This window comes from Ammospiza caudacuta, chromosome 2, assembly GCF_027887145.1.
Source record: "Ammospiza caudacuta isolate bAmmCau1 chromosome 2, bAmmCau1.pri, whole genome shotgun sequence".
NCBI classification, from domain to species: Eukaryota; Metazoa; Chordata; class Aves; order Passeriformes; family Passerellidae; genus Ammospiza; species Ammospiza caudacuta.
Window position 1 is genome coordinate 77342309 of NC_080594.1, and position 72089 is coordinate 77414397.

A 72089-nucleotide genomic window follows, 5' to 3' on the forward strand; every position below is an offset into this window, starting at 1 on the left:
ACACTGATTGCAAGGGATTATGTTCTACCAGGTACTTTAGAAAATTTAATAATATTTTCTTGTATTCTGTCTTCTCCTATCACAAACAAAACTATATTTTCTATAGCTACCTAAAATATTATCAAAATTAAATACAAATATGTTCCTCTCTGATGGAAAAAAAGATCAAAGGAGGGAGATTTTGCAACTTTTTTTCATTCATGGAGAACATTTAGATTGTTCTGACCTTCAACTCATATTGAAAAATATACAAACAAGGCTGTATTTTTAAAAAATCATTATAGAAACTATTATAGTTGGCATAAAATCAAAAAATCATATAATTACTTGGGTTGGAAAGGACCTTAAAGATCCTCTAATTTCAAACCCCCTGCCATGAGCAGGATACTTTCCAGCAGACTAGATTGCTCAGAGACTCATCCAACCTGGTTTCATCCCCCTCTGAAAAACAGGGCATCCACAATTTCTCTGGTAACCAGTTCCAATGTCTCACCATCATCACAATAAATAATTTTTTTCCTAATATCTACTCTAAACCTACTCCCTCACTTAAAAGCAATTCCAGTCCTTGTCCTGGTACTACGTGCCCGTGTAAATAGTCTCTCTTCATCTTTCTTGTAGGCTTCTCTATGAACTAAATGGAAAAATATTAATGTAACCCCTACAAGATCAGGATTTCACCCTTTTATGTGTCTTGCGAGCATGCATGATACAAGAAAACTTTTCACTTTTCACAGTGACATCTTCAAATAAGTAGCATGTTTTTTAAAAATGTGGAGCTACAGTCAGACACATAGAACAATAAAATAATGCAATGGAAATATCTATGACTAACACTTTAGATTGAGCCTAAGAAAATGGGGTTATTACTTCTAATTTTGACATGGATTTCTTGCCAAATGTTACTCAGTCCTCAAAGGCTGTGGTCACAAAAGTTAATACAGTTGTAATGTAATTGTTACCATTATTCTTCTTCTGAAATATACAACCTCAAGTCAATACCTGATCTCTTCATGTGTTTAAGAATAGATTCTTAAAAGTCAGAAAAGCTGTAGAAAAATTTGAGGCAAAATACCTTTAGTCCAAGACCTCTTTTCCTCAGGGAAAGGACTTGCATGTCTCGCTCTGGTGAGGACTGTGGCAGTTGCTGCTTTTATCAGTGATGGAGGTATTTCACCTCAGAATCAATGGCAATGGAGAGCTGATTCTGACTAGGTACCTTGGCACTGCAGAAATAAAAAAAAAAATAATTGGTTAAGTATTATAATTTAGTTAAAAGCTATTTTGAAATCCTGGTTGGAAGTATTTTGGATGCATTAAATTAGGTTTTACTAGATAAAGAATTGGACTACACTCAGAGCTTCAGATTTGTTTGCATAGGAAAGAATTAACTTTTCACCCAAAGAACTGAAAGGAAGAGAATGCCTTTAAAGCTGTTGTTGCAGTTTCTTTTCATGGGAATTTTGTATCATGTAAAATCACTGCTGTCTAAATATTCATTTAAGAATCAGCATGAAACCCACATATGATGCAAAACAAAGGTTTTCCAAATGCTGGTGGCAAAAGTCTGCACAGGTCTCTGCAAGCAGACAGAGCTGTTGGAATTACTAATCAATTCACAGTCTAAAAAATATTCAGCATCTAAAAACACATTTAAATCAAATAGAAATGCTTTCATAAATCTCCTAGCTAAGCATATGTAATTAGTTTCCATGAAAAAAACACTGCTAAATTAATTTTAATGAAGGAATTAAAGTAGCTAAAATGAAGGAATTTAGCAGCCGCTAAAATGACATGACTGCATTGGCTGCTTAAGCTAATCTGGCATTGAGTCTAAGGCTTACAAAGTCAACATAACTTTTAGGACATTGTGCTTACTTAACCACATTGTTTGAATGACCTGCTTCAGAAGCAGCTAAGTCAAGATTTATTAGACAATTTCAACAAAGTATACAGAAATATCTCAAAGTATTGCTTACAAGCTTAAATGTGGAGAGAAGAAGCAAACATTTCCACAGACACTACCTTCACCTGAGGAAATTTTTAAATAATGGCTTCATGGCATTTTGGTATAAATTATGCCCTTGTATGCTGTCAAACAATATTGATGATGTCTTTTTTTAACTTATGCTAAACTATTTTTGCCTTCTATATTGCTGAACTATTTTCTTTTCAGTCTGACTCAATGAATAGTGCATTTTATACATGAGTTTTTTGTATGTGAGTTATCGTACTTGATATTGAAGCACTGTGTCATTAATATAGTATAAAGAGATTGGTTTGCCCTTGATTTTCTTGCTGCATAGCTGGTTTGTGGAAAAAGGAGAAAAGCTGTTTCTAAACTCTCTTTCCCTTCAAAATAAAAGAAATATAATTACATCAAATATTCTCTATTGTATTGTTTTAACATTTATTATTTCTATCTTTTAAATTAAAATATTCTTTTAAGACTTTAAAGAAATGTATAAGAATAACAAAATTAATATAAAAGACCTAAATCAGTATACTAAGAATTTTCATTATAATTCTTGCTTGATCTTCAGGCTCTTTGAAAAGCATGAAGAACAAAAGGATTTTAATCCAATCAGTGGCCTTGTACATTAAATGCATGACACCATAATAGAGTCACCTTGAATCAATAATAAAAACTGCCTCAAAGCATTAAGGAAAACACTCCAAAATCTATTGTCAGCATCTCAGTCAAGTAAAACATTTCAGCAGGTGGAGATAGACTGTTGTTGGAAATGCAAAAAAAATGCTATTAATACTACAACTCCTATCATAACTACTTCTGCTGTTGTTGAGTGATGAAGATGTTTTAGGTGCTTTATTACAGGTAGTATGGTGTTCTGGTAAAGAGGTGAAATTATCCAATCCAAGCCATTTGCATCCTATTCAGTATATAAATTCTGGACTCTTACTCCAAAGAAAGTACTTAATCTTTCACTTTGAAAGAATTAGATTAGTGTTCATCACCCACAGGAGCTTTCTCTTTTACTAGCACAATATGCCACATTAGAAAACGTTGTTTTATGTGGCCTCTTCAGTCATTCATATAACCTCTGGTATGGCAACTACAGTGGCTGTTCATGAAGAAAAATAAACTGCAGAGTAACTTCACTGATATTCTTGATTTCATCTGAACGCAATGAAGAAATCCTCACCACAGGACCAAGCAGGTTTTCCCAGAGTAATAGCAAATATACTGGGAACCAGCCATGACCTGATAAATACTTCGCAGAAAAATCAGTTCTTGGAACAAAATTTGGAAGGTCAGAATTGATGAAGTCTATTCATCATGTTGACTAGTTTGTTTATGCCTAACCACAACACTTTATGATGTGGGCTCTATTGACAATCTGACGCTGCTGACCAGTATCTTTTAATGCAAAGTGTAAGTTTGCCGAGAATTTAGATATTCAGATTCAGTGATGTGTATGTCTCTTTTCTCCATCCCCATCTGTGCCACTGCTATTTACTAGATGGAACCTAGGAAAAGAACACAAAGGTATTTTTAAGGATCAATATTAGAGTAGTTGTTAATAACACTCCAGATATCAGGAAGAATTTTTATTCCAAATCCATGTCTCTGTCCAAAATGAGGTGCTATTTATTATTGTACACTATCATCTAGACCTAAGCGATATGATCACATGGCAGGTGCAATGTACGAAACACTTTTGACTATAGCCAATTTAAATTAAGCTTTATGTGGCCAAAATGCAAAGCCCATTAGTTTAATAACTTTCTCACAACTAAATAAAAAAACTGCAAACAAATGAACAAAGAAAATTCCAAGCACTTGCTTGGAAAAGGAGAAAATTCAGTCCTACAGGAGGCCAACTTTAAGAATTTATGTAAGACATATGAGGCAGTCTTGGAAGTCACTAAGAGGTCCGGTCCATGGAACAAACAAAGCAGGCAAAGCAACAAAAACCAAAACCAAACTTCTGCCAGCATTTTGTCCTTTTCTCCCTTTGATTTCCAATATTGGCACTGCATTTTTTCCTGCTTGCATGAAGGGCAAGAATACTCTCCTGTTCTCTTTTGGATCATTAATCTGAAGATTAGATTATAGAGTTTATAGTCCTTCTACCTCCTTAAATCCATTCTGATTAATAAAATGTCACAGTTTATTTCACACCTTTTGGACTATCATATATGAACAACACTCAAGCTATTCTTAGGATACAGGAAAATGTAATAACGTTAACACAGCAGGGTTGAAATTAGGCTAACGAAGGGCATTATAAGTTCTCTTAGAGTAACATATAGGAGAATTTCCCTCCTGTTACAGGCAAGCCAAGCTTCTGACCATGTTTTGGGACATTCTCAGATTTGCTACTCAGATAGCAGATATCTTCTAGAATTTTACTGCTTATATTAAAATACTTACATGAGTAATGACTTAGTAGTGCCTAGAATCACATTCTTAAGAAAGATATAAACTCAGAAATGCCATTGTATTACTTCCGGCCAGATTTTGTTATGTAGTTCTTGGTTTGAAAAAAGTTGGTGTGTAATTCTAGATCACATTAATTTATAAATGTTAGCTCTTGTGACTGTGAAGGTTCTTTCAATATCCGAGCCCATTTTAGTCTTGAGCTACTGTGAGTAATGATTTCCAGATTTATCTGCATTTATGTCACAATTGTAAAGGTTGTTGTCTTGGAGTTAGTCTCATGGATACCATCAAGGAACAAAAGAATTTCTGAATCAGCATATTAAGTGCTATGTTCACAGGAAGTGACTATATAGTCACAGTCACAATTTCTTTCCAGCAACAAAAATTTTTTAAAAATCCACACAAAAAACCCAAATAAAACAAACAAACAAACAAACAAAAGTGGTTGAACCAATAGAATCATGTCCCTTTCTTTTCCACAATCTCACTAAAAATTCCAATCCTTTGCTTACTTAGCTTTTGCTCTTACAACTAGGACTATTTAATGGGAGATTATCACTCAACACCTGCAATTATGGGTGCAAATGCAAACACTGCTTCTCTATTTACACCTTACTTCCCACTTCTCCAATCTGTCTAAACTTCATAGCCAAATTTCCTCCTCCTCTCCCTCCCTTTTATCTCAATCAACTGATTTTCATCCCTAATTCTTCTCCCTTTTTGGCAGCAAATACAGGTTTCCTTTTCCCACATACTAACATCTCCATCATTCTAGATCTCCTACACTTCACTTTTGACCCTTAACATATTTTCATGTCTTGCCCTATTTTTTTCTGGTATAAGCAGCCACAATTTTTTAAAAATAGCCCTAATCCACTTCTCATTTTCTTACCCACAATGAACAACTTTTCAAATTTTTTTTACTTCCTACACGGTTTTAAACAGCTGCCTTTGGAAAGCAAAACTTTTTCCTTCTGTTCAGTTGTTTGTCATTTATTTAATTTTTTTACTTCGGTGCTTTCATATCTTGGTTAAATTTCTATCTTCCTGCTGTGTCATTGTAGATATAGAATAATATAAATTAAGTCAGAATTGGTAATTGGTAAAACTTCATAGTCTTCAATGAACATATGTGTCACATAAATATATATTCTCCAAGCAGTGCTGCTCCATAGTGCATTTTTCTACTGCTACACTCTATTTGTGGAACTCAGATTGCTGATTTTTTCACTGAGTTTTGTCTTTCCCTTCTATTTACCTCTTTGTTTCTATTGGCCAATTGTTTAGGAGGTCTGAAGTACCTCCTAAACAATTAGTACCCAAGGCAGATAATTTGATCACTAGTGATTTAGAAGAGCTATGGGGAAGCTGGCTGGCACAGCCAGAAGTGCTTACCAGGAAAGGCTTTTCTGATCCTTATTTTCTCTGGAAGTAAAAAGTTAATGTAGCATCAGCCAGTTATGATGTTAACAGCTGTACACTTGACTGCATGCAGGCTGGCATACTGGGAAGGGCAGAAAATACACAAGCACTGGGAACATCTCTAATTCCTTAGTAAGCTCTGCCAATTATCCACCACTACCTCCCCTTGTCCTCCACTGCCTGGGTGTCTTCAAAGGTTTTGTTTTAGCACTGCTACAGAACTAAAATGTGCATTTTCTGTTTGTCTGGTTTGTGTGAAGTTTACTCTAAAAGGTGTTTAATCGATAGCTTGATCAACATGAGAAATAAACCTACCTTTTATAAAGCTCAGCATTCTGCTCAGTTGAAATATCTGAAAGAATAATGACAGATACTTGTAGTAATGTATCTCATTCAGTCTTTTCAGCAGAAAGGATAAAATGTTACATAACTCATGAAATTTGGACTGTTGCTACTTTCTTATTATTTAGCAATAAGATTTTGAAATGCAAAAGGAATACTTACCTTTTCTTTTCTTTCTTCCTTAGAACCTGGCAAACCCATAATACACAAAGAAGGTTTTCATAAGTAGCATTATGAGAAGTATGTGTAAAATACACTGTGAATGGCAAACTTGGTTTATAAGACAGGGTGGCATTTTTATATTTGCTAAGTCTTGGTTTTACTAGACATGCAATCTTTCTAACATATAAAAGTCTGCAGGGGTATCTGAGAGTATATATCAACACTAAGTAGCTATTACACTTTATGGTACCATAAATGTAAAAGCAGTACTATTACACTTGAGAGTTACTTGCTTTGGTACAGCATTACACAGGAATTAAATAACATAGAGCAAATAAGCAAAGTGATTGTACAAAAAATGCAATAAACTTGATTTATTCTGTGAAAGTGAAAAATTAATGCCTAAGGGCTTTTTTCCTTCTTTGCTTATATTAGGTGGGTCCACATTACGGAGCTTCAATAACATCTTGGCTTCATCATTTGTTTACATGGACCATGTCAGTTTCCCCGTGGTGAGTGAGAGAATCCAGAGTGAGTAAGGTGATAATAAGATCTTGACATAAATTTTTGAGGGTACTTGTTTGACACTATCAGGAGGATCTAGGGTATATGTGTAATATTTGTGAGTCCAAGTACACAGTGCGCAACCCTTCCACCATGAACCTTTCTATGATTCTGTGGATGCATAGAGGAAGAAGGCATGTATGCATATAAAAGGAATTATTAAAGTATAGAAATAAGTGGAAAAGCCTCTTGGCATAATCAAATATATTTCAAATTCCTTAGTTTTTGATTTCTGAAGCCATTATTGGAGGATCCCCCTGATGCATGTGAGATAAATATGCCTTGATGATAGATTAATGGCCAATTTCCTTTTACTAACTGTAGGAGAACAAGAGTAGATAAAATACCTGAAGTTTAGCGGTTGAATTCAAAACAGATAAATCAAACCTGATGTGTTTAAATTAGCTGTTTTTTCTTCACTTTGCCATGTCAGAAGCCTTGTAACTCTGAACCAGAGGAACAGCATGCACAAAGCCCTGTTGTTCTACTGTAGCCTTGATAAATACAAGAAAAAGTTCTACTTCAGTAACATGAAGGATGCATTTACAAGAATACATCAACAACATCAACATTACCTGCAAATGTAAAACCAATTGACAATTATGTCCTTGTTCTGTTGATTCATTAGGTAGTCAGAGGGTTCCAGCTCTTCACTTTAGAAAAAATCTGCATGATATGACAATGATTGACAGTTCTTAAAGAAGGAAAAGAAAAATGACAATATTATTATCTAAAGAAATGAGATATAAAATAATCTAGACAAGTTGATCAACTGATTTAAAAGCAAAGGGAATGCAGAATGCACAAGTGGTTTTTTGTTTTTTTTTTTTTCACTGCTTTAATCTGAATGTCATTCATTTCAAATTAGAAAATCATTTGAGGCATTGGAGTGTTTGTACAAATTTGTTTTTCATTAGGTCACTAATTTCAGGTGAAATCCAAAGAAAATGTAGTGGCCTTAATGTGATTCAGTGTGATTTCAACTGGGCAATAGTTTAATAATCAATAATTTACGCAGCGTACTAATGTACAATATTAAATGTCACTGTAATGGCAAGTCAAATTTAATTCACTTTTCCTGTATGGCCTTGGATGCAATTGGGGTTACCTTCAGTTATTTTCCAGTCACTTATATTTTCCATTTTTATTCCTGCCCTTTCTTTTTCCATAAAGCCTTTTTTCTTGTCTTAAAACATCTTTTATTACCTAATTGATTAATCAGATCCACAATGCATTAAAACCCTAAAAAAGGGAAACCTAGTCAAAATACTGTGCAAATTTTCCAAATAAGATGAAATCCATTGTCAGATTTAGACATAATTTGACTTGGGTACAAACCAGTCCATAATTTTGAAACTAGACAGATGTTACCGCAAGAATTTATAAAAATTATAAACTTAAGAAAGGAAAAATCTTCACTACAAGGTAAATTTAAAATCTGAGAGCTATCAAATCAAAGTAAGGTATAAGAAATGACTTTTATTATTATTTCAGGCTTTGATATCACTCCAAATCCTGAAACATGGTGGATTTTTAAAGTTAAAATTAAAATGTACTCTAACTATTCTTTAATTGAAAAAGACCAAATTTTTCAATCCTCACTTTACATACAAATATTGCAAGTGCTCCTCACTGTGTTAATATGTGGGAATGTGCGTATTTATATACACATATATATCTGTGTATATGCATACATGAGGAATGCCAAGCTGAATTTCCTTGGTGAACAAAATCTGATTCTCCCAATGAGTAGAGAGGAACAGGAGGAATATATTCAGAAGGTGGAGAACACGGGAAGATTGCTATTGAGGTCTGAAAATCATAACATTAAAGGGGTTAATTTTTCACTAGAAGAGCAGATAGGAACATACTAGTAAAATTTAAAGGCATGTGGGATGCCGGCTTAGCTTCCAAAGTGAATTTTTCAGAAAACAGGAGGTCTTATGTCGAAGTACATCAGCATTTTCTTTGTACACTTTGTGCGGTAAAAATAATAATGGCATTAAAAGTTAGACTCTTTCAGTGCGTCAAGTTCTAAATTTCACAAGGGCAAAGACATCAAACTGTCAGTGTAAGCGGGGGAAAAAAAAGAAGTTAAAAAATAGAAATTCACAAAATGTGTTGTATATCTAAGAAAGGAAAATACAAGTCTGATTTCATAATGTTGTTGCACAGAGATTGCCATCTTAGAATTTATTCCCCCTCTCAGTGTTGTCTTGGAATGGTATTTTATTTATAAACCACTCATCTGCATATACAATATTTTTTGTTGGCAAGTCAGCTTCTCTCAGTCCTACTTTGTTGCTGTATCTGATTTCACACATAGAAGTAACAGAGCATCTGGGACATCGGAAGAGAAACACTGAACATCTTGGACAAGGGGTTACCCATTTTTAAAAATGTGACATTTACTATGTGATTGTGTGACTGCTATAGCAATGTAGTAACTCGCTGAATACTTGACATGTACAAAACTGCTATTCTGTAACACAGATTTGTATGGTTTTTTTCTGATGAGATATTTCACAGTAAAGGCAACGATTTTTAATTAAGCAATTCACAGTCTTCTGAAGTTGCATAATAGTTTTCAGATGAAGGCATCTATTTGTCATTTGGCTCTATGAGGGTTTTTTATATAGCTTGTATTTACCCCAGCTCCCAGACTTAATTGGTTTTTTAAAGTATTGCCATGAAGTTTTGGAGAAATACCTCAAATTTAACAGAAAATTTAAAAGATCACTGAAAATGTTTTTGCTTACCTTTGGTTCTTGTTCCTTTGGTCAGAATTTTGCCACACAGATTTGTCAGTATCAGTATCATCTTATTTTTCACTCAAAACCTCAAAAGATAGTGCTAACTGAAGCAATCCAACCACTGAGTTATTGTTACCTGAAACACACAACATCTCCTAGAAATAACAGTATTCTTAAAAAACTTCATGGTGAAGAGTTGTAACCATAATGTCTATCAACAATTTTTTTGAAAGAAAATTTTCAGGAAAGAAATTAGCCTGTTCTCAGCTTTAATCACATAAATTATATTCTAGCATATCTGAAACACATTTCTGTGCATTTTTTCCCTGTTAATGTATTTATGTTTATTATTAGAACTAATATTTAACAGTTTTTATCAATGGACTTTCAAGTTTCATAATTTTTTTGTGTTAAAAAATTTTAAGTGTACTGGTGCTTGGGGCAATCTTCACATAATTATCAAAGTGCAGCCTAGTAGGACATTACTTGAGCTGCAAGGTTGATTAAATTTATATGCTATGTAGTTTCCCCATCATGGGATCTTTCCACAGCAAAAGTAGATAATATTTTAAGCACTCTTTTGAATTGCATTTCAGCTCTTACCTTTTTAGAGTTTTCATTTTATTAATAAATTTAAGTACTTAAGAAATAAAAAATGAAGATTTGTGAAGACTAGTGAGCAACAGACCATGTATTTCACTTTTACTTCATTACAAATCATTCATAGAAATGAGAAGACTACAACACACGCCAGTGTTACTCAATCAATTAATTTAAAAAAATTAATAAATAAATACCTTTCCTTTGTTGATCCTTCTCTCATTAGAGACATTTCCTTACTGCTATCCTATTTTCAGATTTAGAGAAACAATTGCTGAATGCATGCTTTATAGTATTGATGAAAAAGGTGAGATAATTGGAGTGTTGACATGCAGGGCTATAAGCATGTCATGTCTCAAAAGTCTTGACTAGAAATACACTCCTTTTCTTTCTTTCAGGTTCTCTGTTGCCACATTATATACATTTGTACTAGGCTGGGGATGATAAAAGGAATTCAATTGATGTAAGGCTATTTAAGTAGTTTTAAAGTCCACTGTTTGCCAAGAAGTACTGAAAATATTTTAAAATATTTTAAGCTCATAGAGATTTTCGTCTCCTAGAAGATTATTTATTCGGTTATATATCATCCAGTATAGTTTAAGATTATCTTCAAGGTAAAAATACAACCGATATATATTAATATATTAATATACATTAATTTCAAATTATAAATATATATTAATAATCTGAAAATGTCAGTGAAATGATTCAATATTTAATATTGTAAATTCATTATTAATGATTTACATTTAACCTAACAGATCCTTGCATCACATGTAAAACTTAAGCATTTAAACATAATGAAAAAAACCAAACATACACAAAGAGAATTTCCCACAGAAAAAAAAGAAGAAAAATTCTCTATATTGAAAAGAAAATTCTGCTTATCTTGTTGAAAGCTTTGTTTTCCTTCTCTTTATGTTTCTTCTGGCATAGTTGCAATATACTAGGTGGGATTTAGGCACGTATACACAGATTTAGGTTCCAGAAAATCTCTGTGAAAATAAGCAGCACTTGTTTAATTTTGAAGTACTCTGAAGTCAAGACCTATGCTCTGCGTTAATGCAAAATTTCTGTATTTTGAGTATTTATTTTTCCCCTTAAGTTATACTTTAGCTTCAGTAATCCAACATTGAGTTATCTCCCAGTATGCACACACTCCAAGAAGAATTATGACTAACCATAGTTACACAGTCTTGCTTTTTTAAAATCTGATGATGATTCTTGCTCTTTTTATGGAATATCTTCATGGACCAAATATCCACTTAGAGAGTGACAGACCTGTAAGAGTCCAAATTTGCATGACATTATTCTATAATCATCAGCCTGTGAACTTCTCTGTCATTATGTCACTCTACATTTCTATTGCAGCTATGAAACACTGAAAAATAAATTAAAAATACCTCATGGCAAAAGACAGTGCAGAGAAAAGGACTTGTCTCAGTAATTCAGAAATGAAGCCTAGGAGCAGCCAAGAGCAGGTCTTGACTTTCAGTCACTATTTCCAAGACTTAATAGATACAGATTTATTTTCTACTCCCATAATTATTATAGTGTAGATATACTTTATTTCTGTATCTATTTCTGCCGATTCCAATGTGTCAACATCTCCAGCTTCACAGCTACTAGGTATCTTCAGCGTATTGCTCAGTGTATTTTGTCCCTATCAACAATACCTATAGCAGGGTCCAGCAGAAATCCATTTCTTGACTTTACCACAGACATTGGAACAGAAAAGGCCATTGGATACAATCGATGCCTCAGTTAATATGCAAAAGGACTAGCTCATGCTCTGAGAAAAAGTTTTAGCGCAAACATGCAGCTGATACTTTGGGACTGTACAGAAATATGTACTTACTAGCAACAATGCATAGTTATCCATAAACAGAGCTCATTGTGAGACAAAATCCAGCTGTCCATCTCTGTCAAAACCAAAACCTTTCTGGCTTTGCATATAACTCCATTTTCACACTCCTAAGCCTTCAATTAATCCTAACAATTTAAAATTAATTTGTTATCCTGACAAATTTTAAAAACATCTACAAAAAACATTCCTCTGTAGTTAACAGGAAAAGACAAACATTTCGCAGAGCAGTTGATCTCATATTAGTTTCTCCTAGGTAAATAATATTAAAATCAAATTGAGGTACTTAAGTTTAGATGGCTATTTTGAAGGAGTATTCAGGTTCAGAATTTTAAACAAACAAAACAATTTTCATGTGTAATTACAGTTTACCCCTGTTGATAATGCATTTAACTAAATTTTTCAATCATATATTCTCTGTATTTTAGGTAGTTCCACTTGGCAGATCGGACAGCAAATTTTTTTAATATGTTATGTTATCTTTTTGTAGGTTTTAGGCTCCTGACTTAGGTTTTGATATTCAGAAGTCAAATACTTGCCGCAATTGTATTGAAACCCTACCTTTAGAATCAAATTTTAGGATAGTTCCTATTTGGATCTTAAATTAATAATTATTAAGATATTATATCTGTAATTACAGATTGGTTGTTTACATATCAGCATAACTATTCCCAGTGATTGTGAAGTTTAAAGTCCAGGCTAGATGTTCCAGACTGGATGATCATGGTTAAAAACTGCATGATTTTGAGGCTCAGAATGCTGATAACACTGATAACACCTTTCACAACCAGGATGATTTAATTAAGGTAAATAAGTACAGGATTAAGTCCAAGATTTTCAAAGGTTTTGGCTGATTATACAGTTGAGTAGGCTGTGAAGCTTCAGCTCTGTCTGGAGGGAGTTGTTTGCTTTCCTTGAAGCAACAAATATTGTAGAGCTGTAAATACCACTAATATGATAAAAATCCTCATCTTAGAAATTCAGTTATTCTACTAATATAGGTTATTTTAATAACACTAAGCTCCAAAGTCTACGAAATCCTTATGTTGGACATTTTTCAAATCCAAGAAAAGACACACAGAGATCTTGCATACACCTACATTGTTAAATCTGTTGGATCAACACAGAACCTGAAAGTATTTAGGTATTTATTAACCATACAAAGATTAGACATAAAGTTTGAGTTGATTGCAAGTGAGCTGATTGCAAGCAAGTTAATTGTGAATTTTAGGTCCTAACTTAAAACCTTTATTCTGAGGTCTTGTATTTTAGGTGAAGAGAAGATGCAAAGAGTTGTGGAAAATTTTTGGGTTGAAAAGTTCTCAGAGTTCTAGACTTTTACGAAGTGTTTCTAATAGGAGTTACTAACAAAATAAAATATTTAATTAATATTAAAGGAATACATTCTTCCATGGAAAGAAATCCCATAAGAACTATATTTCATTAAATACCATCTGAAGAGGAAATCCCAATCAACCAAAGAAACCAAACTCTGACCTAAAAGCCATGTTTTAGAGATGGTTATAGAAAGTTTCATATTATTTCCAAAGAGACTGGATTTTTTCATAATACAATACTGACTTACCATTTAATTAAAATCCAGTGTTAAGTTTTCACAGAATTTGGTATTTGGCTGACATAGACGACCTGACACCATAAGCAATGATTGCGCTTTGTGTAGGGAAACTGAAACCTCCACGGTGTGTGTTTTTGTATGCTGAAATGGGATTGTTTCAAACAGTCAGACTGTGGGGAAGCTGAACCATTTGGCTCATCTCATATCTGCTTCAGCATTATTCTGTGCTTTCTGCTCAGACTCTTACTGTGAGCCAAATGGTTGCTGTGTCAGGTCCAAGCACAAACATTTTCTCTTCAGGACACTTCAGCTGCCGTTCCAGCGCAGAGGAGCTGTTCCATTCTCTTCCCTTGTGGGCACACTGATGCCAGAGGAGGGCTGAGAGAGGAGCTGGTCCATGTTAATTGTCCACTGAGCACGTGTACCCAGCACAAATGAAAACAGCAGCCAGCTCATGCTCCTTCTGCAGCATGGCCCTTCCTGTAGCAGCCTCGTGTGGTGGGCAGTGCTGGCAACATGAGCAGTGATGAACACAAAGAGACCTGCAGCACTTATTAATCATAAATTTATAAATGAAGAACAAAAAGACAAGGAAAGAAAAAAAAATTATACAACTGAAGGGGAAAGCTTGTGTCATACTAAGTACTCCTTGATAGTTCCTCTTTTCCTAATTATTTTTTATCATAGAATAGTTTGGGTCCAAAAGGACCTTCAAAGTCATCTACTCCAATGTCACCTGCTGTGATTAGGGACATCTTTGGCTGGACCAGATTGTTCAGACCCCATTCCATCCTAACCTTGAATGTTTCTTGGTGCAGGGCATGTGTGTTTGTACTATCTCAGCTCCTGATTGAAACTTAAGCTGCCTAATTAAAAACTGCTATTAATAAAAAACATTTTAATTTAAAGCTACTGTATATAAGCTTCTCACATTTGATACACTTGAAAGTCCTTATTGTATCCATTTCACTGTCACTGAAAAAGCAAAATGTCCTTTAATCGTACAAACAGATATCAGATAACAGGACTGTTTGTGGATCAAACACCTGCAGACAAAAAACTAGGAGCAGCAACCAATTAATTTGACTGGTGTTTCCTTGGCATCCTTTAGTTTCCTGGTAATCAGAAGCTTTCTCTTATTTCTCCCAAGAATTACTCATTTTCTTGTCAGATATTTGTGCTGCAACAATTTTGATTAATGTAGATTCTAAAAAGAGTGTTTGATAAGTAATCATGAGTCTTCCCTACTTTGATGTCCAAAACCCGTGGCATAAGGGATTCATATTCATGTTAGGAATTTATATTAATTTTCAAAATGCAGTCCAGTATTTATCCCTAGTCGCAAAAAAACCCCAAATTAAAGGTGCTACAAAGACACCTTTCATTCCAAGAAAAGCTAAGAACATTTGTGCTTATGTTGGCATTTTGCCTGAAAAGTGAAAGAGTGAATTTATCAAAAGCTATGTCCTGGCCAAGCACAGAGATGTAATTGAGAAGGAGTGTTTAGACAACATAATCTGCCACTTTCCTTCTGATGGCTGTAAAGGTAGAGCAAGGTGTTAACCATAAATAGCCTGTTAACATACAGCAACCTTTTTACAGAATCCCATGTGAATTTGTGAAGGATCTGACCTGATGTTTTCTCTGACAATTACCATTCAGCTATAAAAATAATTTTAGATGGCAACCTTCTGACTGCCACAGGCTCTCAGAGGAGCATGAACTGGATCCAGATTTCCATGCCAGTTTGGAATTATCTCACCACTGGTGCCTAGCTGTAAACCTCTAGAGGAACTGGCTGCATGCCTGCTTGCAGTCCCAATGAGAAGTTTGTGCTCATAAATTCAAAATGCTAGCTCTCACAGCTCGCTGGAATTACCACAGTCACTTTGTTTTAAGTTAGAAAATTCTTACTAATTCTGAGTTCTTCTGAAAATAAAATTGAATATTTCTGAGTTTCTATGTACTTGGACAATTAAGTACATCTCCTGATGATGCAGCCAATTGTGAAGATCTGAAAGTTTTCTAAATGGTACTTCCAAATTGTCAGGATTACCAGAAAGGACATGGCTGGGGAATGCCTGGATTTTAAAATGAGCAGGTATGGAATTTGTAAAGATGCTCTTTCAGAGATTTCGAATGAGAGGGCTATGGAACAAGAGGACTTTGAAACCAGACCTTTGAGCTGTCTATGTACCTCTACTTAAAAGGAATAGGAAGAAATAGACATCTTTTGCTCATGAATCACCTAGGCCTAAGGTAGATGTCTAAAACAACTGTGCTAATTTGCATTCTTAAATTTCTTATGTCTTTGGCTGACTTTCAACAGGTGTGGATACATCTTGTAGACTGCAGGTGCAATGACTCCCACCAGTGCAGCTACGAGTCTTTCCTGGGATTCTGCTGAGTGGCCGCCTGTAACACCACAGCCACCTGTAACACCACAGCCACCTGTAACACCAAAGCCAACAGCAGATTTTAACCAGGCTCTGAAAGCTGGCACTGGAGATTGCTACAAGGCTATCATAATCCCAGTCCTTTTGTAAAAAGCAGCCAATGGGAATTTTAGAGCTTGATGTACTCTAGTATAATTTATATACATTTAGCCATATCTTTATTTGCACATTTTGTGGTTATTAGCTTAATATAATTAGATTCATTGTGAAAAATCAAAGCTGATGCCTACTGAACAGTGTTATGGGGCAGCTCTTTATTGAGTGCAGTCAGAAACTATTCTGCCAATAAACTTCTTGTATGGCTTGGTATCATAAAATGTTCAAGTACCTAAATAAAAATAGTGCCTTCATTTTATTTAATGTTCTATTCTAATAGTTTCATTCAAATATTACATGTTAAGTGTTTTCTGGGTAATTGTCCATATTCAAGACAGAGACACCAAAATTTTCCTTTTTTTTTAAATTTGATTTTACCTGCAAAAATACAACCTTGGCTAGGTACTTCATATAGTCAGTCAATCCTTGAAACAAAAGAATGGTATAAAACTTCACAGGTATCTTTTTTTAAAATGCAAAATAAATGTCATTCCAGAATATTGATTAGCCTCAGAAAAATACCTGCAAGAGTATACTATTATTCTCTCTCCCCTTAAATATTTAAAGCAGCTGCAGAAGACACTTATTTTGAACAGTTAAATGGATGCAAAGTGAATTTTGATTCGCTGAATTACTGTATATAGTTAGGGCACAACAAATCTTTTGAAGCCAAAGAGGTAGTTTTGAACAGCAATTTCTTTTAATATATTGAGTATTTTAATAGAGAAAAGAGAAAAGGTTACTTTGTCCATCTGACACTGCAATAACTATTTGCACAGAAAACAGAGATAATACAATGGTACTTTTTTGATATTAACACGAGGGGAGGGAAAGGTGTAAAAAGTAATAAATTAAATATCAGCAGTGCCTGCCACAGTATTACTTAAAAGAGTAGTCATGTCCCTCTCCCTTTTTTCTTTGGCTTTCAGTTGCCTTCTTGCAACAGCTGTGAGTGATGGTAGTACCAAGACTACTACTTTACATTTTTTCCTGTTTGATACTTGCTATGCAATCTATAGGGATTTATTGATGTATGAGCTGGGGTGTCAGATCACCTTAGAGGAAGAATATGAAAATGCAGATGGACTTAAACAACTGTTGTGTATAATCCTGCATGCATACTGTGAAGTTCTTTGTGCATCTCTTAGACTGAGGTCTCAAAAAACCCATTTTCTGCTTAGAAGCCTAAGGAATTATTACTATAAAAGAGCTTTCCTTCTATTTCTCTCAGGCTTTTTTCTTACAGGGTGCACATTTGTTCTTATCCCTTTTTTGGCTTACTGAAGTCTCAGGCTATCCAAGAAATGACCACTTCTCCTTAACCCTGTCAGTAAAGTTAGTAAGCTTTGCTAAATCTGTCAGAAAAGCACATCCTCATCCTGACAGAGAACCTTTTTCTCAAGGGAACCTTCTTCAGCTTTAGTCTGTGGTGCACTTGTAGAAAATGGTATATAAAAATGCCTGTGAAGATAAGTCAGTGGCACAAAATTTATTCTTCAAAAACTTCAGCCTTGAAATATAATTATACTATTATTATTTTCTGAATCTAATATTTTTATATACATTTGCATGTCTGTAAATACAGTTTATATGTGCTATATTTCACAGGTTTTTTCACTACTGTCTGATATATTGTTTGAATTACTGTCTCTGCAGTGAGGAAGAATATTTCCTTACAATTTTGATAGAGAGAGACAGAAGAGAAAAGATGGCTACCAAAGTCTCACAGTAAATATTATGGGGGTTCAATCATTAATATGGGGAAAAGAAAAAAAAAGAATATGCCTTATTTCATTTTCTAATAAAAAATTCCTGAACTATGGCAAGTTCCATGCTTGTTTTCCTTCTGACCTCAAAATATTTGTCAATCCACGTGTTCAGATTTCCCACATCATCACACTATTGATGGTATCACTGAATACTCTCTACTATCTTTTTACTCTTCCAGGAAGGCAGAAGTAGACATCTTCAGCATTATGATATATACACCTACATAGTCTGAAAATTTGGAAGAGATGAAAGAAATAGAATTAAGAATTAATGAATTGTTCCAGCACCCTTTCTAATTGTTTTTTTCCTTACATAGGACTAATATATAATATGTGTTACAGTTGTATAAGTAAGGATCTGACATTACATCACTTAATTTTATGTATAGACATAGGCATGACTTTAAGCAGTGTTTAAGTAAATAGTGGGAACATGTGCCAATGTCCTTTTAGTATCTTCCCATTCCAATATGACCTTCTGGATACCATATTTAAGAACAGCTTTTAAAACACTTACAATTTTTTAAAATTGAATGTAATAACAGTGAAAATCTGTTGATTTTGAGAGGTGAAGGGGAAAGGAAGAAACAGGTTTCTTGCTTTCAATGCAGCCTAGAGAAATTCTGCCTGGTGCTCCTGCATCGCTGCTGAGTTACTGGGAGGTAACTGTCCCATTGAACTTCATGCCATTTGAATAGGAAGGAAGAGAAGAAACCAAAGGGGTAGTGAAAAAGATAAAGAGAACAATTTATCTTTACTGGATTTCTTTTTAGTTATTATTATTTTAAATTTAAATAAACAGACTTATGACTTAAAATGACCATGAATTAAATTCCTCCACAAAGCCACCTCTCATTTTCTGAGAATAAATGGGATTGCTATGGAAATGTGTAAAATGACATCTCCAAAATATGAGCTGTAGAAAAAATAAACACAATTTTCCAATTGTGTTTTATTTTGTAAAAAAAAAAAATATTAATTCAGTTTTAAAGAAATTTTAAGACACTATATTTATAGGAGTAATTTTATTTATAAAACTGTGATTTTCATATAATGCTTTGTATATGATCAACACTTGGACAAGGGCGGTCCTGAAGAAAGATATGGGAGGAGGTTTTGCAGAAATTGTGCAGATAACAGGGTTGGCAACTGAGGCAGATAGGTGCATTTCAGATTGGAATTCTCCCATCTTCCACTTAGAGAAAGCTGGTTTTTTCAGGTTTGGGAGTTTGTTTTTCTTATGTTTTGTGTTGCTTTTTTTCATCCAATAATCCAAATTATATTTTGAGGGCACTAATAAATTAAAAGAAATTCCTCTGTCTACTCTTTTGGTACACTGGAAATAAAAATCCCTAACATCTGTAACATTTCCAAAATGAACATCCCTAATGGAATTGTAGGATGTTTATTTGTATAACTAACACTGAGAGCCTCAGACAGGTGGCCAGGTTATGGGGAGAAGAATAGCAACATTCAGGGATGCATTGTTTTTTTAATGACTGCAGAGTGAGTTATATAGAGAATTGTAAAGGCTCAAACCCCAATATAAAGCGTTGCCTTGGATACAAGCAAACATGGAAAAATCCTGTTTACAAACAGATTATACTTTTTCCTTTGCATCCAAAACAGACTCCTTCTAAAATTTGTATGAGAAATAATCCTGGCCAGTGCCAGTTCTCTCCCTATCATATCTGGAAAACTCTTGGAAGAAGACTGAATGTCCCAATGAAATTCCATGCCAGAAACAGATAAAATATTCCTGTTCCATAAATAAGCATTATAAACTGAGTATGCAAATTTCCCTTACTAATAGTATAGACCCAAAGATGTTGAAATTAATGAAAAATGCTAACATAGGCACTCAGAAAAATGTCTACTTGCTAACCACTGCTGCTGTGTTGTACCAGATAGTCCCAGTATCTCTTAACAGCAGCTGACTAAAGACAGCCTGTATTTCCAAAACTTTAAAAATCTAATTTAAAAAAAATTATTCCCAAGGCTTAGAGCTTATTTCACCTTCCGTGAAACTTTGTTAGGGCTTGGTTGGAGTGAATAGGAACAGTATTTTTCGGGTTTTTTAAGATTTTTTCCCCATAAAAATGTCCAAGACAACCAAAAATTATACTTTATATTGTTTTGTCTTGATTCAGTTTCCAGGAATAAAGTGACTACCTGAATCCCCCTGATCATTTTCTGCTTAATACCCAGAAAGACCTTTATATTCTCCCATCCACATTTGAGAATTAACCTTCTAAAAAGTGAATCTGTGAAAAGCAGAAATTCAAAGGCAAAGGTTTGATGGTTAGGGCTTTACCATATCATTTGATAGGTATTTAGTAAGAACAGCCAATTGTTCATTTGTTCCCAGAAAACTAACCCTTAGCTAGATTGTCTTTGACCTCTTGTGGCGCAGTTCCCATCTCCTGCGGTGTCCTGGCAACACAGGCCTCCTGAAATTTCTTTGTAGATTGTGAGCTGATCATGCAGGAATTGAAATGGTGATGCCAGGCATACACTTTGCATGTTCTAATGAGTTTTGCTCTATTCCTCAGGCCAGCTGGCTGTGCAAGCTTTAGATAATGTACAGAAGCCAAAGCCAAAAAAGCTCAGATTAATAAAAAAAAATAGCTGCAACTCAAACCAGATGTATCTTAAGGATTTTTAAGGCTTCAAAAGGCTGTAAAGATAAGTTTCACCTAGTGAATATGACTAGCAAAACCAAAACTGAGGAACTTATATAAATACTGCATAGCTCTCCCTTACTTTGGGAGCATTTCATGCAAAATAAAATTAAAAGGCTTTCTCACTTGGCCTAGAAGAGCTCTGGCTTGGTGTGAAGCAGAGCTGCAGTTTACTCTCAGTTCCCTCATCCTGAAGCAAGAGTAGTGGGTTGCAGTATGATAATGAGTAAACTGAATGAAAAAGATTTGATTTGATTACAGTTGGTAGTAATAGGTGTAGGAAGGACATAAAAAGGAGCTGTAGAATTTTTCTCCAAGAGCATTGGAGGCTGAAATGGGCTATATCTTACACTTGCACATGTAAAGCCTTTTTTCTGCTGTTGAGTATAAAGAAATATCATTAGTTTAACATGTAAAAGTTGCTCTCAAAGGTAATGCTAGAAAGTCAGCCAATTTTTTACAGCTCTGGGGACTTTCTGACCCACCAAAAGGCCAAAACCATGCAAGTTTATGTGTCACACCAGAGTGAGACATAGTACTGGAGGTTTCATCCTGAGATTATTTTCACATAACTCTAGCTAGACACAAGCCTAACAGCATGAGGGCACGTCACCTTTTTTTTTTTTTTTTTTTTTTTTTTTGTCTTGTCCTTGAAGGTATCTAAGAAATCAAAAATATCTTAGATCATCAGTGTATGTCCATAGAAATAGAATTAACAATAGTAAATGTGACATTTTAAATGCCTTAAAATTCTCCACCCCATTCTGTGGACTCCCTGCTGCCCCTTCCCACAACTGAAAGTGAACCCTTTTTAGGGCAAGAAAAGCACGTAGATATGGCATTTTTTCTACTTATGGAAAAACATAAAATCATGAAAAATGTGAGCTTCTCAAACTCAATCAGTCAGTGTGATTGCCTTGTTGGATTTCATACCATTTTTTGCCAATTCTAGCACTGTCATTTGAGTGTCATTTGGCTTTCCCAGGACAATCAATGATGAGCCTTTGAGTCAGTCTAAATGGACTTGCCTCAAGGTACACATACCAGGAACACACAGAGGTAATTCAGCCTGTATGGAACTCTGATTGCTCAGAAAATGTTAGGGGAAAATGCAGCTGCTCTGAAACAGCAACCTCTGAAAACTATACACAGCAGTCTAGCATCAAATTTAACTTTTCTCCTAGGATGTCTGTTGCATCAATATCTTTGTCAGAATGGAAAATTCAGTTCGTGGGTTAAATGCATTTTTATAAGTACTCAGTGATATGAAAACATAATTCTGTGTAGTGTAGGCTGGCTGCTCCCTGGGGGCAAGGTACTGCCTGCAGTGGATGCTTGGTTCAGCAGGGAAGGTGCTCCTGACAAGGGGGCAGGGCAGGCACTGAGAGGTAGCTGGGAGAGGAGCTCCAGGCCCTGAGTGTGGAGCACATTTGCAGTGAGAAGCCAATCTCACCTGTCAGGGTGCAGATCAATGAAGGGCATGCATAGACACACACATGATTGCAGCACAGCTGAATTGCAGCTCAGGCATGGGCTAGGAGTGACAGGCTTTGCTTAGGAAGAGCTCCTAAAGAAAATAAGGCCTTGATGAGGCTCCTAATTTTCATCACAATGCTGAAGTACCTCCTCAGGGAAGGGAGGGAGGGAGGCAGGCAGGAAGGCTATTTCAGTCATTAGAGCAGGTATTTCCCTGCAGCCTGTGGAGAGTATTTCCTCAAGGGACTGTGACCCAAAGAAACACTATGCTGAATCAAATTGTCTTGACAGGAACTGTAGCCCACAGGGGATCCATGTTTCAGCAGGTAATTTTCCCAAGGGTTTTACCCAGTGGTGAGAACCTACACTGGAGCAGATGAAAAATATAAGGAGGAAGGAGCACCAGAGAAGAACTTTTAGGGACTAACCTTAAACCAGATTCTCCATTTATCCTGCCGCTCTCAGGAGAGGGTAGCTGAAAGAGTGAAGGAGTAAAGCTGAGCACAGAAAGAATGTGGTAGTTAGAGATGTACTCCTAATTTAGTCTTCACTGTCCGGATCTATTTAAATGCAAAAAAATTAACTTCCTCATGTTGAGTGTCTTTTTCCTGTGACACTAATTAGTGAATGATCTGCCATTCTATATCTGGACCTAAAAACTTTTTCTCTCAGTCATTCTATTGAGAGTGGGGAGTGAGAAAGTGACTTGGTGACCATCTGGCAGCCAGTAAAAATCATGGTGTTATTGAATTAAAAATTTATAGAATCAGAATGATTTGGGTTGGAAGGAACTTTTAAAAATCACCTAGTCCTGTCATGGGCAGGAATACTTTCCAGTAGCTCAGGTTGCTCAAAGCACTGTCCAGTGTGACTTTAAATACTTGTAAATGCTGGGTCATCCACAACTACTCTAGACAGCCTATTCCACTGTCTTATTACTCTTGCTGTAAAAAAAAATTCCTTATGTTCAAATGAAACTTGCTCTCTTTATTTAAAAAACACTATTCTGTCTTTTCATTACAGAAAGTCTCTGCATTTCTTAGACACTCCCTTTAAGTATTGAAAGTCTGAAAGAAATTCTTTGAGGTCCTCTTCCCCAGGATGAACTACCACACCTCTCACAGGCTTTCTCTATAAGAAAGATGTGGCAGCCCTCTGGTCATACTCGTGGTTCTGCTCTGGATCTCCTTTAGCATGTCCATGTCTTTCCTGTACAGGGCTTCCAGAGCTGGATGCAGCACTCCTGGTGTTGTGTCTCAAGAGCAGAGTAGAGGGAGAGCACCTCCTTCACGGCATCTCCTTCTCAGGAAGCTGCAGAGAGAAATGACGTCATTCATCAACCTCTTCTATCCAAGCTGGACAAACTCCAAGTCCTTAGCTACTCCTCATAGGACACTCCTTCTCCTTGGTCTTGTTGGACTTCATGACATTTACATGAACCTATTCTCTAGCCTGTCAAGGTCCCTCTGCATGGCATCTCTTCCCTCACACATACCAACTGTTCCACTCTGTTGCTGTCTACAGACTTTCTGAGCATTTACTTGGCCCCACTGCCTATGTCACTGATGAAAATATTTAATAGCCTTGGTCTCAGTATGGAGCCTTGTGAGGTACCATTCACTGCCAGAGTTCAGTCTGGACATTGAGCAAGTAATTGAAGGTCTTCTGAAATGGTCATCCAGTAAATTTTTCATTGATCTGGAATCATATTTAGACAGATAGAATGCCATGACCATTTTGAAATTCATGTTTCTTGACATTTGTTTTGTGCATAAAATGTTCTTGACCTTTTCATCTATGTTTGAAAATCTAGGCCTAAAGATTTTATAGTGCTCTCTGTGCACAGCTGGAGTCACTACTGAGATTGAAACACCCACAATTTAAAGGAAAATAAAATAAAATTACAGTTCTGTGTTTCTTATTTCTTCCAGTATAGAAATGTGACACATTGGGGTTTACTGTAATACTAACAAGAGATTTGTGATGGGTTGACCTTGTCTGGTCTATTGCTACCCTTCTCAGCAGGATGCAGGGAATAAAATAAGATGGAAAAAAACTTGTGAGTTAAGATAAAGATACTTCAATAAAGCAAAAGCAGATATCAAGTGCGGAAGCAAAGGAAAGCAAAATGTTTATTCTCTAGATTTATCCTCTGCTTCCCATAGGCAGGTGTTATGGTTTTGGCCTAGCAAAGCCAGAGCCCCCATGAGTACACCTTCTCCCCGGGGTCTGCTGTGAGATGTGACCAGGAGTAAGCAAAGCAGGCTCCAGCTTAAACATAAAGAAAAGTTTATTAACTAAACTACACACAAACAATTACTAAACTACACACAAAAGAAAAAAAGAAAACACGAGGAAAATGAAAACCTCACAAAAAACACTCTCCCCCTCCTCCCCCCTAAATTCCCAATACAATACATCCTCCAAAATCACCAGTTCTGGGTCCAGCACCACCCTTTAGATTGCTCAAACTTTCAGTTCCTCAAGAGGAGAGGGAGTCCTTCCATGTGTCGTGGTGGCCTTTTCCGTCCTTGTTCCGGTGCTCTCACCACCGAACCGGGATCAGGACTGCTTCCAGGGTTGTCTTTTTAAGGATGCTTTGTCCAGTTCCAGAAAAGCACAGTATCTCACCTTTGGGACATCTGTCCCCCCCCATATTTTATATACCCCCTGGGGCTGAGGGGTACCCACACTGAATCTTCTTTGGCTCTAGGACATTCTCCCCCTGGACTCAGTCTCTGTATCACATGGAAACATGGCTCTGTCCATGGCTACACAAAAGAGTCCAGCATAAAATGCCACTCCATCTTCTCCATTCAACATCTCTCACTCTCTCTCTCTCTCTGGTCCCGACCTCCATCACTCGTTCATTTCCTTCGTCCTCCTCCACTCTTATCACTCGTCTAGGAAGGGTTAATGTTCTGTAAGGTTTTCATTGTCTAAAAAGGGTTAAAAACTCCTCCAGGCGGCTGGACTCCTGGCTGCACCCCCCCATCTCCTCAGCCGGGCTGCCTGCTGCCAGCACATGTTTACTGAGTTTCAAGATAACGACACAGGCTGCACTCTCTCTCTCTCTGTCTGTCTCCAAGGGGGATGGGGGGGAATGGCTGTCCGATGTCTCTTGGGGCTCCTCCACCCTTCCATCCTCCACGGCCTCCTCACCCCCATCTCTGTCCAGGCCCAGGCCTACCACATGGCTGCCCCTGCCCCGCCCAGCAGCAGCGGCTGGACGGGGGAAGGGAGATCCGACCTCCGTCCCTCCAAGTCCCAAGAGAACCTCCCAGGCCCGAAGCTCTGCTTTTAACCCCTGTGTGTTATCGGAGGTGTGTCCAAAACCCCACTGGCTCCACCAGGTGCCAATATCAAAATCCAAGCACCCATTGGTTTGACCACAACATCCCAGAATTCCCACTTCTTCCTGATCAAACCACCACAGCAGATGATGTCCATCTGTTTCACAGGAAATAGCACTTCAGTACACACAGAAGTTTTTCTGATAGATAACCAACACAATGACTAATGTTGCCCATTCCACACAGCAACACTCACCACCACTCATCTGTTTTTTTTCTGAGACAACATACGATATGGAATATCTCTTTGGTCAGTTTGGGTCAACTATCCTACCTATTTCTCCTCCCAAAACTTGCTCACTCCCAGGGTACTGGTGAGGGGGGAATGTTGGAGAGATGGCTTCGTGCTGTGCCAACATTGCTTAGCAGGAGGCAAAGCACTGGTATGTTACCAACCCTTTTCTAACTACCAACTCAAAGCACAGCCCTATGAGGGATGCTATGGGGAAAATTAACACCCCATAATTAAATCATCTCAGCCAGACCCTACAGAAGATTTCAGCCAGGCATAGTAGCATTTGCCATTTCTAATCTTGTGCAGAAAACTGAGATGCAAAATAATAACATGATCAAATTTTATGTATTTTATTTTTCTCTTCATAAACAACTTTTGAAATGCCAGAGCTTTATCCCAAACCTTTTCCAAAATTTGACTGTTTTTCCAAGAACCCCTCAAAACACATATTTTATCTATTTACTTTTTACCAGACATTCATAACTCATCTACCAGCTGAAGACTTAGAGATGACTTATTTCTTTTCACTTTGGTCCATAGACTGCTGTATTTCAACTGTGATCCATAGGCTGCTCTATTTCAACTGTAGCATATTTGGTATTGTGCTTCAAGAATGTAGATATTCAAGACTGCTTCAAGAGCAGATATTACTTTTGACTTAAATCAGATGCACAAGATTTGTGTAAGATACATAAATTTAAAGAAAAATTTAACTCTCCTCACAATTTCTTCTTCAGCAGTAAGTTGATGATTCGTTCATTCACCTCTATTATACATTGGATAAGGAGCTGGTTTATCTTTGGTTGTTATAATGCAGTTTGCTTGTGCAGTTGAGGAATTACAATCAGGGAGAGAAAGAAATGATTGACATGAATACATCTCATTATTCTGGTGAGAACTTGTTTTGACATATCAGTCAATGTAAATCATCAGTGTTACAGTATCATTGATTACAATTTACTTCTCTTTGATCACATCAGCAATGTCTTGTCAAGATAACATATAACATGTATTTTCCAGAAGATCTTAACTGTTTTAATAGTGTGTCTCACCTCCTCCTACTGAAAACCATACAGACCACCTAACTGTAATTTGGGTTACTAACTGAAGTGTATTGCAAGAAAAAGTAAGTTTAGTTATCTTCTTGAAAGCTATTTGCTTACTTAATCTGAAATCTGGAAATAAATGAAAACCCAGAATAATCCAACATGCCTTTGGGCTATCTAAATGCTAATAACCTGGAAGACCCAGCAAGTTTGCGGATGACACACAGCTGAAGGATGGGATGCCATCCAAAGGGACCTGGACAGGCTCAAGAAGTGGGCGCTTTTGAACCCTTCAAGTATTCAAGGCCAGGTAGGATGGTGCTTTGAAGATATCCATGCTCATTGCAGGATGTTTGGAATAGATGACCTCTAAAGGCTCCTTCCTATCCAAGCTAGTCAGATTCCGTTATTCTACAAAAGTGACAAGTGTAGGTACAGTGTTGCACGCTCAAGGTCTTGGCCATGAAATACCTGCTAGGTCAGAGTAGGATAAAATGAATGAGATTCCAGGGTTCTGCATGGGCAAGAGTGAATCAACGTTTAAGACAAACAATCATGTAAAAATTACCTTTCTGCCTTGCTCACAGTTTTCCAGAAAAGCGCTTATTCTGCATCAGCTTGAAATTATGGAGTGCATTAGCTTTCAGGGCTAAAGGAAAAAGAATTTTTAATTCCTGATTATTTCTAGATTTGTTCTAGAAGCCAGAACACTTAAGTAAGTAAGCATTAGTAGATCTATAGCAGGAACCAGAGTGTCAGGCAAAATCCATGACCTATCGTCTGTGTTCTTTGCCTTACCATGAACCAGGTACAAGGGAAGTGTAATGCATGACCCCTCACAGAATATGTGTCCATGACTGAGAAATCTGTATGGGAATAGGATAATTAGAGCTATGGATTTGAAAATCAGGAGACTGAAATGGAATTTGATCCTTATCATATTCCTGAGGCAATGGATCTTACAACTGAGATACTGGATTTTAAGGAAAAAAGTCAATATTTGAAAGGATCAAGAAAAACAATATGTATTTTTGAGAACAATGATAGGCATTCACTCTGTTTTGAGCAACAGGTCCAGAGCTGTTCTATAGTCTGTACATCTCTTTTTCAAAAAAACTTCCAGCAGTTCCAAAAAAGATCAGAAATACACCCATACTTTTTTTTTTTTTATTATGGGCTAACTTTAGACAGTGAACAGGATTTTACTTGGGATTTCCCTCATGCTATGTATTATAGCTTTCATTAAGAATTCTGGACACACATGACTTAAAGCTGAAGCATGTATCATGGCGAATACATTTAAAAGGCCTTGAACTGTTTTTTGCAAATGATCAGTTTTGAGAGAAAAGGGGAAAATAACAGCTCATTACTGTACTTCCAACTGCAGAGTTGAAGGAAGAGTTCTAAAAATATTAAGCTTGAGCTATAAGTTTTTTATAAGTTTTTTGATCAAATCCGTTCTTTGGAATCTGGAGATGGGGAATTCAGTAAAATTTGTTATGTTTTATAGCTCAGGCTATTGTATTTTGAGGTTCCAAATAGAATGAGAATCACAGGAATATTTATCATAAGTGGAAGATTATTCTTCTACCACAAATAAAATTAATACAATAATTGAGTTTAGATTTTTTATGACAAATGATATGTTGTCACCCTCCCCCAAATGGCAACCCACATCAACTCAAGGCTAACCAGGGCTGATGGCAAGGCAGAGTGTTTTTCCAAACTTTGCTAAGTTTTGAAATAAAATATACTAATTTTAAAAAATCCTGTATTTTTTATGAGATATACACAAGGGTGTGTCTAAGGGGGGTTTGGTGTTTTTTGTTTGTTTGTTTGTTTGTTTTGAGATTTCTTACATAAACAAAAGAGAAACACAAATTCAAAACTATCAGAAATACTATGATTATGTCATTCATTTGAAATCTGAGATGTCATCCTAGGAGACTTTTATGTTGCACACTTTATCATTTATCTAATTCGTGTTATTTTCTTTTGAGCGTATTCTGGTATAAGAAACAACTGTTTTGTAGTCTTGCTCTTATTAAATCTTACACCAGTTGAATTTTCCATTGCACCATTCCATGTTTTCAGTTATATTACATCCAGATTATTGTTTTGGGGAAAAGGAAACACATCCTATGCCCAGAGCCGAAAATTAGACTAATTAAAAATTTACTAATCCATATGGTCTAATTACTGCAAAAATGTCTCATTAATTGCTCTATTCTCATTTCAATACATAACTCTCAATTATGTTTGGATGTTATCCTCAACCTTCCTCTAGTCCTTTAGTAAGCTGAAGGTATATTTTTAAGAAGGCAGCACCATCCTGAGGGCTTCTCTGGAATGAAGCACATGATGTTGGGGTTGCTTTCTCCTCAGTACCAGGTTTATTTAGGGTTATCTGAATGTTTTCTAAGACAACATGTTTCCCTTCTCTTGCTTTCCTGATAGTTCTTGAAAAATGTAAATACACACCTCCATCCCATCACTCCCCTGACCAGCCATGCTAGAGGAAGAATAAATCAATGAACTGGCCTGTTTGAAGAGGAGTTAGGACATGAAGAGACCATTCAAACAGAAAAAGTGAGACAAGCTGCAGTTTTCCTCAATCTGGTTTATGACTCCTTAGATATTAGGATTTCAAGAATCTTTAAATACCTAGTAATGAAAATAAAGTGGATTTATTTCTTTCAATAAACAATATAACCAGTTCTTTTAAAGAAAAGTAGTAATCTTTAATGCAATAGCATTAGTGTAAAATTGGAAGTCTTTCATTTTGCTTCTGAAAAACACATTTAAGTCTGTAGAAGATAATGTTACCTGCTGGTTTATTGACTTAATTAAATGGTGCAGTTTTAATGGATGAACAGAAAACCTCTTGGTGTTTCCTTGAATGTTATTTTTCTGATTTATTAGGAAGCAATTTGTGAAAAACTATTAGCATTTTATTAAATGAATGTCTTTCAAAGTTCCTATCTTCCCTTCTACCACTTCCATTTATTTTTTTTAGTTTCATTTTATTTTACTTTTTACCCTTTAACTGATGAGTAAAAACAAGCTCTAAAAATGGGAGGTGGAAGGGTTGAGAAACAAAAACAACCTCACTGAATCACCTAAATAATCTCCTAACATGAAGATTTATTCCAAGAAATATCTTAGGGCAACAAGAAAAATTTTATCTCTTTGGGATGACATTCCATTGTTCAAGTCTCACTAACACACCAAGTCTTGTACATGGCAATCTCCACAAACCAAAATGCACCGGTGAGCAATGCACAGCTATTACCTCTTGGTCACTGTTCACATGAAAGAAAGGTTTGTTTCCTCTATGTCTTCTTTTTTAATCCCTTTTCTCAAAATAAAAATTACTCCAATATTTGTTGATATAGAGAAGACAGGTTTCTATTCCTTTTTTGTATATATATGCAGACCAAAGAGACCTATGTTTGAATGTGACAGCCTGGTCAGAGAGCCAGAAAATGGGATTCGTTTTCTCACAGTGGACTTGTGAGACTTTTTAGGGAGTTGAAGAGAAATAACTTGTTAGTATAAACAACCTGCAGGTGGTGTTTTCCTACTCTATTTTTCTGTCCTTCTCAAGGATTGTTTGTGAGAAAGATGTTTTTGTTAATTAGCCAATCAACTAGAATGTATTGAACCTATCTGTAAAAGAAGAGAATTTTCGTATTAAAGTTTTTGTTCTGCAAACCAGCCTTCTGGTGAATTTGTGTCATTTCTTGCTTAACAGTGACACCTATGCAAAGAGGAAATGGATGGACTGCTAACAACTGAAAAGTTACTCTACTATGTAAAAAATAAAATGCCATTAATTCCTACTTTGGTAATCTTATGAAATCTCACCAACTACTTTCTCCCCAAGTACCTTTACAATGGTGCGTTACTGTGCTGTGCCTGAAACAACCAGCAGTCCTGGTAACCCAGTCAACCAGGACAAGGGACAGTAGACCACATCATAAAATCATGAAAATGTGAGGAGAAAAATAAGGGTAATGTGCTTTGCACTGAGCTGAAACTCCTTTTTTTTTTGTTTAAAACATGCTGTCCTATGTACCTGAGAAGAATTTCTAATAGTTTTTTGTCCTGAAAAGTTTATGCCCTGGTCAAGCTGTTTTCCACTTGAGCTGAGACAGAAGAAGAACACATTTCATTTCTCCAGCTTTCTTGTAAGCCCTGTTTAGGTACTGAAAAGATGCTAGAAGGTCATCTTTCAGCTTTCTCAAAGATAAACAGATACACTTCTCTTAGCCTGCCTTCCCAGGAGAGGTACCCAATCCTCTGAACATCTTCATGGGCCCATTAAGTCCAAGAAGTCCATGTCCTCCTTTTCTCAGGGGCCCCAGACCTGGATGCACAATTTCAGATGGAGTCTCATTACAGTGAAGCAGGTTTGTAGTCTCATTCTCCATATTGATGCAGAAGGGTTATTAGCTGGTTTTGTTTCTGTTAGATTTGCCAATATGTGCCACAGAGGTGAGGTTGTTTGGTAAACTGGAGATTACTGAAGTAATCTGAACTAATATTGGCAACACTAGTAAATTTTTTTTTGAAGCTGTATTTATTTGGGAATTTGTCTGTCTTTACAGTTAGCAAAATTCCCATAATTAATATTATTAAATATGTAGTTTATTTTTATTCCTACTATACCCAAATTATTTCTTGTCAAGATAAATCAGGCCATTGAAATCTGGTGATACATTTAAATTTTGTCTTGAGATATTATTCAGTGAATCAAAAGCCTGATGATTAGAACTAAACCCTCAAAATTAAAAAGTATCTATTCTATTACACTTTATATAATGGGACCAACTCTCCAATCTATCGGAATTGCTTCTAGCAATTGTAGCACACCTGACATTTAAGGGCTTAAAATTTTATCAGACTGCTTTGTCACACAATAGGAAAAGAAATCAAATTATCTTTAAAATGTCTTTGTCCCTTTATATAGAATTATCTTTTACATTATTGTGGTATTCCCTTCCATTTGAAATCCCTCTGTTTAGGCATTAGATGTATTTCTCTTCTTTCTGGTCATTTGCTCTCTTGAAGCTTTAACAGCTTAGAGAAATTTCTTTCTGTGAGATCTAATCAAAAACACAATAATGAAGCTTAAGCTCCAAAAAATTATCGAGATGGAAAAGAGAGCAAGGTCTTTAACCCATGTCTCCATCAGTTCACCTAGGTTGTTCTTTTCCCTTGCAAAGCCTCAAAGAGTGTTCTTTCAAACCTAAATTTGACAGTCTTCCACCTGGCTTCTTTCTGGTATTGTGAACAAAAGCTATGGGATAACTTTTGTACTCCCTTCAAAAACTCAATTGCTTGCTAAATTGCTTTCTAGGCATCAAGTCAAAATTCTTTTAGATTTGAGTTATATGCAGGAATAAAGCTTTCCTGAAAGTCATATGAGTGATGCTAGAAACTTCATGCAAACAAAGCAAATACCAGAGAATTATTTATCCCTGAGGATTTTGTAGTCTCATTTAGTCTCATTTCTCCAAGTCAGGAGCAATCTTTCCACTTCTACAATAATAAATCACCATATTTATGGGTGTTCGCTAACTCAGCAATGGAAATTAGTCCTTATTGCTATCCTAACAAAAATATTTCCTGTTTATGAGTTTGTATATGATGACTCATATTTACCAAAATGTGGTAATAAGTGGACTATTCCAGATGTGAACCTCACATACATAATGAATTAATACCTTATTTGTGCATCTTGACCAAAGAATTACTAACCCTTGTCTTCTCATGCCTGCATAATGCAACAGTTCCCACCTAGCGTTATTTAAAAAAGCATACATATCATATTCTGTGCATGGAAATTGCAGGAAAAGTTGAACATAATTAGAAAATTTTATTATATATTGGATTGTTTACATTCCAGATTCTTAAATTTTTGACTCTAGAGATAGATTTAAAGATTCTGGAATGAATGACATGAGAAATGTGAACATAGTTTTCAAATCAGGCAAGAGCATCAGGCAATGATAAAGTCTAGTAAGTAATATGACTGATGTACATTTCAATCAAAATCCCAAGTAAAATAATTTGTGGACAAATCTGAAAGAGCCATATTAAAGTATGGAAAACTCCTCAGTTCAAAAGCTTACAGGGTATATCAATGGTAAGTCCTGATCAGCCAGTGCATAGTGACCACAAGAACACAAATCTTTGAAAATACCTCAGCATAATTATGCAGAAACAATAGGAACAATGCCACAGGGAAAAAAATGTTAACCAAACCAATCTTAGTAGATGTTATTCCTTTATCCTAATTTTGAATGTGTAAAGACTGCATCAATTTCTTGCTAATGCCTGAGCTCTTCCAGTAAAGAATACAGGAAGTTTCAAAACATAATTAATTCTTAAAATTTTAGATATCTATTTTATTATTTTATTAGCCATCCTCTAGAGATGCCCTTTTTTTTCTGATGATTATTGAAGCAGCATAATATATTAGATTAGACTCTGTAAGGCATTTCAGATGGCGAAATTTATAGGAAATTAATTCTGCCTCTTGGGTATAAAACATACACCACAAAATACCTAGAAGAAAGGCTATAATGAAAATGGGTTGGACAACATAAGGAGCCTATTGAAGAACAATTATTTAGAAAGGCAAGGGGGAGAAAGAAATAAACTAAAACGACCCACCCAAAAAGAAACCAAACCACAACTTCCTGCACTGTCCCATCTCCACCAGTAAATCCTAAAATATTTTATGATATTTTCAGATTTTTTTTCCTTCTTCTTTAATCAGTTGTACTGATTAAAAAATTGAGGCATCTAAGCTTCAAATCACATAAGCATAGAATAGTTCAGATGTGAAATGACTTGTGAATGTCTGATTTCTGCTTAGATTAGAGTCAGCTCAGAGATCAGACCATGCTGCTCTGATTTTTTAGGTCTTGAAAACATTGAAGGACAGACATTTCTGGGCAACCTGTGGCATCTGCCTGGCTCTCTGAAGAGTCACTGGGGCAAAAATAGAAAGATATCAGTTCTGCGTTGTGGTAGCACACAGTGCTAAAGTATGGTAAATAGTAAGTTTTATTTAATTTATATATATTCAAAAATTAAGGCTTTTTCTGGCTTGAGTAAACTAAGAAGCAATATATTTCCTAAGATTTGAAGTCAATCATCATAATTACAAATCAAGGCCTGCTCTTTTCCAAGGTGAAGTGGAAAATAAAAAAAAAAGAAAGTAATTTGAAGAAAATGTCATTTTAGAACAGAAAAATAAATCATATAGATGTAGACATATAAAAGCTTCTTCTGGCACATGAAAGGAACTGACTGATTTTACACCAAGGAAGATAAAAGTTGTTAAGTGAAAATGTGATTCAATGAGAGAATATAGGAAAAAACATGAAAAGGCTTTTCTTTTTTTTCTCTGTTCAGGATGTGGTTATATTTTTCCTTATGTACTGCTTATTCAGTTTTCAATTTATTAAAAAAGAGTAAAAAATAGAGGCACATTATGTATATATATAAATTGGTAATAGGCTAAAATAGATTAATTATGAGGTGATATGAGTGGAGAATCATTCTGCATACATAAATGGTAATCATATAATAGAACCAGTATATAGAATATAGCAGATAAAAATTCACCTGAATGTCAACAATCACATATTTTAATGCATATGGTATTTCTCTGAGAAATTCTTATCTTGATTAATCTTATATTTCATTTATTCATTTAATCTTATATAGTTTAAATTAAATGACATCACAGCTAAAATCTAATAAAGCCATAATTATAATAATTGAGCATATTTATTTGCTGGAAATTTAAACCATATTTCTTTGACCACATTGTAAAGATTTCCTTTGAATAGACTTCCTTCTCTTTCAAGTTCATGTATTGAATTTCCCACTGTCCCTGCTGCCTACAAACAAGCAACTGCCTTTCTCTGAACTCACACATTATGGCTATTTAATGCATAGCGTTTAAATAATTCTCTCAATTCTCAATTTGTAATGAAAACTACAAGGACATAAAAATGAATAAAAAACCCACCATAAATCTGTCAGAGCTCATTTTTCCTATAAATTAGACATAACTAATGACGGCATAACTAATGCTTGGTGTAGAATAAAGTTTACTATTTTCAAGTCATTATAATTCTTACAACTTTAATTGAAAACTGTGGAAATGGAGTGGAAAATGCATACAGAATGATTAATGAAAACAGTACAATTGTAAGATATATATTATGTGGAATATTTAACTGCTTCACACTCATCTCCCTCACAGTATGTCATTGCCAATTTGGGAGATAAGCAGAGGAATAGTCAATATTAATGACATTCAATCATATATATCATGCTGTAATTTTATTTCAAGTCATAAAGAAAGTGTAGAAGTTCTAAAAAGTACTTTTTGATTAAGACCTCTTTGGAATAGTGACATTTTAAGATAATTCTTCTGCAACAGGTTCTTGTAATAATGCCTATGATTATAAGAATAATTAAGAGTTTTGAGTTCATAATAATGCCAAGAGTAAGTTAGCTGATATCAAGCAGCAGTAGAACAATAGCTCCATTTAACCTCCATGACCAAGGCTGGAAATAAAAGCATCTCAAGTTATGAATAGAAATCCCTATGTAATCCCTACATGTTTTTAATTGTATGTATTGGTTCTGAAAAACAGATTTTGCATGGGGATATATTAGCTATTTAATTTCGATAACTGTAATAATAATAGCAAAACTGTAACATCAGTCATAGCAAATATCTGAAGAGTTTTAGCTGTAAGGATAACCAAATATATGAGAAGATGGATCAGCATCATTAAAATCACTGAGAACTGTAAGAGAGTAGTGCCCATATAAATAGTTTCACTCCTATTTTGTCAATATTTGCTCTCTAAAAAGACCAAAAAACCTCATTAACTTTCTCCAATAATTTGTCAAATAGATTAGCTCAATGTCCTTCCCTTGAGCCACAAGCTTTTCCACTTTGTTTTGTGACTTCTGGGGCAAGGGGAAGTAAGAGAATTTGTAAGAGGTTTGTTGGGACCTGACCACCAGGCAAGATCAACACACACAATACCATCTCCTTTAACCTACCCATGAATTTGTGAGCCTGAAGAATCAGTCCTTCACTCTGGGTTGCAGGAGTCATGTTCTGAAGGCTCCTTTGATTGGGACTATAATTTAAGTGATTGGCAACTCATGCTCTATCTGTGTTTCTAATTGAATTCTGTGCTGATAGTCAGTTAATCTTGGCTGGAAAAGACCTAATGCATGGCGTCCTTCAGGAGACTTAAAAATGTGAGTACTTAATTCCCAGGTCCAAAATTACTTCAGGGTAGATATAGATACTCAAGTAGGTATCTCTTCAAAGGTAATTGAAGAGTTCTAATCATATAATTTAAAGTGACAAAGGAATGTCAAAGTCTTAGTCAGCTAAGATGTTTAGAAAAGGATTTTCTAAATTACTTTATTGGAGAATGTCTATATTCACCTATGCTGGACTGCACTTGTTTAAATGTTTGATGTAACCTGGTGTAGTGGGTCTGGCTGGGGTGGAGTTCCTTTTCCTGCAGCAGCTCTCTCAGTGCTGTGCTTTGCACTGATAGCTGGAAAGGCATTATTGATAAACACACCAGTGCTTTGGCTGCTGCTGGGCAGCCCTGGCACAGCATCAGGGCTGTCCTACAACATTGCCCCTCAGCAGTAGGTTGGAGATGGGGAAGACATTGGGAGAGAACACAGCTGGGACAACTGATCCAAATTAACCAAAGGGATATTCCAAAGGAATATTAACCAAAGGGACACTGGTCAGCAGCAAAAGCTAAGAAACAAGAGTGGGGAACCATCATTATGGTGTTTGTCTTCCACAGCAACCACTGTGTGTTCTGAAGTCCTGCTTCCAGGAAGTGCCCAAACATCATCTCATGTTAATGAGAATTAAAGTACAATAAAAATACAATCTTCTGTTTTTCTTTGCTTCTTTGTGCAGCCCTTTCTTTCACTTTTTAAAACTGCCATTATCTTGACCCACAAATTTTTTCCATCTGTTTTTCTTCTCTCCCATCTTACTGTGGAAGGGGATGAGAGAGGCTTGATGGTCAGCAAACATTCAACCAAGGTCAACCCACCACATCTGGCTTTAACACACTAGTCATTTCAACTTTGTTTTTATTTTGGGGTTTGTTGTAGGGATGGTGATTTTTTCCTTTATATAGCCAAATTTTTGAAAAGTCTTTAATACCAGATAAAGCTGTGACTGGAACAGTGTTTTGGATACTAGAAAACCTTAGTATCATCACCTTAATAGTTCGCAAAAACTATATCATTAGTACTTACTATTTTTTCATAAATATTCTAGTTAAATACTGAAAATTATACAGACCCCTCAGTATCATAAACCTGATATATTTGACAATGCTGTTTTGTAAACTAGGACTATAATATCTTAGGTTTTGATTAGTCACTTGCTACTGCAGTGCTACTACTTTTTCAAGCTATGATAGATTAGTAAGCAATGACCCTTTTGGAAACGGTTTGAAAAAGAAGATAGCATTTAACTGTATTTTGGTTAATAAAATTACCAGCTGAGCCAGTGAAAATGTCAATTGTGAAAAGGAGCACAAAAGGTTTTTGTAGCAGTCACAGTATTAGCTGAGACTGAGATAGATAGAAAGCATGGAATAAATTTATTTATGAATTTGTGTTGAATATCTGTTACTTTCCCAGGAAGCTTATCCAGTTATTACTGTAAAATAAAATCTACCAACTTTCTTCTTCCCAGCAAAAATTGTGTATGCAGTAAGCTTTAATTAAGTTTCTAAGGTTTTATGAAACCATTTTTTTCTTTCTTTTTAATTCTCCTTATGCACTCCACAAACCCCAGCAGAAAACAAGTGTTTATAGAGATGAATCCCCTGTGGAGAGTGTCAGCTGTCACACTCACAGGCATCCCTTCCTTTAATGAGACCATAAAATCTTTTCTGCTGCAGAAAGCCTTGCTTACATAAACTAGTCTATTTTCTGAATGGGACTTTTGCAAAGGTTGTCAACTGGTGAGATAGACATTAAAATTTCTTAGAGGGGCTTAATGGGTGTTTAGGTATGATCCCCACATTAGATTTCAAATTTATTTTTCTTGCTAATACAAAAGATTCTTGTTTATTACAAAAAAATTCTTCTGATCTATTGATTTAGGGACTAATCTCGGAAGGTTTAAAATGCCCATTGTACAATTCAAAATGTGATAATTTTAATTTTCATAATCCAGCTATTTTCGGGATCGCAGTTAGAAGTGTAAAAAAGCAGTATTTATCTTTAGAGTGTTACCAGTGACTACTCACTAACTAATCCTGTTTCATGACTTTCACTGTTTTATATTTCTCCTTGATAATTATACATATGAATTAAAAACCCAACCAAGAAAAAATAAGGCACCACCATTTCAGTAGTAAGGGCCAAGAATGTGGTTTGTCTGTGAATGAAGGCTAAATTTATTCCAGAACACTTTATATGTCATAAAAAAGATAAGTAATTTTTCAGTTTGGATGGATATCCTATTAAAAAGCATGATAAGCAAAGACTTGGTATATCTCTGATGAAGTCTTTCCATTGTAGATGTCTTAGAAAACCCTTGGACAAGAGATGAAGTTCGTCTCATCTAACTCTGACTGCAGTATCTATGGCTGCATCTGACACAGTCATCTAGAAGGCTGTTATGCTCTGTGGAGAGCGATAAGTGTTTCTACTGCACAATTCATTTTTTCTTGTAAGAAAAGACACAAGTGAACCATCCATCTAAAAAATCCTGTTTGTCTCCATCTCCTGTGAAGAGACACTACAACACACATGCTTCTGCTATAGGTGCTGGAAGCTCAGTGGATGATTTTTTTTTTTTTTTTGCATGCAGTTGTTTTATATCATATAGGATTTCAGTTGTTTTACATTGCATAGGATTTCATAATTTATAAACTTTAATGTGGAAAATTCAAAATGACGTGCATGGTGAAAACATTTTGAGTGTCTTAACAAGAAGGATTACAAATTATATTTTAGTGCTCAATAAAAATACACCAAAGATATTTCTTTGAAAAGTAGAGAAAAATTCTTAGTTATATGAAAATTTTTAAAAAAGCCAAAAAGCCAACAGAACTGAATAAATCACTGCATAAATTCATGACACCGTGGTTTTTTTCCTGTTCTCATTTGTGGTATGTATAGATCATATTAGAATTTTAAAAAATAAAACCCACCAATAACTGACCATGATTTCAGGAATGATCATGAATATTGAAAGTTCTTAATGTGAGAAAAAGACTGAATATATTGCTTTGCCTCTAACTGTGAGAAAAAGTGATTGCTGAGAGTGAAGGATAATGAATTAAACTAGTATCAGTGACAGCATAAGAAAGGTAAATTAGGAATTGTCATTGAACTTGTGTTTGCTTTCTTTTTGCTATTTATTTTATCTTCATGGCATAACTATGAAACTTCCAGGTAGAAATTTGTAGAAAATTTCTATTGTAGTTAGCTTGCTTTCCCACCCATATCCACACCCACTTCGCAGTTATAAATCTCCTTGCCTCAGAATGTCATATAGACAAACACTAAGAAAGAAAACCTAAAACATGATGGATACATCATCTGTTTCAATTATCTGGATGCAAACTTTGCAATTGTTGGTAGAAACTAAGATATACTAGGCGAGAACTGAGATATAGTAGGCAAGAACTGCTGTGTAACTTGTTCTACAATTTTCTTAATGCTTCACTGCTGGCAACTGTCATGAATAGAAGACTAAAATATAAGGACAGTTTTTCTAATTTAGTATTGTACTCATTATCTCAAGAAAAGCAAACAAAAAAAAATTGCAAGTGACCTCCTACTGTGAAGTGTAGAGGCGCAAGTCAGTGAAGGAGAAATTTCTCTACTTCCAAAATCTCCATCCAGATCTTAAATGTTACTTGTGTTTTTTATTTCCTGAAAAAAAAAATTCCAAATGTTCTATAGAATCTATTATTTAGCATCTAGTAAACTAAGAATCCACAACATTTTGCAAAATATAACTTCTGTGTTATACATGTGAAAATTCTTTGTTATATAAGGACAAAACTCAATAAGGACAAAACTCGCTTGTCCTAGAGTTACAATTGTGATGCAGCCGAATATAAGGATGTGCATATTTTTATAGCCAGGGCATTTAGTCACCAATTCCCTGAGTGATCCAAAAACTCCCCAGCTAGTTTCTGCTTAGATGAGAAAATGGACAGGCTTAAGAACTGCTAGGACTTAAATGCTAGCAGACTTCACAATAAACTGTTTGACTAGTAATTGCATGAGGTCTCCAGGTGTTTCTTTGAACAATCCCCATGTACCTTCCTTCCTGCTGTGCATGGATCAGCAGATAATTAGTACTGCTTAACTGTGTTCTTCAATATCTTAGAAAATCTGCAGAAAACCTGGTCATCCAGGAGACTTCCATAGTAATTTCTGCCGTACAATTGGCCAAATTATACAAATGTAATTTTGTTTTAAATATGCAGTAGAAGGGTGTTCCTGAAGATAAAGGATTGTCATGTAAATCAGCTATTTTTAATGCAGTTTAGACAGATTATGTTTTGTACATATCCTAAGACAACAATAATTCATGCATGTTATCAAAATTGGACTGGTTTTTTGGATTTTTTTCAACATCTACTCATCTTCTGACTGAATAAACGTATGATGCTGATTTACGTTTGAAATATTATTATTAGGAGTTTTTTTCTTCTGTATGTTATTGTTGACTGGGAAAGTCAAAGCTGCATGAACTTGTCTCCCTCCTAGGAACCTTTTGAATTTTGTGTCCTTTGTGATCCTATTATCTAGTCCTATCCTTGCAATGAAGATCCTTTGCTTCCCCTTCTGTTTTATGTTCTTCTTTGCTTCTCCCTCTTGTTTTGTGATCTTTGCTTCCCTCTGTTCTTCTAATCATTGATTCTAACTGAAGATTTTATAAAAAATTTGTAGGAAAGAAGGAATTGCAGTTGTTGTCTTCAGGACAAAGATACACCTTCTCCTGGCTTTAACTTATTTTGAGTTAATTTTCAATTGTACTGCACAAACACACTCAATCATTTGGTACAGGATAAAACTTAAATAAATACTTAATACACAAGACTGCATTTAATTGAGGCAATTCTTTTTTTCTCAGATAGTTTATCATGCAACAAGGTTTTAAAAAATCTATCAGCAACATAATCTAAAATCATTATTTTCAGTCTGAAATGGACACATTTTTCCTGTTTGGAATTTCAGTTTGGTTTAGGAAGAAAAAAATCGCTGTTTATTTCAACATCAGAATGATGTGTTCTCTTTCCTTTGTGTTAAAATCTCTCTCTCTCTCTGAAAATGTCTCATTCTTCTCAAAGAATGCCAGAACTGCAGTTTTCACACAAATAACCTTTTCCTTACACCTTCAGAGCCATAGACATTAAAGTAGAGGAGCTATTGAGGGTTTCATACTTAATCAGAACACTTTCTTCTCACTGAGATTATCAACTTCAATCTCCAGAGAGTAAGAGAATTGATCACCTGCTTAAGAGATGAAGGAAATAGAAAAAAATATAAAGTCAGCTGGGTTTTTCTGAAAAGGTACCTTTCCATTCATTCTCTTTCTCTGAAAAGGCAAAAAGGAAAGACTGACAAGTAGACAACTTAAGCATGCATCACAAAACCTTGTTGTGATTGACCTAAATATCTTTAATGGATATAAATTTACTTCTTCAGATGGCAGCCAGAGCCTAGGTTATTTTATGTCTGTAGAGCTTGAAGAGGAAGTATATGAAATATACTTTCAGTATTTGAAAACTGCATCCTTTTACCCCATTTACTTATGATTATGTTCAGCTCTAAGCTTTATTGCTCTATTGCTGCATGAAGTTGTATATAAGAACAAGCATAAAATCATACTGTACTTCGCTTTTTAATGGAATGAACATCCAACAAATGCTTAAGGACACTTCAGATGAGTAAAGCTCTCATGGTTGTGCTTAGGTTCTTGGAGACATGTGTTATCTGCATTATAATAACTTACTGTAAGAAGAGAACCTTAGACCTAATTTTACTGTTCCTTGGAAGTGAAGTTCTTGTCATTGAAAGCTTATTCATACATTCTTATTCTTTACATTGTTAAAGAGGTGATAACCATAGTATATTGAATACTGCTTGAGCATTAGCTAACCAAAGTTCATGACCTACAAGGTAATAATTTAAATTGTAAGTGCAATGGATTTCTCTCTGTCCTAAAGATAGCTTGTGCCTTCCTATTTTGGCAAAACAAAAAAAAGTTATTTTAGATAAAACAAAAAGAAAATGAAATAAAAGGTCCAATAAGCAAAACAAAAATCAAACCAAACAAAACTAAATCCTTTCAATCTTTCTTTCCAGCAGTTTCACAAGAACCAAATAGAATCTCATATAATGTCCTTTTTATTAATTATCTAAGTCATCCCTTTATATAAAGTCTTATAATCTATAAAAAAATTAAACTAATAGTTCACAGTGGAGGAAGTTAACTGAACCATATTTGACCCCTTCTCTATGGAAATTCATTCATTTACAATTACTTCAATATCTCAGCCACCACAGCTTCCTTCAGATTTCTTTTTTCCCCCCTAAACCTATAAAACTTACTGCTTACTGTTAATGTGTTTCCCAGCACAAATATTCCCATGGACCCCTGATTTATTTCTGTGAAATCCCCACTTGCAAACAGCAGAGTCCTCAAAGGATGGATGCTGTTCCCCTTTGCACAAATCTATTATTCTACATAGACATGAAAAACCATGCTGTCCTTTGCTACTCTGATAAAAGCTATCAGCTGATCAGACTACAGCAGGTCAGGTGTGTCCTTATTCAGTAAGTTACCAGAACAAGGTAATCCCCTGGCAACTAATGACCCTAAAGATATATTCTCTGAAATTCGTAGTTTCATTTAGGTAAATCTATTATATGTGTTAGTCACTGCAGGACCTGTTTGGTGGTTTGTTTTCTTCTCTGCCAAGCCACATGAGAGCAAGAAGATAAGGAATATGGGAAGTGTATCTTCAGGTGAGAATCAAAACCCAGCCTGTCAAGACAGCTGTAACTGTGAATGCAGTCTTCCTCAAAGATAGTTTAGTAGCTGAATAGCAATAAAGGACTTGAAAATAACATCTAGCAGATAATGGTACATGAGCTTGAAAAGTATCCCATCAAACTGTGGGGAAGTTTTGAAGAAATTTAGGTAGAATACAGAGCCCAAGAAACCTAAACCAATTCTTCCACAAACAGAGGCAGATCAAACAATAACTTTTGCAGTAGGACCTCAGCTCCACCCCACTAGGACTGAAAAAAAAAAACTCCTTCTGCATGCCTAGAAACTGTCAGCAAATTTATCAGGAGCCATGTCATTGCCAAGGGGTGGAGAGAACTCATTCATTTTGTGCTACTCATCCAAAATGCAACAGGCAGCACCAGGATTTGACCTACAGTATGAACTTGATTCAGGATTGCAGTGATAGCTCGCGTAACAAAAGTTGCTGAGCTTTATAGCTGACTCTGAGGTCCCTAAAACTATTCAAGGTCAGGTTGGATGGGGCTCTCAGCAACCTGATCTAGTAGAAAATGTCCCTGCTCATGGCAGGAGGGTTCTACTAGACATCTGAATATAAGAAAAATTTATTCTGGTGATGACCTGAAGGAATGTGCATAAGTTAAGTATGCACACTCGGAGTATTACTCTTTAAAAAAAAGTCTCAGAAAGGAGCTAAGTTCTTAAAATTTATTTATTTTACATGGAAATTAACATGTAAATTAGAACCACTTCTCCCCTGAAGAAAAAAAAAAAAGACCCAAAAAGCTAAAGCATCCCACAATGTTCATTGTTAATTAATTTGACACAAGTTAGTTACATTTTTTATGAGACTGTTATACTGTTATACAATGCAACTGTCAAGGACCAATCTGACCCTGAAAATACAATGAACTCTCAATAGTTTCAAACGTTCCTTACAAAGCTGTTCTTTTCTGTGTCCACTTAAAACTCAGCTTCCCTTGTGCTAATTAGAGGGTGGGAGGGTTAACAAGACTGTGTTTTTCCTATAGTGCATCTACATGCTCTAAAGACTTGCAAAACCTTTTAATTTAAATCCAGGATTTTTTCCCTCAGATTTCTTCTAACAGCTGCAACTATTTTTAGGTATTATACTGAAGACTGTTATTTCTGTGAACATTTCAGCCTTTTTAGTAATGTATATACAGTTGTGATCTACACATTGACACTGGTTACAGATACACACTATGAAGCATGAAGCATTGCTGAAAGAAAATAAAAATTGCTGTGCCATTTTGTTTGTTCTTTAACCTTTTGAGTCTCTGCAGATGGAGAGTGTTTCTTATGACTGCATGTTACAAAATAAAATAAAATAAAATAAATCTAACTTCTGAAAAAATCCGTAAAAATAGGACAATTAAATAATAATATAATTTGCATATTTTGGGAACACTATATATATTTTTATAGAGAGGATAGAATTTTAGTGAGAGACTCATAAAACCTAGAAAGAGTTTTCAGAGTACATACTTTGTGACAGGAATAATTGCTTTGTGAAGTCATCTTTTCACAGATTTCAATGCTTTTTATTTTAGTGTTCCCTTAAAACATGACCAGTACGTACCTCTACAACTTCAAAATATATATCAAAGGGTACTGGAAAAAAGTATAGTTTCACCTTAATTTGAGACTTGGTGAAATACAACATAGGTGGTGGGTGGGAATGCAAAAAAATCTACTAGGATGTTTTCACTTTCCTCAAGAGCTTTTAAAGCTCTATTGGAACAGTTACTAACTGTTGGATCTTCTTATTAGATATTATAAATGAAGATTCAGAAATACTTTGGTTCCTAATAAATTCTGTGCTGTTGACCACAGCAGTTGTTCTGCAACTATTTTTAGCCACCTGTAAGGGCATAGTTTAAACACATCTTACTACTTTCTTCACAGCCTTCACGTGGACAATACTGTATTAATAATGACAGTGATGGCATACAAAGGAATTTTATATAACCAAATGTTGTGAAGAGAGTGATGTTTCAGTGAAGGTTTTTCTTGAGTGTCTGTAGTTGAAAGATTTCATTGTATCCCCTCACTAAAATTGCCTATGCCTCAGCAGAATATTACTAACTGTAATATGACAATGTCACATCCTGAGGTTTTGGAGAGGGAATGACACTTGAGACAGGGAGTGAAAGATTATTTCTACTTCATTCATGCTGTTGAAGCAAAGACTGTGGTCCTGGAAAAAGAAAGGATATAAACACAGAAAAATCATACTTGGGACTGAGAGAATTCAGTGTGGCATGCCAAAAAAATGTTTCCATGGCTATTCTGGTAGTGATGACACTAATTTTTATAGTCTTTTTACTCTGCAGTACTGAATCAGGGGACTGATTTGGTCACATAATATGATTCACCAAGATTTTCTCATCCACAGAAAGAAAGAGTAATGTCTAAAGGCATCTAGGCTAAACCAAGTGGAATTATTGATATGCCAAAGATGATGTTCTTAGTTCATTGACTGTAGAAATATGTAGCTAAATGTACAAATTTAGGTAAAGTACTCGAGATATATTTTCATTTAAAGACATGAATGAATGAAAGTAAAGTGATAGCTATCTACAAAATAATGTGTATATATGTAACCTATCTCTGTGGAAGCAGTAGAATTTTTTCTCTAAGAATATTTTTTTCTGTGCAAAATTAATTTTAAATTTATAGAATTCTTTAGCTTGAAATACAATAGCCTAAATTAATTCTTTTTTTGTGGAAAATCTGTTTGCTCGTTGGTTTGGGCTTTTTTTTATGTTCATATATTAGTAGTGTTTTTGGCTCATCATCCAGGGAAGGTTTTTCATGTATTTCAAAAGCCTAACAGTAAAACCTTGCCAAACATTCTCTTAACTATGGTCACTGCTGTTGATGTGCCAAGGCACCCAGCCAGTACAAGTCCCAATTATTTTTCTTCCCCAGGCAATAAACATTTTCACTAGCCTCCCTACTCTCTTCCAATTCATATAGTGAGCCATGCAAACCCATCAAAGGTGAAGTGAAGGAAATGCTCACCAATTGCAGGCATTTGTCCAGGCAGTTGATAGCAGAGGCAGAGCCTGGACACAGCCAAGTAACACTACACAAAATCAAACCCACTTTTAACTCATTGCCTTCCTCTCATAAGACACAAAAGCTGAGTCTCTTGGTGAGCTAAAGACTTGGGTGCAGGACGGTCAAAGATGGGGAAATGTAGAATGAATGAGCGGAGGATCAAGAGGAAGGGAAGAGGAAGGAAGTGGCGGAAGGAAGTGGCGGAAGGAAGTGGCGGAAGGAAGTGGCGGAAGGAAGTGTCAGAAGGAAGGAAGGAAGTGGCGGAAGGAAGGAAGTGTCGGAAGGAAGTGTCGGAAGGAAGGAAGTGTCGGAAGGAAGGAAGGAAGTGTCGGAAGGAAGTGTCGGAAGGAAGTGTCGGAAGGAAGTGTCGGAAGGAAGTGTCGGAAGGAAGGAAGGAAGGAAGGAAGGAAGGAAGGAAGGAAGGAAGGAAGGAAGGAAGTGGTGGAAGGAAGTGTCGGAAGGAAGTGGCGGAAGGAAGTGGCGGAAGGAAGGAAGTGGCGGAAGGAAGGAAGTGGCGGAAGGAAGGAAGTGGCGGAAGGAAGTGGCGGAAGGAAGTGGCGGAAGGAAGGAAGGAAGGAAGGAAGGAAGGAAGGAAGGAAGGAAGGAAGGAAGGAAGGAAGGAAGGAAGGAAGGAAGGAAGGAAGGAAGGAAGGAAGGAATATTTTGACGAAGAAAGCCCTTATTTATCTAATTTCATGTCATTATCTGCCAACAGATTTCTCTGTTTAGATGAATTAGCAACTTAATCTTGGAGCTTACTGATGACTAGAGGGTTCAAGGACCTCTTCTCTGAGATAATAGGTATCAATAAACTTTAATGTGACTTTTTTCTTTTTCCCCGTCATTCAGTTCTCCCATCCCTCTCTCCTATCTTTTTGAGGGACATCTCAAAGAAAGTTAAGGTTGTGAGAGCAGACTGTTTTGCAGTTTGTTCTGTTTCTGAGTGGTTTTGATTCTTGTTTTTTCCAAAATTACTTGTAATTCAAAATTTCTTTTCATTGATTTAAATGGAATATATTAAGTTCTTTGACCCTTTCCTTTATTAATAAAGCCCAAGAAATAAAATGTCCATATTAATTGACTTATTTATTATTTTGCAGGGAAAAAACCCCAAACATTCTCCTCTTTGCAAATCCTCCTATTACCCACAGTTCAACATACTTTTGGTAAAAGATTTTCTTTTCTTTTTTTTTTTTTCTTTTTTTTTTTGTTTCATGGAAACATCTCTAATTCACTATGCAGAAATTGGCTTTATTATTGCCAGGATCCACTACCAAATTTTTTGTTTTATTTATTGTTTAAATAAGATCTAAGATGGGCTGTTTGACTTAATCTTTTAATATATTTAAAGAAAATGAGTCCTTAGTGGCAAAATATTTGGCTTTAGAATTTTAAAATTTAGGTTTTTCTTTGTAATATTTAAAAGTTTTCATGCCTTCTCTTTAAGACAGACCGATGGACTCCGTCCTTATAGGTAGGTGAAATAATAAACTTCTGTTAATCAAAAAGACCAGAATGTGAGCAAAGCATTTAGACCATTTTCGCTGCTATTTTCATTAAAGGCATGGGATTTTACCTTTTCGCATTTTTTTTCCTAATATCCTTTTGGATTCTCATGTTCTGCTAAATATGTAGCAGTGCAAGAACTAGGAAATAGAATGTTAAGAAAAGGTGAAGTCCAACTACTTGGAAACTGTGCTGTTAATTAACAATTTCAAGGACAATGTGTGCAAATTGAAATGGGTCCCAGACTTCTTACCTTGGAAGAGTCCCATGATGTGCAGATGTGAAGGGAACACATCTATTAAGGATTCAGGTAGACAGAATTGTCGTGGCTGATACAACTGTCCAGAATATAGATGAATTCTATTCACTTCATTCTGCTCATAAAATGCTTTGCTATGTTGACATTTGGAACCCCGGAGGATAGCCACACTTCAGTGAGCTGATGTTGGATATTGGTTCAGCTGTATCAGTTCTGCCGGAACCTATTTACTAGCTAACAAAATCTAAATTACATTTGGAAGCTTATTTGAAGAAAGCAATCCTTGTGCTTCATTGCCCTAGTTTAATGCACTGCTGATTCACTACACTTGTCTATCCATGTAATTCTTTAGAGAAACTTATTTTTAGCAACCACCAACAAAAATATACAAAAGAAAATCAAACTTTTTTCTGTTTTCTATTAGAAGTGTTACTCATGTAATAGAAATTAAAATATTAGCACTGCTTTCATTATATGAACCCATAAAATTTCACTTGAAAATTTAAAATATACCTTGTCTGCCTGACAACTGCTGCTTTTGAAGAGCACAGGTGTCCCAGAAGTCCCATGTCACTTCTGCCAGTCATTTGTGAATGACTGATATCCTATGCTCACTCAAAAATAGCTAAATTCAGATTTTAAGGAAATGGGTCAAGCTTTTGCTTAGAGTAAGATTAAAGAGGTTTAGTTAGCTGACACTTCAGTTGGTAAATGAAATAGCTCTGCTGTCTCCACTGACCATAAGGACTAGATTTCAAATAGCTATCCATTAGCTCATTTGCATATGTTTACATTTACATTGTTAAGTTATATTATAAAAACTGGCCTGCACATCAACGGATAAATCCAAAGAGACAATGGCAGATGGGGAAGACCAAACAATACCTTGCCCTGGCTTAGACAGGGCCAGCATGGAGAACCATCACAAGTCCAGAGGAGGACAGGGGTCCAATATCAGGGAGAACCTCAAATTAAAATCTCAGAGGAAGGAGCACCATATACTGGCTGAACACCATGTACTGTCTCTTCCCAGGGCTGTCTCAGACAATTCAGTCCAAGTGTGAAACCCATTCAAGATAAGTCAACACTAAAGCTCCTGTAAAACTGACTGTGAGTGGGGCGGGGGTGCTGTCAGGGGATATGGGATGCAAAGGAGGACCAAATAAGGACTGAAATGCCAGGGACTTCTTCTGGGATTCTTCAGGAAGGAAATAAAAGTGAGAAAAGGAAATAATTTAGGTGATTTGGACAGGAACAAAGATGAGGAAATGGAGGAATAAGGTCATAAGACGATCTTGTCAGAAACAAAAAGTTTTTTTGTTTCTGACAAGTGCACTTGTTTTTCCTGCTCTTGTTCATCAGTGTCTGTAGAGTTTTGCAATTCTGACTCCTAGCCTGGGTGAGGGGAAACTCCATTCTGTGTGTGTGTGTGCATGTGTGTGTATATGGAGCTCTGAGTGCAGCAACTGGTTGGGGGCTTTGGGTCACAAGGTGTTCATGGTGCTGCATCTAGAACTAGAGTGAGTGTCTGGGTATTGTGGGCCCTGGGCCAGTGACTGGACAGACCAGGATAAGTTAGACCAGGTGACAGACACCAGGGTTGGATGGGCATTCTGTTTTTTGCAAGAGTAGGAGTCTCAGTTAACATGTGTCTATCTGAAATTTCTGTTTAATTAATTAAGATACTTGAGAAAATTAAGAATAAGACACAAGGATAAGCTTAAAAAACAGGCTGAATCATTACCAAAGGAGAAAAGCCTTGCTTTTCCATCTCTTCAAGCATCAGATATGCAGAGTTCACAAGTCTGTGAGCACCAACAGGCGATTTATGGTCAGCCATTATACTGAAAATATGAAGTCTTTGCTTGCAGTAGTTAGGAAGTAAGCTTGAAAAAATGTTGTGTAACTTACAGGATTCATTGGATAAGAGAAATAACAAAATGTCCCTTCAACAATCCTGACATAATTCTTTAAATTTCAGATAAAAATCAAGTAGTTCTAATTAAGAAATGACTAACCAAATTAGTGTCTTGCAATGCATATCCTAATAGCAGGAACCAGATGCTACTAAATCTTGATGAGTGTTATTGTCAATGCCTGGAGCTACCACAGATAGACAGTGTATATTAATACCACATTCACTTAAATTGGATACCAGCACTGTCTGCCACAGGGACCACCTAAGGCAAAAAGCTTACTTACATACTCCTATTTCTATAAATATTTATGTAGTCATATACTGGCTCTGTGTTGTTTAGTAGCTCACACAAGGAGGGGGACATTTCACTTTATTAATGTCCTCCTTTCATCTGGGACAGAATTCATTTTCCTCATGGTAGCTGGTACAATGCTGTGTTTCTTGGCTTTAGGATGAGTAGAATGTTGATGACACCCTGATGTTTTGGTTGTTGCTAAGCAGTGATTACCCTCAGTCAAGGATTTTTCAGTGCCTCTGCTAGTGAGGACTCGCACAAAAAGCTGGGAGGGATCATGGCAAGGACAGATGACACAAACTGGCAAAATGTATATTCCTTACTATGGAACATCATGCCCAACACAGAAACTGTGGGAATTATCTGGAAGGAGGTTGATCACTTTTTGGAAATGAGCTGGGTATTGGTCAATGAGTTGTGGGCAACAGTATTGTTCATTACTATTTCTTTTGGGTTCTGTTACTCTCTCCCCATCTCCTTATCATGACTATTATTACTATTATTATTATTATTATTATTATTATTATTATTATTATTACTATTTATAAAATATTTAGTATTAATGATACTTTATTAGTAATAATATAATTATAATAATTATTATTATAACTAATTTTTTGTTCAGTTGTGTAAGCTGTTCTTATCTCAACCCACAAAGTTTATCTTTTCTTTCCAATTCTTTTCCCAGTTTGTTGGGTGTTACTTAGTTGTCATTTGGGGTTAAACTTAACAATTAAGTAAACCAATAAGATATTGTAGAAGTCAAATATTTCTTAAAGAGAAATAGACTCACAGAATCAGAAAATTGTTTGTGTTGAAGGTGATGCTCAACAATCACCTAGTGCAACCTCCTGACCATGGGCAGGTACAGCTCCTACTAGACCAGATTGTTCTCAGCCCCATCCAAACTGGCCTTGAACACTTCCAGGGACAGGGCACGCACAGTTTCTCTGGGCAACCTGTAAGCACTGTTCCAATGTCTGACAAACCTCACAGTAACAGATCTTCCTTATGTCCAGGCTGAACCTACTCTCTTTCTGTTTAAAACCACTGCCTTTGTTCTATCACTATGGGCCTTTATAACTTCTGTCTCCATCTGTCAGCCAAGGAAACAACAAGCTATACCTCCAACAAAAAAGTTCGAGTTAGTCCCAAAACCAAGAGAGGATTTTTAACAGTGTATACTTCCCAGTACCTCAGAGGTGCTATTTTCTCTGGAGTCCACTCAAAGTTTTGCACATTCTTAAATATGTCAACATGATGTCAAAAAGTCTTTAAATTGACTTAAATACTTCTTGCCAAGGATTTCATTTCACCTGGCTAGAGAAAACATGCATTTTTGAAAGGAAGCTTTTAAGCTTTGTTCATAAAAGTCCACTTGCAGACATTGTGAACTCAGGCTTTTGTTTGTTTGTTACACACCACAAATTGATAGGAAAGTTCAAAACTTTTAATAGGCATGTACAGAACTGAAATGTCATTTCAGGAAATTGTACTAAATATGGATTCAAGTGAGGACAGAAGTTGCATACTTTCCTTTTTGTCTGAAAAGTGAAGCCCAAATTGTAAGATAAAGTGTTCTGTAGATGCATCTGTGATAAACTGCTTATAACCTTGGATAAGTTATGCAAAAAGAGAACACAAATTTTTTCAAAAGCCATATTAGGGAAGTTAATTAGGTAATGTCTCTGCACTGCTACTGAAATGCAAAGCAGCATGTAAATTCAGAGCATTATTTTTATTAGTATTATTATATTACTCTTTTATCAGGTGCTTTTTCAGCAAAATTTGTCAAACTTTTGTTTAGACACATACCCAAGAAATCTTTGAAACAAGCTGTTATACGTTTGAAGTACATAATTAAGATTAAACATTACAGATGACAAAACAGGGTGGTAAAATCTGCACTTCTCACATAGATTTCAGAGTTTGCTTATAAAAGCCATATACAATTTTCCATATGCTGTTGTGACACTTAAAGTGAAGGCCAAAATCACACAGAGAGCTTTGGGATTTGTTGATCAAAGCAATTACTTCCAGTTTGAAATGCATAATGAGACAACACTTTAGCTGTAACTCACCACATGTTTGGAAAAGGAAGTGTAATGAGGAACAAAGACCCACAGCAAATTTCTTTAGATTGGATAGAGAAGCATGCCCATGCCCCAGTGCTTCTGTAATGGCAAGCCACAGAATCACCCACTTCTCAGGATTAGCCTTGGAAAGACTATCTAAAATCAGATTGACTGAATCACCTAGAAGTTCATGTTATTAGAGGGGAAAAGTACTGTAAAATGCATACTAAGTAAATATACTGTGTGAAATGCAGGCATATTGAAGTTGTGAACACTTAGAAGCCACTTATGAGAGGCTTCTCACATGTCACATATCAAAGAGTCAAAAATCCCTCAACCCATAGAGATATCAGCAAATAAAAAATTATGTTCTACTGCATGTTTTGATTTCTCTTCTCAGCTTATTAAAGATTAATTTGTGTAGTTAAACTTTGCTTACATGAACCATTTAAATACAAAATCTCATTTGAAATAGTCATAATTTTATTCATTTTAGTAAATGTAATCATGATTGCCACATACTTCACTGTCTGAAGGCTTGTTTATAATGCATTCAATAATAAAATTGTGCTACTATGAAAAATTTTAACTCCTTACAGTTGATTAAATATTACTCAGCATGTTTTACACAAAATCCAGAAATCTGTAAATACAAAATTAGTTAATAAAAGTTTGGGGGGGGTGGTGTATCAAATTTCAATCTATAGCCTGAAATAACTACATCTTGTATAAGAAAGCCAAATTTTGAATTTGTTTTGTTTAATGATGGTTGTGCTATGGGTCTTGTAATACAGCAATAATTCAAGACGTGTAGTCAAGATTTTTAGTTTTACTCCTGTGTCACCACAGAAGACAATTATGACTGTAAATATATGTAAAGAAATAGACAAGTATTAATAGTTTTAGAACACTATTGAATAGTTCAACGTATTGAATGTTTTCATTCTCTATAAAGCTTAAGCCATTCTCTAAAAAACATAAGCCATAATAATTAATCATTACATTCACAAAGTGATTAATGTCATTAGTCTGATAATAAATCTAAACAGTGTAGGCACAGTGTATGTTAACAAGTTGACTGTCTCAGACAGTTCACAATTAAAATCAACTTAAAGCATAATTTTGGAGAAAATAATAACATGGCACGCAGTACAGACATATCACCACATGAAATGAATCCCATTGTGGTGGTTAATCTTGGCTGGCATTCTGACCCTCCTCTCTCACCCAGTTACTCTCTTCCTCCCTATCTTTGAAAAGGTAGGGAGAAAATGGGAGGGATGATGATAAGGATGGGGAAATGCTGACCTATTTCTAATAAGCACAAATGGAGCAAATTTAGGGAAGATTAATTAATTAATTGCCAGTTTAAAAAAAAGTAACATATAGGGTAGGATAAAATTGTGTTTATTTTGCTAACACTTTTCTCTGCCTCTCCTTTCTTCTCCCAGTCTTGTCATGCTCCAGCACAGGGTCCTTGATAGAGATTGCAGTCCTTCAGGAGCAGACTTCTCCAGTGTGGGTGCCTCACAGTGTGGAGCCACAGTTCTGGCCAGAAAACTGACTTCATCATGTGCTTCTCTTCACAAGCTACAGGTCCTGCCAGGATCCTGCTCTGGTGTGGGGTCCTCAGTGGGCTGCAGGATGGACTGGTGCTCCACTGTGGTCCCCCAGCAGGGGCAGGGGCACAACTTGCTTTTCCATTGTCTTCTCCACAGACTTTAGAGAATCTCTGCTTCCATACCCGGAGCACCTCCTCCTCCTTCTTCTTCACTGATCTTGGTGTTTGCTGAGCTGTGGGAGCTCAGCACATCACTTTGGATGTTCAGAGTTACCGAGAGAACCCTTGGGGGGCTCGGAGGTCCTGGAATGTTGCCAAAAGCACCTGGCGGCTTGACTTTGACCCTTCTAGGGCTGTGCCACCTGTGTGTGGAGACATGGGAATCACTCGGGTTTGAATGGTGTAGGGATGACATATTTACAGGGTGAAATGTAGATTTTAGGGTTTTGGTACAGGGCGGTAATGGAGACGAGATGGAGGAATCAGGGCCTGCCTTGTGGTTCTTCTTTCTTCTTCTTGTCATCCATCTTCTGTGCTGACGTTGGCACTTGTGGATTGGTTCACGGTGAAGGTACACTTACTAACATAGGTGAAAGGTATTGAGGAGAAAAGGTAAATATGCTGTACATAGTTTTTACTATAAACAGACAAGACCACCCTGTGGGTGGGCAGAGTGCCTTTGGCTGCCTTGATGGTCAGATTCCGGCTGGGCACAGAGAAAAACTCTGTAGATAAGAAATAATAAATAAGTCCGAAGACTGAATAACTGAAGAGTCCAGTCTCGTCCTTTGAAGCTCAGGCTGCCCTAAAACCATCCTACGCTTGTCTGGCAGAGACAAACAGCCAGCCGGACACTGAGCTGCTCCTCTCACATTTCCCTCCTCTCTCACAGCTGCTCCACAGTGGTTTTTTATGCTTTCTTAAATATGTTATGCCAGAAGAACTTAGAACATTGTTGGTTGTCTCTGGCCATCAGTGGATCCCTCTTGAAGCCCTTTCAAACTGTCTTGGTGTAACATGGCAGCAGCTCCTGTTCTCACAGAAGCCATCCCTGCAATCTGCCCCTCTTCCAAAACCTTGCCACATAAAAGCAGCAGACTTCATTCTATCCATATATAAGGTGCTAAACTCCCAGGTCATGTTTCTGTTTGACTACTAAAATGTAATAATGATTTTCTTGTCTTTGGGAAGAGGCTCAGTAAGCCAGCTTGTCTTGCAAAGGCACAAAATGTAAATGCAGACATAGTAGTGATCCACTGGTAACTTAAGAAGCAAATTCATTCAATATGTAACATATGTAATGTGTTTAACCATGTCGGAAGAAGTATTTTAAAATCATTATTTTTAACTAAATGTGGAGAATTTTTTTGTCTTAGTCAGAGATATTATAACTAAGGGCCTAATTGTGCTGGCAATTTTCCTGTGAGGTTCAGCATGACTATCAAAAGTGTTCTCCTGTTTCTGAACCTATGAAATAAAAACTGTCTAAACACAGGGGAAGAAAAGTTGGGGCTTGGCTTTGTGTGTTTTTTTATATAACCCTCCTTGAGATATTTAAAGGTACAAAGTTTCTAATCAACTCAGGTTTGTTTTGAATTTCTGGCAATGGTTTACATGTTTATGATCCTCAAAATTCAGTTTTTATTAGTTTCATTAAGACATAATAAAGTCTTAAGTAACTTAATCTAACTTAGAAATTAGTCTAACAAAAATGTCATTTGGACGGCAAGATTGATTGACATATAATTCAATAATCTCTTTTTAAATTATTGATCTGTGGATGATGAATTTTGTGATTCAAATGCTTGATGGAAAACATAAAAATATTTTATTTCTGTTCTGACATTTTTAGTATATAAACTTTTCATTGGTCCTTGCTGTTTTCTTGGATACTCTTCTGTTCCCTGTTAAAATATATTTCCACAACTTATTATAGTAATGCATAAAAGCTATTATTGATAAACTCATGTTTATGAAACCATCCCATTAGTGTACACAAATGAAAAATGTGTTTCATGTACATATTACTTCCAGCCAGCACATTGGAGAAAAAGAGAGTCTTAAAATTTTCCTCTTTTTTCTTTTGTTTGTATGTATTTGCATTTAAGAGGAACACTCCAAATAATAAAAAAATTCCAACATCATTGACAAAAACCCCAAACCAAACAAAATATCCCCACCAACACACACACAAAAACTCTATTCTTTGCTAGTGATTACTGAAATTCATTAATTTCCAGGAAACAAGAGCACAATAGGAAAAAATATATAATTATATCCCACTACAACTGTGGTTTTTCATCTTTTGTTTAGCAATCAATTGTGGAAATTTTGATTATTTGTGTTTACTATCATAGCACAATAAGAAATGTAAACACTTGAAGGAATGAAAGGCATCTATTAGCACTACATTACCTCAAGTGAAGCTTCTGTGATTTCCTTTGGTTGTATAATGTTTGGCTAAGGAAGATTAGCATAATTGATTCTTGCTGCATTAATAAATTATGGAGCAGAAAGAAACCTAATTATTAATGAATTATTACTGAAAATCACCAGGTAACCTGTCTGAAATTGCAATATAACTATATTTTAATTGCAATATTCTTCTTTAAAAATATGATTTTAGAGAGAAAAAAATCCAAGTACAGGGCATATTGCACAAATATATCAATAAGTTTCTAAACACGCTGAAAATTCTGTCCTTGTGAAACATTCAGATTGGAAATTCAGCTCTATCACTCCCCCTTCCCAGCTGGACAAGGGAGAAAAAATAAGATGGAAAATGATTTGTAGGTTTTGACAGAGCAGTCTACTAAAGTAAAAGCAAAAGTTTGTGCCTGTACAAATAGGAAAAAAACCCCAAACTCTGCTTGCCATCAGCAATCAACATGCAGCACTTCCCAAGAAGCAGTTTCAGAATGTGTAGTGTTTGAAATAACGAACTCCCGCCTCTCATTATTCTCTTAGCTTTTATATCTTGCCTTCCCCCAGCCCCTTGTTGAGGAGGAATTTTGGAGAGAGAGCACTGATGCTGTGTCAGCCCTGCTCAGCTGTAGCCAAAGCACTGGGCTGTTACCAATGCAAAGCACTGTGAGGGCTGCTAAGGAAAACGAGCTCCGTCCCAGCCAGACCCAATACAGGGAGGCACACAGCTTTTAGGGAGGAGAATCTCATGTATTACCATTGGTGATATGATGGGAGACTGAAATTGCCTTGGTAACAGTATTGGAAACACCAATTCTGGGTATGGATGTAGAAAATAAATATAGGAAAACTGAGACCAGTGAAAAAATTTTAGGTTTTGACACATTGTTGATTGAGAGGTAGCAAGGGTCAGAAAGAGAAAGATCAAGGCATATGGGCAAAGAACAAGCATGGAAAAAGAAAGAGAAGAGGAAGTAAAATTGGCTGGTGAACTGTAAGCAAGCACATTTTTCTGTTTGAACCCTGCCCCTGATCACTGCAATGTATCCTATATTTTTGTTAAATCATGTTGCAAACTGGGGTTTTGTGTGATTTCAGTCATAATATGTATGAAGAGAGGTTTAGGTGTTGGCGACTGGAAACACTGACCGATACAACCATCTGCTGTATGTATGTGTAATTTGCTAACAAATGACCAGACAATGAACAGGAGACCCACATCTGAAAAAATCCAGCCCTTGATCCAATGATTTTATAAATTATCTGGGTTTTGGGCATGAACATTAAGCAGACTTTAATAATGTCATCCAGATATTTCATGGATCTTTGTCATTGGCTGCTAAATTTAGATAGTTGGTGGTGGCAGGAACTGTGCATCCACCAGTGACCGGTAGTCCTAATCTGCTGGAAAGACAAACAGCCCTGTGCTGCTGGGTTCATATTTACCTGAGAGCAATTGGTGTTTGTTTGGGTGCTGTTAACCCCCATCACTGCTCTGTGAGGAGCCAAGCCAATGCTCTCTCTGTGTATGCATGCACATGTGTTTGAGTATCTGCCTCTGCAGTGTGGGCTCCAATTTGCTGCTTGTCAGACTTGCAAAGGACCCATCAACAGTCACTTCATCCTCTAGGAAGGGTGCTAGGGTGGACTGGAATTGATGTAAATAGGAGGAAGAAAAAACCCTGTGTTCTGAATTTCACTGGGAATTGGCAGCTCCTTAGAATAAATTCTCTGTCTTCTGTGAAGTTATCCTACTTTGAATCACTAGTTCAGTAATTTAAAAAAAAGACATTCAGTTCTAATCTTGACTTTAATACAGTTGCATGCCTGTGTGTGTATATGTAAATAGAGATAGAGAAAAATTAATTTAGAATTCTAAAAATTATATTTATTCATGAAGATTCCTGAGTAGTTTCATACAATTTTTTTATCATAACTATCAGAAATTCCCAAATATCTGAGATCTCATAAAATACCATTACTTTCATATTTTCATTTACATTTGTCATAATAATATATTTTTCATATTAATATTTTCTCATATTATAGTGTAAGTTGCCAAAGAAAGACCATCAAGTTGCATTCTACTGTGAATTACAAAAGGGGATCTGAACCTTATTATTGAAATGGTTATCCATTTTTTATCCAATTTCCTCACTATCTTTTAACTACAACTTGCTGCTTTATTCATTCCTGGAACATGATCAGACGATACTGCTGAATGGATATTATTCCAGACTTTACATATGAAAAAAAAAATAAAAAACAAATTCAGTTCAAGAGGTGTAAGTGGAGTAAAGGGACAGTGGAAAGTAATGACATCTTTATAGAAGTTACTTTCATCACAGATAATGAAAGGAGAGACTATAAAATTGAAGTCCTACTATTAAGAATATTGCACTTCCCACTTAAATATTTGCAAAATTATATTGGTGTTTGAAATATTATGGGAGTATAAGGAAAGAACTAGCCCATTCACTGATTCTGATTTGAATTTAATCTTGAAAAAATACCTATCATACTTTGCAATTACCAATACCTGTTTCTTCATTTCTATAATATAACTTCTAAAATTCATATAATAAAATAAATAATTTAAAGAAATTTTAATTCTGTTGCTATGGGTATCCAAATGCTCATTAAAAATTAACACTTCAGTTAATTCCTGTTACATGCACATACTCAGTATGCTGTCATGGGTTAGAATATGATGGTATAACTCTGGCTGATGCTGCATGCCCAGCAAAGCCTCTCTGTCACTCCCCCTTCTCAAACAGACAGAGATAACATAAAAAAGAGGCTGATGAATCAAGATAAACACAGGAAGAGATCACTCATCATCCTTCATACTGTCATAGGGATAACAGACCCGGGAAAATATATTGAATTGATTAGCAATCGAATCAGAGTACTAAAATGAGAAATGAAATCAAATCTTTACACCTTACCCCCACAACTCCCTTCTACCTGACCTTAGCTTTACTCCTGCTTCTCTCTGTCCTCACTCCCAGCAGAGCACAGGGATGGGAAACGACGCATGTGATCAGCTCATCACCCATTGTCTATTTTACTCTGCTGCTGCTTCCTCCTCTGTGTGAGGATACTTTCTCTGTTCCAGAGAGGATTCACACCCACAGGAGACAGTCCTCCATGAACTTTTCCAATGTGAGTTGCTCCCACACTAAGTTTACAAAGAGCTTCTCAGGTAATCACACCTTCATTCTGCTAAAACCTTGCCACACTAACCTAGTACCTATCTTTTAAAGTGTATTTGATACCAGATATGCAGTGATGTAGATTTATTTATAGTTAATTATTTTATTTTATCCCTTTTCCAGAAGCACTTTAAATTCCCATGTACTAATGGGGTAGAGAATTGTCAAAAATAGGTATCTGTTTGATGCTGATAGAAGAAAAAGCTTTAAAGTAAGAAGAAAATTAATGCTTTTGTTTGCTCCATTTTATGTCATTATGTTGTTACTTTTCTACATAAATTAGGGACAAGATATATTCTATTAGCAGCTGGGAGGAGCCCAACAATCACTAGCCCTTCTTCTTATAGCTGACTTCAACTCACTAGATGTATGCTAGAAATACCATACAGCAGACAGACAACAGTCTAGGAGGCTAAGCATCTTCCTAAAATGTTGGAAAATTATCTCCTTGAAAGCAATATCTTTAATGATCAATTTAACTTGTGGAACCAAATAACTTTTTATGCAAAGTTCTCTTTACAAATATTTATAGAATATAGATGTTATGTTAGTGCCACAGGCAAAAGTCTGCATTAAATCCAGCACCCAACACAATGCACAAAAGGATTTCAAAAGATTGATAGAAAGCCTAAATTTTTAAGAATAAGCAGGAGAACCAGTTTTGTTTACCTTCATTGCCTTTGGTTATTTTTTGTGATACTTTTATGCAGATCAGTTAGAATTAAACTACTTAATGTTGTCATTGGCAAAATATTTAAGTGGAACTAGAAAAGAATGTTTAAAACTGGAGACAGAAAAACATTTTTTCAATGTTTTGTTAAGCCTGACTTTAATGATATTCAGGATTGAAGAGAATTTAGGATCAATATTGATTTCCAAAAAATAATTTCATTAGATGACAATAATTAAAGTCAAATTGCAACCACCTAAACTCTTAATTACAACCCATAAAAAATATAAATGTATCAGATAAAAATTAGCAAATCTTTATTAGAACCCAAGTCTTCCACTTAAAAAAGGATTTATGTCTTTTGCACACCAAAGGATCCTGCCTAATGCCAATCAGGTCAGCTGATTAGGGAAATTTTTTCCTCCACTTCACAGCTCTTCCTAAAATGGATCTCAACAGTAGAGTTGAATGGATATCTTAATTTACCAGTACCACTTTAGAGAACTGTTAGAATAACACTCTTTGTCACTTATACTTTGACTTCTGCATTGGAAAATACAAAATATTTCAATTTAAATTATAGTGCTTATAGTGAAAGTAAACTAGACAAGTGTTCATTAACTCCTCCATACCACTGCAGCCCAGTGCTGTCCTGGGATTTGTTTTGTCACTTGTTCTTGTCCCTTGATAATGTTAGGTTAGGAAGCTTATTTTCTAGTTTTTCTAGTCACTCTTTTGCCTCATTAGTATTTCTTTGTAAACTATTGGATTCATTAACTTCATTACAGAATGTAAGAACCTACTTCTTGTACACAACATGAAATTTGGTGTATGTAGACATGAAATGGTATACTTCCACTTCACATTCTTTCCAAGTTAATATGGTGTCAGAGCATTCTCAGTCTAATTTTTTATGAATAAGTTTGGCTCATTCTAAATAACATACTCTTTGATATAGGTTCATCTATTTATAAATCCATTCTTTGTCAATTTATCTGTCCAGATGTTTATTTTCTTGTTTTATGTTTGTGGTGATGAAAATATTCAATGTCATCTGATCAGTTTCCCACTGACTCTTTCAATAACATTTGAAAATTGTCAAGTGAGGTTAAACTTTTAAAGAATATCTGTCTTAATTTATGTCATCTGGTGTTCAATGGCTTTTTGTGGTTAGTTTTCTTCAGGAACTATTAAAATCTCTCAATAACTGAAGGTAAGCATATATCTTTACATTGATACTAGGTGAGCCTCTACTTGTGTATACATAGGCTTACAGGCATATAATAGAGAAAACGTTTCAAAAAACAAGTGAAAAATTAAGAGTGTGATATTACTTAGTAAGATGATGCTTAGAAGAGATGGCTATTTAATTGCACTATATATATATATATATATATGTATACACACACATATAAAGGGCTTTACCCTTTAGAGGACCTTGCTGTTTTCTCATACAGCATGTTTTCTGCCCTCATCCCCAGGTGCCACACACCCTCCTCTGAGAGCTTGGGAATATCATTCCCCACTGAAGATTACCATGACAATAAGGAATCTTATTTCAGTGTACATTTTCTTTTCTGTTTGGTTTGTGTTTGGAGCTAGGTTATTTTCTGGTTTGGTATTTTTTTTTGGAAAAAAATACCGGCATCATCAGCACACTTCTGTTGTAAATGAATGTCTTTAAAACTCTTTATGTCTAAAACAGTAGGAAAAAAATAAAGTAAAATATTCTAAGCAAAAAAACCAAGTTGTTTATCCTACTTATTTATTAGCTTATTTATTGTTCTCTTACCCTATTTTGGAACATATGAAGTGGCTTATTTCCAAAAAAAAACTTAAAACTGGCCCTAAGCAATGTGGTATAAAGCTGCTTGATCAAGAACAGGGATCAATTCACGACCTTTTATTTAGCAGGCTAGTCTAGCAAAACCCTTAGCCTTATGCCACTACCAAAACTGTTGACATTGCTTTACTGCCAACTCAATTCTCACAATTTCTGCTTCTCATTCCAAGGTGATCTGGAAAGCGATAGCTCTGCAGAAGACGTGCACTGGTTCCAAACGCATTTCCTCAGTGGAAGATAAGCTTTCACCTTATTCTGAAAACAATGATTGAATACAGGAAAAAAAATTGCCCACACTACCATTATTTAGGATACATTCTGCACAACTAGATAGGACTGTCATGCAACACAGGGAAAATAATTTCATTCCCAATGAAAAAATTAATACCTACAAGTACATTTTTGTAAGCAGATACAAATTACTCTAATCTCCTCTGTGCTATAAACTCAGACACCTAAAAATGAAAAAAACTTACAAAACTCCCTCCATCAGGCAGGCTAGATGGGAATATTCCCAAAGTGATTAATTCATGACTCCTGATCCATGTCCAATCTACTACTACATATATTATACTAAAAAGCTTTAAAAAAGAAAGGATGGGGGTGGGGGGTTGGCATTCTTTTTCTTCTTGCTTTTGAATGTTTATTTTATCTTTAGTTACAGTGGCCCAGACACAGCAAATAGTTATGTCTATTTTCTGCAATTTTCATTTTACTATTATTTGCATTTGGTTCAAATGTTTTAATCCTCTCTGTGTAAACAATGTTTTGCTTTTACCTTAATATTTTAAAATATTTTTATGCTTTTATGCATATAAATATATCTAATGATAAAAATAAATAGAGAGAAATATAATTCTGCTGAAAATTAAATATCTTCATATAAATGTATGTAATTTAAAAAAAAACTTTATCTTTATGACATCCAACATGAATATCCTTCAAAAAGTGTATACATTATTTCTAGACATTGAGTAAGATAATTCTTAAGTTTCAAATACATCTTGATTCTATATCATTTTGAAAGAAAGAGAACTGTTGAATTTTGGGAAGAAATCAATATAATATTTTTAATTGCTTAAAATCTCATATTTATTTATTTTACTTTTTACATGCAGTTACTTAATCTAGAATGTGAACATGTTTTTCATAAAGGTGGCTTGCTGTCCTTCAGTGAGGCAATGGCTGTTATAAGACTTCCATGCAAGGAGAAAAGGTAAAATCTATTTAAAATCTACAGCTGAGCATCTTTCTATATTTTGTTTGGGATGTAGATTGACTAAAAGACAAATACATTTTCAGAAGATGCCATCTATTATGTTACCTGCTCCTAAGATCATAATCTCTTAGCAGTGGGTTTTGTCTCTGTGCATTTGCAGATGCATAGATATATGCTCCAAACAATTTATGAAGCTGTGGTCCTTTAGAATTCCTGAAATAATTGACAAGAGGTAAAATATTTATTCTTTTTTCCCCTATAAATCAACCAAAATGTACTTAGTACTGGAGACAGATACAAAAAAAAAAGGCTATCTAGATAGACTAGCAGCAAGATGAGATAGAAAAGTGAGAGAAGCTTTAGTCAAGTTGCAACTTCCACATATAATTATAGAAGAACTTACATAGAATTATATAAAACAAAATAAATTATAGAACAACATCTTATATACTCGAAGATAACAAATCCCTGACAACATTTTTAATTTAGCATATTTTTTTATGGCAAAATTTAGTGGGGTAAGCTCCATAAGTTTATCAAATATTCAAAGCATTTAAGCACATGAATAATTGAATAGATCCAAACCCACATAAAATAATTAAATAAAGGTAAGAAAATATGTCAGTATTTTCAAACTTTCATGTTTACATTTATGTCCCTCTCTCCTTATTATGTACTTAACTAAGAATCTAGGAATCTAGAATCTAGGCCAGAAAAAAAACCCAGAAAAATTAAGCCCATAGAAGTATTCAGTTAAACTAAAAGGGCATCTAACCTTAATCAGATAAACTTTCACTGAATCCAAAAGGAGTATCTTGATTACTCTAAAAATCAAGTTATTTAACTAATGAATTGTAATTGGTTGGTGGTTGGTTGGTTGGTTGGTTGATTGGTTTGCTATCTGGGTTCTCTTTTGGTTTGCTTTTCCTTTTTTGATGTTCTATCACTAGTAAGACATTCAGAATACATTATCATTTGACTTAATGTATTTCTCTTTCTCTCCCTATTTTTCTCTATTTACATCATCTGCATACTTATTTTCTTTACGGACATGCTTATAATAACACCCTGCTTAAAACCCTAGCAATATAATTTTATTATACCAAAAGTTTCTGTATGTAAATTAAAGGAAAATTCATAGGAATTTTAATATTAATAACGTAAAGAATCTTACTTTATTGTATAAAAACTGCAAAATCTGAGTAGTTAACTAATATTATCTGTACAAAGGGGTTATATAAAGTTGAACGCTGTACTCCACATCTGAAGTGTTTGGGATTTTGAAACTATTTAAATGAACTTGTTAATCATAACGGAGAATCTTTTAGCAGCAATATATTGTCTTAAAAAGCATAAGTGATGCAATTGAAAAAGTAGTTCCGGTAATATTAAACACTTCTTTATAAAAGAGACTTCCATTAGAATTGCATGTTTATTTTCTCATTCATTTTAAAAATTTTTGTAATTTTCCAGTCATTTTCTTGTAACTACATTTTGTTTTTTTCTGCATAAAGCCAAACACTTTATGTTCATTCTATGCAGAGTCAAATGTAGAGGTAGGTACATTAAAATAAAGTGATGGGTTGCATACACTGAAATATCACTTCCCTTCAATGACATTTTGATTTTCTTGAATCAGTAGACCATGAAAGTTCATTTTGACACATACTAGCTCAAAATAAAATCTCCTCCAGCTCTGCAATCTCCTTTTTTTTTAGTATTTAGGCTACTCAAAAGAAAGAGCTCATGCTCTCATTCTATTTTGATGAAAAAAAACCAATTTTTGTGCTGAACCACAGGAGGCATAGGGGGACCCCAGTGTCAAACACTATTGGAAATAAGTGATTTGAATTCTTATATGGGAAGGGGCATGTGCAATACAGAAACAGGTCCTAAAAAATTGAAAATGGAAGAAAACTGCTTGAGCTTGAGTACATAATAAGAAATCCACTGAAGTTTGTCATATTCAGTGTCAGCAGGGGGAAAAATAATTTGTTTTTCCAGCATCAGGATGGTTGGTGGGAAGGAACAGTTGTTGCTCCAAAAAGATGCAAAGATAGTGTGAGGAAGAGCTACATTGCTTAATTTAAGGTTGTCAAACGGGACACCTTATCAGTGGTGTATGACAGAATTGAGATAAGTAAAGCCATTGAATATTTGGAATATTTTTATTTATATTGATTTAATTAAAATAAAACACGAACAAAACTTTGTTTTCTACAACTATTTTCCAGCAGTAAAACTTGTAATGAAAAGTTTTAATGAAAAGAACAACTCAAGCGAAAACACAGAAAGAAACTCCTTCTGTTATCAGCAAGAAATATTATTCTTTTCAATTCTAAAAGGAACCAAACATGTGTTTCAGTTAAATGGTACTGATGAATCAGGATTTAATTATTCATGATTAAATTTGTAATGAGCTTTGTCCTCAGCAAGGAAGTCAAAGGAATTTTGAGCGGCTTAGACTCTAGGATTTAGCTTGCAATAATCCATGCTTCCATTTACTAGCCAAAATGAGCCTGACACAAATCCAACAGTTTACAGAACTTCATGAGCAGAATTGGGGCCTGACAGTTAGGGCCCTTGCATTCCAGCTCATAAAAGAAATTCATACCCCTGTAACAGAAGTTTGTTCCATGTACAGAGGTGAAAAAAAACAATCGAGTCAAGTATCAAAACAGGAAAACTCCTGTGGCAGGGAGAAATGATGAGGAGGACTCTATTTTATCAGAGGGCTAATTAATTATTATACCATATTATTCTGTATTATATTACACTATATTATATTACATCTAAGCTGAATCTGCCAAGTACTCAGCTACACACACTTCCCAGAATCTCATGACTGTCTGCCACCAGTCCCAACACGCACACACACTTGGCCCTGATAGGCCAAGGGAACAAAACACCATCACTTTGGGTAAACAATCTCCATATTGCATTTTGCTTTGGCACAATACAGGAGCAGTAAATTAGATGAGTATTGTTTTCCCTTTCTCTGAGGTTCAGAGAATGTGAATCTCAGAAATATTCTTGGGAGGAATTGTGCCTTGCTTTTCTCTGTGAGGAGAAAGGTGGCTACAGTCAAGGTTTTTCATCAGATTTCTGTAGTAATTCCCTAAGGGTATTTTAACAAATAAAATTTTGCTCATTCCAGAACCTGGAGAGCAAAATTAGTAAATGATGACTACAGAAAGAACTGGTAGGATTAATTTTCTTAAGCAGATGTCTAGTTTTTGAAGAGTTTAAAACTGTCTAAAAACTAATGAAAAATATACCAGATTCTTGTTTTGTTCTATGTTTAAAACAGTTTTACCATTCTGAGATTATAGATTGGGTTTTTTGCAAAAACACTATAGTGAATCTGCAGCTTCCACAGTTTTTCCATGCATCACAAAAGTAATAATTTCCCTTTACAATGTGATGGGCAATTTTAGATTCTATAAGTTGTTTCCAAAGTCTGTTCAGAATGTCAGCATGAACACAAGGATGTAGCATTTTTGAATCACATTGTCCAGTTTTGCTTCTTATGAAAGAGCAGAAAAGCAATATGTAAAAAGCATAACCAACAAAATTAGAAAAGGATCAGAAGCTACGTGTAACATCTAGGTTCTTGTGCTGGCTCAACCAGCATGGTCATGCACTTGTTGGGAATGTATTAGGTCAGTTTGATTGCTATTTATTTTTCTCCAAATATACAAAATACAATGCCATTTCAAAGATTTGTCATGGTCCTTTTCCCTGGCCAGACATCATAATATCAAAAGAATCTCCTGGTACCATGTAATTCAATTAAAAAGATGTCAACTGTGGAACATTGTAAAGAAACTGGGGCACAGTATGAGAGAATTGAGAACACAATCTGACATCTCAGAAACGTCTGCACTCTATTGCAATTCCAATTAACAAATATCATCACTACTGAAGGCACTCCAGGTTGATCCAGGTTTATCCAACAATGAAGCAAAGTGTCAATTTTCCACTCCTTAGTGGTATTTGGTTTGTATTAGAATATAGACTTTCAGTGATGTCTAGATGTTTGCATTCACAATTAATAAATGCTCCCTACATCAAAATACTTTAAAATCATAAATCACAATATTTTTTAAAAGAAATACATACATACATATATTTATTAAAATTAAAGTTCTTCCACTAATTTTTGCATTGCAACAGCACTCTAAAGTTGCCACATCAAATATTTACAAAACTCTAATTCATCCCTTAGGATGCATTTCTTTGAAATGTGCATCTCTTTGGGCACAGTGGGGAGGAAGACCACCATAAAATCTGTGATCCAATACCGCAGTTAAATTACACCAAGGTTCAGACTGTTTTTCCTTGGCACTGTCTCATCTTACAGGAGAATCAGTGCATTCTAAAGAGATATCTAGAGCGTCAGGACAAAAAATATAGCTGAACAGGTATTCTTTCAGCTTATGTCATTTATGAATAATTAAGGTAAATCCTATAAAGTACCACAGACAAGTAACAGAGAGCATCCTTTCTTAATCCTATATTCTCATTCCAGATCTTTTGCAGTTCTGAATTTTCCAGACTACTGTGATTTACATCTAGTGATTAAGCTATTATTTTTCTAGGCTAGCAGCAAAATAACCAAAACAATGTGGATATTCGGATTTATATATTGAAAGGGAGGTGGTTTTGATACTGCAAATGAGAGTCTTCTTATCTAGTTTAAACCAGCAAAACTACAGGAATTTTACATTATATTGTTATTTAAATGACTGTGGAAGGATATGAAGAGCTTATTTAGGACAGCTCATCTGTCCTAAATTCTTTTGGGACAAACAGAATCATCATCTTAAAATGCAGCCCTGAGGGCTAATTTAGGATGGACATTTCATTGCCTCTAAAATTCAACAAAGCCTCAAAGGCAAGGCACAAGACCAAATATCATGTTCACTTTATGTGTGCTGAAGAAACATGCTTTATATGTGGAGCCAAGAACTTACTGATAACCTTGCAAAGTTACAGCAATTTAGTCACAATAGGTTAAGATTTAGTCCAAATTATGCAACTAATAGAGCTTATTCCAAAGTAAGAGAATTTATATGCACACATTTTCTTTCTTCAATGTTTCTTTATTTCTTCCCTCTTTCTTTCTTTCACTCTTCCACTTTTCCAGTCTCTCATGTATTGTAAGGTCAGTGACACTAGGCTCCTTTGACAAGAATGGGGTGGAGACTGCCGGAGGTCAGCACTACTTTGAGGTCTTTGATGACACAAGTCTGAGCAGAGGTTGTTCTCTTGGATTAATTCAGAATATTTTCTAAGTTTTTTAACACAAATAACCTGCTGGTTTAGAGTTTGTCAGACTCAAAAAGCTGTACTCATTAATGAGCAGAGACTGATAATTTGGTCTCAAATAGATCTCAAATCTCCAGTATAAACTCATGAATGTATTTTCAAGGCCTCTGTCATCTCATGCTTGTTCTCCTTGGTCTCATTGTTGAAATCTCGTTTATCTTCAATGTCCCTTAACCCCCATTTTTGCTCTCTGCTGGACGTGCTCCAAGAGTCCCATGTCTCTCTTGTACTGAGGAGCCCAGAACTGGACGCAGCACTCCAGATGTGGCCTCATCAGGACTGAGTGGCAGTTCAAGGTCACCTCCCTTGACCGGCTGAAAATGTTCCTCCTCATGCAGCCCAGGATATGCTTGCCCTTCTCGGGCATATGTGTTCACTGCTGGGTCATGGACAGCTTGTTATGCACCAGGTCCATCTCTGCAGAGCTGTTTTCCAGGTCAGCTCTCAGCCTGTGCTGTTGCATGGGGTTTTTTCTTCCCAAAGCACAGGACTCTGTATTTACCTTTGCTGAATTCCAGACAGTTCTTCTCTGCTCATCTCTCCAACTTGTCCAGGTCCTTCTGAAGGGCTGCACAGCCCCCTGGGGTATCGGCCACTCATCCCAGCTTTGTGTCATCAGTGAGCTCGCTGAGGAGGTCTCTGTTCCTTTACCCAAGTCACTGATGCATAAGTTAAAGAATACTGGGCCCAGTATTCAACCTGGTAGGAGACACCACTAGTGACTGGCCTCCAAATGGACCCTGTGTCACTGATTACAACCCTCTGGGAAAACAATCTGTTCAAAGATGCATGCATCTATAAAGACTGATGAAATGCTTTAGTAAATGCTTATTTGAGGTAGTATCCCTCGTTCAAGGTCAAAATGGTTTTACAGTTCAAGCAGTGATTACATTAGCAAATAGTGTGGTTCACTGGGGGAACTATAGAGAAGAGCATTAGAAACCTAACCTATACATTATATGCATTCACATCCATTTCCTTAGGAGTGCTTGTAGTGTATTCACAGTAATGGTAAAGTTCACAGATGGCCTACAAAGGTGCATTTTTCAGAATAGTTAAATTTTGAAGGAATCTGAAGCATGTAGTAAGAAAACATTGCATAAGCCACAGCACAAGAAAGACACATAGCTGGTGCCAACTGGGAAATTTGCTTGAGAATTTGCACTCTTCATAAAACTAAAACAGTAATATTGACCTACTCTGAAGTCTTGGGCAGATAAAGTCTGCAATGGTATAATTGCTTGTATTTACATATGGCTCCTTTTCTTTTTCTGACACATTCCCCCTGCAGTCCTCTAGCTTTCATAAGTTATTTCTTATTTTGAGAGACCACTCCATTGCAACCAACCATATTTTTCTCTGTTGTCAAATAAAACTCACCATCTTTCATAAATTATCATGCATGTTTTGAAAGAAATCTCTTAGATTTCTTTTTCATTTTTCTTATATTTTTTCATATTCATCAACCATTTTCCATTCATTTAATTTTAATTATTATAGTGAATTTTATATGCCTATTTCTGTCTTCATTTCTAGTCATTAGAGACTCTGTAATTTAAAATAAAGAAATTAAATAAATAAATAAATGTACAGTATAGGAGAAAAAAGTTCTAGCAATTTATCTGAAATACTGTATATCAAATTATTATAATTTTAAAATCCATTCAGGTATTACAATTATGTAATGCCACCAGTATATTTTACTATCAAAAAATTTAGACTAATTTTATATAATATAGAATGACTAAAAGGAGTAAGATGATTCTGAAGTAATTATTAACACACTTTCTACAGTAATGAACATCCTTGTGGCTTTGTCTCTGTACAATTAATCCTTGCAATTTCATTCTAATCCAAAGAAATTAATTTTATTATTAACATTGTTCTACATCATATATATAAGTAAAATATTTGGTCTTTGTGGTTTACCCCTTTGTGGTTTACCCCTAGAATCACAGAACCACAGAATGATAAAATCCATCTGGTTGGCTGTCACCTAAGATCATCAAGTACAGCCATTAAGTACAGAGGAAAAGAGATCTTCCACAACCTTTATTCTGTCTTCACTTTTCCTTTATGCACAATTTGTGTTTCTGATCTTATACATAATGCTATGTTATTTCTCTGGCTTGATGAATCAGGACTTTGGAAATCAAATATATCTGGTATTCGGTAACATTTCAGTTTTATTTAATTATTTTTCTATTTAGTTCTTGTGTTTGCCTGCAGGAAGCCAGGAGCTGATTTTGTTAGTAATGGAAAACTCCCACTCTTTTTTCAGCTACTTATTGCCAATCTGAGATAAAGTAATCAAAGTGAGTTTGTTTTTAAAACTTTCTGTAATTGACACAAATTGAGTTTCAATTTCTGGGGGAAAAAAAGAAAAGCATGTATATGGGAAGTGGAAGCTACCAGTGGAATTTTGAGGTATAATTTAATTCTGACTACAGGCTTTCATTTATGATTTTATATTATGGTCCTAATATATCCTCATTAATAGGTATATTTTTTCATGGAACTGTAGTATTGCAGTATGACATCTCAGTTTTTAACAGTATGGATCATGATTCACTAAAGTATAACATCACTGGACTAAAACAGTGATTTTTCACACAAGAAATGAATAGACTAAGTGCTTAAAAATTGAAGCTATCTTTTAATATAAACTTAGCAGCTAGAAATTAACAAATAACCCCACCTAAATCAGCACAGTGTGACTTTACAACTGTTCCCTGGAACATGCTTTGTAGGCTATAGATACAGAAATCATCCTGTAAAATATTAAGAAAAAACCCCAAAAACATATTTATTGCACTTATTTGTTTTTTCTTGGAAGAGGAAATATTTCCTCCATTAAATAATACACATAGTAATTTAATTACTTCTAACCATGTGCAAATATTCTAGCATAAGTGGAGGACAGGTAGGGAAGAAAGAGTGCAGGGTTGAAAGGAAAATAATTACTTCAGGAATGGAAACACGGGGCAAAATGAGGATTTCTTCAAGTGAACATATATATTGAGTTTATGTGGCAAGCTTTTCATATCAGGAAGACCACAGGGTAATGGAAAGAGACCTGATGCTGGCCAAAGATGAGCCCATCAGCAATGAGGACAGTGCCTTTTTGATAACATATTTAAGAAGAGGGAAAAATTGCTACAAAACAACAATTGGCATAGGAGTGGGAATCTGCAAACCCCAAGGTCAGAGAAGATGGAGGGTAGGAGCTGCTCCAGCTGCAGGAGCAGAGGTTACCCTGCAGCCCAGGGTGAAGACCATGGTGAGGCAAGATGTCCTGCAGACCCTGGAGGTCCATGGTGGAACACATCCGCATGCAGCCCACAGAGGACCCCAGAACACAGCCGGTGGATGTCCCTGAAGGAGGCAGTGAGTCCCCAGAGAGGCTATGCTGAAGCAGTCAGGACCCCTTGAGAGAAGAGCTCAGGTTGGAACAGGCTCCTGGAAGGATCTGTGACCCTGTGAAGGACTCATACTGGAGCAGTCCATTCCCGAGGAATTACAGCCCATGGAAAGGACTTACAATGGAGAATTTCATTGCATACTGTCACTTGCAGAAGTCTCCATGGTGAAGCATGGAAGAGTGTAAAGAAGGAGCAGCAGAGACAACGTGTGATCAAGTGACTGTAACCCCATTCTTTCTTCCCATGCACTGCTCAGAGGGAGGAGGTAGTTAGGACAGAATGGGAAAACAGGACTGAGGAAGGGGTAGGAGGAAGGTGTTCTAATATTTATGGCTCATGACTGTATTCTGATTTGATTTCTAAAA